The sequence below is a fragment of the Copadichromis virginalis genome, linkage group LG3, assembly GCF_057382275.1.
Source record: "Copadichromis virginalis isolate Kocher_CV1m ecotype Utaka linkage group LG3, C_Virginalis_male_GT1.1, whole genome shotgun sequence".
Taxonomy (NCBI): Eukaryota; Metazoa; Chordata; class Actinopteri; order Cichliformes; family Cichlidae; genus Copadichromis; species Copadichromis virginalis.
The window spans coordinates 7870149-7940741 of record NC_140620.1 but is presented as its reverse complement, the minus strand read 5'-3'; the positions used below and the strand labels follow the sequence as shown (position 1 = coordinate 7940741).

The window sequence follows — 70593 nt, the reverse complement described above, 5'->3', positions numbered from 1 at the left end:
TTTTTTTTTTTTTTTTTTTTTTTTAAATCCGCCAATTCTCCGGCGTCTGACGTCACCTACAACATGGGTCGCTCACCTTACTCGTCACTTCCTCAAATCATGATTATCACACACAATGACTGAAACATTTTGTAACTGTTGCCCTATCAACTCTAATTGTATAAGATCGCCTGGACGTGCATGTGAGAAAACCCTGTTTGTTATTTCACCGGCACTCCCCATTATACCTTGATAATATTGGGCGTTGTTAGGTTTTGTATTGTTGATTGTCATTTATGCTTAGAAATATTTAACCATATATGCTTAGAGGTGTATAATCAATTGTGTAGTGATAGTCTGCAAACTTCGAGTGTATTAGAGAGCACTCTGGGAGCACGAGAGAGGTCGTACATTGTCTTATTGTTTTATGGTAGGATTAACGTGGCTGTGTCTGTTTTAGGCTAAGTGCCTTTTGTTTAGATGAACCGCTGGACTTCCAGACCAGCAGGTTTAGGGAAGTCATTTATGGGGACACACACACACACACACACACACACACACACACACACACACACACACACACACACACACACACACACACGGGCAAGGTACTCTTTGTTTGTATGTAGACGTCGTATGTTAATGAACCTATGCATATTCATGTAACCTCAATAAAAGAGCAGTGTTACGGGAGAATGGACGAGAGCAACTGGGGTCAAGCGAAGGAACGGCGTCTGTCCGGTTCTCTCCCGTGCACGAGAAACTTGAAGAACTTTGCCTACTCGTGTCTTGCTTGCTGTGTAATTATATTGTCTTCAACGTTCCAGCGAATAGGTTCAAGCTACGAACCTATCAGGCGTAAGTTTATTCTTACTGTTTTAAAGAAAAGCAACAACATGGCATGGTATACATTTTCACTGCTATGCACCCAACTCTATCTATCCATGAAGCCAAGCCACATAACACACACCAATTAGTTAAACTGCAAGAATGTCCTAAAGACAAAGAGCTGGATGGCTGCTAACTTTCAACCAGGAAGAGGAGAGCTGTACACTCTGCGCTCCCTAACAAGAAGAGGGGCTGCATCCTTCAGAATGACATGCACGCACATGCATACGCACCAACATTCCTGTCTATGAACAGACGTACAGTGGGGCAAAAAAGTATTTAGTCAGCCACCGATTGTGCAAGTTCCCCCACTTAAAATGATGACAGAGGTCAGTAATTTGCACCAGAGGTACACTTCAACTGTGAGAGACAGAATGTGAAAAAAAAATCCATGAATCCACATGGTAGGATTTGTAAAGAATTTATTCGTAAATCAGGGTGGAAAATAAGTATTTGGTCAATAACAAAAATACAACTCAATGGCCCATTCCTCCATGCAGATCTTCTCGAGAGCAGTGATGTTTCAGGGCTGTCGCCGAGCAACACGGACTTTCAACTCCCGCCACAGATTTTCTATGGGGTTGAGGTCTGGAGACTGGCTAGGCCACTCCAGGACTTTCAAATGCTTCTTACGGAGCCACTCCTTTGTTGCCCGGGCGGTGTGTTTTGGATCATTGTCATGTTGGAAGACCCAGCCTCGTTTCATCTTCAAAGTTCTCACTGATGGAAGGAGGTTTTGGCTCAAAATCTCACGATACATGGCCCCATTCATTCTGTCCTTAACACGGATCAGTCGTCCTGTCCCCTTGGCAGAAAAACAGCCCCATAGCATGATGTTTCCACCCCCATGCTTCACAGTAGGTATGGTGTTCTTGGGATGCAACTCAGTATTCTTCTTCCTCCAAACACGACGAGTTGAGTTTATACCAAAAAGTTCTACTTTGGTTTCATCTGACCACATGACATTCTCCCAATCCTCTGCTGTATCATCCATGTGCTCTCTGGCAAACTTCAGACGGGCCTGGACATGCACTGGCTTCAGCAGCGGAACACGTCTGGCACTGCGGGATTTGATTCCCTGCCGTTGTAGTGTGTTACTGATGGTGACCTTTGTTACTTTGGTCCCAGCTCTCTGCAGGTCATTCACCAGGTCCCCCCGTGTGGTTCTGGGATCTTTGCTCACCGTTCTCATGATCATTTTGACCCCACGGGATGAGATCTTGCGTGGAGCCCCAGATCGAGGGAGATTATCAGTGGTCTTGTATGTCTTCCATTTTCTGATGATTGCTCCCACAGTTGATTTTTTTCACACCAAGCTGCTTGCCTATTGTAGATTCACTCTTCCCAGTCTGGTGCAGGTCTACAATACTTTTCCTGGTGTCCTTCGAGAGCTCTTTGGTCTTGGCCATGGCGGAGTTTGGAGTCTGACTGTTTGAGGCTGTGGACAGGTGTCTTTTATACAGATGATGAGTTCAAACAGGTGCCATTCATACAGGTAACGAGTGGAGGACAGAAAAGCGTCTTACAGAAGATGTTACAGGTCTGTGAGAGCCAGAGATTTTCCATGTTTGAGGTGACCAAATACTTATTTTCCACCCTAATTTACGAATAAATTCTTTACAAATCCTACCATGTGAATTCATGGATTTTTTTTTTCACATTCTGTCTCTCACAGTTGAAGTGTACCTCTGGTGCAAATTACTGACCTCTGTCATCATTTTAAGTGGGGGAACTTGCACAATCGGTGGCTGACTAAATACTTTTTTGCCCCACTGTATTCACTGTTGTATTACTTTTGAATATAAATAGAGACAAGTGCAAGAAGAGAGCGCACATCACAGGGCCCCCACTCTCATGTGAGCGCTCTGTGAATGCCCTTGCAAGTAAAAACTGCAGCGTGTGTTTCTACCCTCTGACTCTTAGCTGAAGAAGTGTCTTTTAGAATAAATCTCTTGACATTATGTGAAGTCACTTAGAAGTTATTTAAGTGACTTATTTATCACGTTTAAAATTGTAGCGAAAGATAGTGCAGGGTCGGAAAACCGACAACTAGCCAGTGTTCTCGCCGGCTCCGGCTAGCTATCGAGCGGGTGGGTAACAGACGTCTCTGAAAACGTCAGCGCACTTTTGCAATTATGTGATGTCTTGATAAACGGAGTATATATTTGAAGTTTACACAGATACATTCTTGCCTGAAAATATGTTAAGTTTATATTGTGACACTGAGTAATATTAACTAACCTTTTAATGTTAAAAATGAGCAGAACTGTACGTCTACGTGACCTATGTACATGTCATAAGTTTAACGACTGTAAAAATTACTTCCATTGAACTGCCTTATTAACTTAAAAATCAACGTCTTAACTTACATTTAAAAATGTAGTTGTCCTCGACCGCTGTGTCTACCACCTCCATAGCTGCCGCCATTGCTGGAAACTGGAATTGGCAGAGCCGCGCTATGAATTCTGGGATATGGTGGGCTACAAAGGATACACACGACCCACCCTTCAAATTGAAATGACAGACGCATTTGTCGCCACATTTGAAGGAGTCGACGAATTGTGACAGCCTTCGTCACCTGGCTATGGTACTGCTGGGGGTTTCTTCCTGTTAAAAGGGAGTTTTTCCTTCCGACTGTCGCCAAAGTGCTGCTCATAGGGGGTCATATGATTGTTGGGATTTTCTCTGTATGTGTTATTGTAGGGTCTACAACATAAAGCGCTGTGAGGCAACTGTTGTTATGATTTGACACTGTGTAAATTGATTTAAAAAGCAGTGCCTCTAGAGCCTGAAAAGGATGCTCGCTATGAAGACGAATACACCGCTTGTGTAAACAACATGCTGGAAGGATATGCTGAATTTGTGTCTGCAGATCGTACGAGTTCTCATCCGATTTAGACAAGAGCCTGTTGCACTAATGGCTGACCGATGCCATGCTTCACCAAGTTTACATATTAGAGAAACATGTCAAGTGTCTCTTTCCTGTGGTGGCAACATGGTGACACTACAAGGCCTGCACAAGAGTATAGGATGAAAGTGCTTTTTTTTTTCTTTTCTTTTTTTAATTTGGGAGGAGTATCTTCACCAAACTGTCCAAATTATGCTCTGCAGAGAACTGCAAATGATAATGCACAACAGTTTCCAGCTGAAGTGGTGAATAGAGTCAAAAATATTTTTTATGTTTATGAGTGTTTACAATCTATTGCTTCATAAGAAGAAAAAGTACATATGGTGGAGAGCCTGACTGATATTTGTACTAATGGATCAGCAATAGTCGCACAGTGCTCATGTCAATCCCACAGGAAAGGAGGGCAAAGAAAATCAAGGATCTGGATTTGGACACAGATCAACTTCCAAGTGAGAGAGCAGTGGGTTTAGAGTGGTGCATAGAAACAGATGAGTTCACCTTTGTGCAGGACAATCCACCAACCAGAAGGCACATTTAGTCTGTGGTCAGCTCATTGTATGGACCGTTGGGAATCTTGTCTCCCTACATCATCTGGAAGATCTCCAGCTGATTTAAAAGTGAAACGCTGCATTAAACTGAGTTTCTATGGAAGACCAGATAAGGCACAACTTCATCATTCTTCTGATGCAAGTCAAGATAGTTAAGGAACAGTGTCATATTTAAAACTGAAAAAGAATAACATCACATGTTGACTTTATCCTGGGAAAAGCTAGGGTTGCTCCCCTTAAGAAAACTACAATTCCCAGGCTGGAATTCACTGCTGCAGCTCTTGCAGTTCCAGTGAACATGCTTCTGCAAAAAGAGTTGCAGATAAGGTTGGACAAATCATTTTTCTGGACTAATATAATACAATGCATCTCCAATGAAAACCGAACATTTAGTATCTTTGCTGCAAACAGAATTTCTGTCATTCGAGAAGCAACAGATGTGAATCAGTGGAGAGATGTTTCCTCCAAGGAGAACCTTGCAGAGATGATCCATCCATAAGTATGAAAGGTTTCCTCAAATGTGGGGATGGTTAAATAGTCCAGAATTTCCCTACAAGAAGAGGAGGAATGGCCTAAACTGGATGTGGATCACAGTGTGATTCCTGCAGATGACCCAGGGATCAAAAAGGACCTGACAGACTACCTTTTCAGTCAGCTGTCTTAAATAATTATGGGCTATCATTGACCAGTTTTAGGTTAATTATGGAGTTCCACGCTGGTGAGCATGTTTTTGCTGTTTGTTTGTTTTTTGCTTCAGACTACGTAGTATTTTAAACAGCAGATTAAAATGCTGATTCCTGAATTTTCACACTGCTCTGTCCTCAAGGGGGCAGCAAACCCTCACATACGAGTCAGATTATGTTCTTATGGTTTAGGACAAAGTCCTGCTTTTTTTCCTCTGTTCGTGTTCACACTGAAAAATTAAGCCTGTTAAAGTCCTGATGTGCTTTGAGACGTCAGGACTGTTTTAAAGCTTCACGTGTAATAGTCAGCAGAGGTGTGACCACATTTCATACTTGCCTCATATTACTCAATCTTCCTCTTCCTGCCGTCTTTCACAGCTGCTCGGATCAGAAACCCTCCAAAGTATCATCAGCGCTCCTGTTTCTGTAAGTCTGAAACACATTCCCACCTTCTGCTCACAGCTTTAACTGACTTGACGACAGCTTATTCTAGGTAGTAGCAGTAGTTACTAATTTGTAGTATCAGTGTTTGAGTTTTACAGGGTCAGTGCTGTCTGAACAAACAGAGGGACTTCTTGGTTATTTTCTGCCACAGTCATACATGAACGATCACCGACTCGTGTACCACTTTTTATCTGATTTATCTGCTTTTATGGGGAATTAAACACACTTCCTGAGATTTACTGTAAAGAAATATGAGAATAAACAGGAAATTTCACAAGTCCAGAAAGTTCCCTTCAGCTGTAACCTCAGAGCAGCACAGTGAAAGGGAGAAGTCCTCTGTTCTATTTATCAGTGTGTGTGTGTGTGTGTGTGTGTGTGTGTGTGTGTGTGTGTGTGTGTGTGTGTGTGTGTGTGTGTGTGTGTGTGTGTGTGTATATATACTCAATAAATTAATCATATATATACACTTAGAACCGTTTATATTTAAAGGTGATTACATTATTATTGATGCTGTATTTATGGTGACATGATTAGCTTACAGTGAGCAACATTAGCTTTAAAAGGTCTAGAACACCCTGTTGGTTTTTTCATATTGTATTTTTCAACCATGAAGTTGTTTCAGATTAAAATCTATTATTCGACAGAGAATTGGCGAATCTGAGTTAGATTGATGCTATTGAACTATTTTGCTAATAAACTATTCTACAGACTGTGCTAATATACTGTGTTTGTTACTGTAAGGTTTATTTTACTGAGAGAACTGTTGTTGTAAATTGGGGCAATATAAATAAAGTTGAATTGAATAAAGCCAAGCTAACTTTATTTATACAGCAAAACAGTCACGGTCCTGGGTCAGTGACTGAGTGTATTGTTATTGTAATTTGTTATCTGTAGTGTTTAATATAAGTTTAGTTCTGTGCCTCTGTGATTTGTCTATGGATTTCCTGTTTTTCCATTTTCAAAGTCTGTGTCTTCTGTTGGTGTATTCTGTTTTCTGCACCTGGTCTCAATTTGCCCAATTGGTTCCAGCTGTTATTTCACCTGTTCCTCGTTCTCCCCCGTTCCCAGTAGCAGGGGCGACATCGTGGTGCGGGGCAGCATCACGGACATCGCCAAAAAAAAAAAAAAAATGCTCTAACTCATGCTGCCCCGACGTCAGCCAGTGTATATTGGGAATGGCATAGGCACCGATCGGTTTTCTATCGCCCATTTGCTGGGAGTAAGGGCACCCTCCGTTTGCGAGGTGCGCCCAGGGAGGAGAGGGCGGGGCGGCGGGGGATTTTCTGACCAGCTGGAGCGACATCTAATAACCAACTTGCAAAATAAAAACAAACCAACAAACACGGAAACATCAGACATCATGATACAGACTTATGATTTGCACAGATGTTTTTCGAAATTCTATATGCGAAAAGTGAGCGCGAGAGCCCTCGGTGCGCCTGCTCGCTGCTGAAGTCAAAGTAAACTTTATTGTCATCTCCGCTACAGACAGTCCAGTATATAGAGAGAGGAGACGACGAGGCTCCAGTTACAGCGGTGCAAGTAAACAAACAATATATATAAGAAGAGTAAGAAAATAAATATACACCTTATGACCAGGGGTAAAGGGATCAATAACAATTTAAAATTTACAGTTTGATGATTTAAAGGGCGGCACGGTGGTTAGCACTGTTGCCGCACAGCAAGAAGGTCCTGAGTTCAATTCCACCATCAGGCCGGGGTCTTTCTGTGTGGAGTTTGCATGTTCTCCCCGTGCTTGCATGGGTTCTCTCTGGGTACTCCGGCTTCCTCCCACCGTCCAAAGACATGCAGCTTGTGGGGATAGGTTAATTGGATAATCCAAATTGTCACTAGGTGTGAATGTGTGAGTGAATGTGAGTGCGAATGGTTGTTAGCCCTGCGACAGACTGGCGACCTGTCCAGGGTGTACCCCGCCTCTCGCCCTATGACTGCTGGGATAGGCTCCAGTGCCCCCCGCGACCCTGAAAAGGATGAGAGGAAGCGGATGGATGGATGATTTAAAGTCTCACACACAACCCGTCGAAAGGGGAGGGGCCTGCTGCTTCCAAATAGAGCACATTTCATTTATAATGTTGTAAATCCAAGCCCATTATGTATTCATGATTTGAATCCTGGGTTGTGTGAAACCTCAGAAATAAACCCTAGACAAAGTGAATCTGTGAACTAAGGTGTAGGTGTGTTAGATCATATTGTGGTGATCCTTGGGTTGAGGGATGGGTGTTCATACTGGAGTGTAAAATTAAAAGCAATGGAAGATGGACAAGAAAAGTTCAAAGCCATCAGGTGCTCAGTTTAGAAAAAAGAGAAAAGAGGAGGAGAAACAAGCAAAAGATACAGTGTGATCGGATGATGGCAGCTCATCCTGAAACAATCAGAATCAGAATACTTTATTAATCCCTAAGGAAATTATGTGAGTTACAGTTGCTCCAAGAAGAAATGGTAAAAATAGCAACAGTAACAAACTAAACTCCAAACAATATATTATGTTACAGATTTTAATGTTAATTAGTCATTGTCAGTTGATTTGTCCTGTTCTCATTGTATGACGAATTATGATGGCTGTTTGGTAGCCGTTTGCATACAATGTATACTCTCTCTTTGTGTGTGTGGGTGGGGTCGGGGGGGGCGCCAGAGGGAGTGTTCGCCCAGGGCGCCAAACAGGCTGGGACCGCCACTGCCCATTCCTGTCTGTGTATTTATAGTGCGTGTCCTTTGGTGCTTGTTGCCGCATCATACCATCATTTCTGCCTGTTTGTTCTGTTCTTATGTTATTTCAGTTTTGTATTTCGGCCAGCAATAAAGCTGTGGTTCTGTTAAGTTCACTTTTGCCTCCATAAGTCCTGCACTTGGGTTCTCTTCCAGCCTGCCTGCACACAGACCATGACAGAAAACATATAGATATTAAAACATAAATACAGTACCAGTGAACAATACAGAACACCAACATCAAGAATTAAGTATTGTACTTAGCTCAACATAACTGTGGCTCCACTGGGCCATGCAACAATAGTCATTGTTATTATAATTGTTAACATCACTCAGGGGTGATGTTACAGGGGTGCCCAATCCCGGTCCTCGAGAGCTACCGTCCTGCAGCTTTTAGATGCATCCTTGTTCCCACACACCTGAATCAAATGAATGGCTTGTTATCAGGCCTTTGCCAAACATGATGGCATGCTGAAGAGATCAAACCATTTGATTCAGCTGTGTTGGAGTAGGGATGCATCTAAAAGCTGCAGGACGGTAGCTCTCGAGGACCGGGATTGGGCACCCCTGCTCTATTACAACCAGAAATTATGTCAATTACAGAGTTATAATTTTAACATTTTAAGTATTAGTTTTTTACTAATAATATATAGAAGGGCGGAAAAGTCAGATCTGTCTGGCTATTCCGTACTTGCTTGCTTAACTTAACAGCTAATCTATCTTCCTTCAGCTGTGATGATGTCGGAGGACCTTCTAAACACTCTGGAAGATCTGGGAGATGAAGAGTTTAATAAATTCAAGTGGTTCCTACAGCAGACCGACGTCATTCAAGGCCCCATGACCATCAAGAAGAGCCGACTGGAGACAACAAGCAGGTGGGACACCGTGGACTTGATGGTGCAGACCTACAGACTTTCTGGAGCTGTTGAGGTGACCAGAAGGGTTTTAAAGAGGATCGGCAGGAATGACCTGCTGCTCAGTTTGTCTGTTATCAGGCCCAGACCCGAAGGTGAGTCACAGCAAGGGACAAACAGGAAGTCAGTCTGAGAAAGTTACATAGAGCTTTAACACTTTCAACATCTGTTTGTCAGTGAATGTCAGTGATTTGACCTCTCAGGCTCCTCTTCCTCAGACTGAAGGCAAGTCACTGCTTTGTTTTCCATACATTCCAGGCTTCTTTACTCCAAATATCTCAATGTGAAGTAACTGTGAGCATGACATTGAACTGTCACCTGGTTTTACCCATAATTCTTGGTTGTTTTATAGTCACTTATAATGTTGAACTCCACTGTAAAGGAACTTATACAAAATTCCTGTGTTAGCCCTTTGAGGTGCACAGCTCTAGACCTGGTATCCTCCGAGTTTACTTAAAAAAAAATTTTTTTCAGTGTTCCCATTATCCTTATAATTATTTAGGTTACTACAGTATACTATTACAGCCTCAGTTAGTTCAGTTCTTTAACGATAGCTTCTCTCCTGTGATCTCCATCACATTCTTGAAAATGTCCTGGCAGACACAGCAAACCTGTCTACATGTACTGATATGCGACAGGCCAGATTCCCTGTGCATCCTGAATGGATTGCAGTTACCATCTCATGCTAGCAATGGCAAGGAACAGCAAAAACCAAAACTATTAAAAGATCAGAGAGGGAGGATATGCTCTATGGCCATCACATGCTAAATCAGGGGTGTTGAACTCCAGGCCTCAAGGGCCAGTGTCCTGCAGGTTTTAGATAACACCCTGGGTCAATCAAATGATTAATTCATCAGTAGGCCTATGGAGAACTTCAAGCTAATTAAATCAGCTGTGTTGAATCAAGGATACATCCAACACCTGCAGGACACCAGCCCTCGAGGTCTGGAGTGCCATACGCCTGTGCTAAATGCTTCCCATTTTCAGGGGTTGTCCTTTTCTTTCTCCAGTTCACCAAGCAGCTGATAATGACAATGGCTCGCTAGACATTGTGATCCCTCAAGTTCATGATGATCAAGCGAGATTCCTACCGTTCACATTTACTCATTTGAGTTCAAAAGATGCAGACAGCTAATAGACGTGCATAAAATCACTCCAGAAAAAATGGTCAGCTGCAGATAGCCAATACATGTCCAGTCGTACAGTCGTAGTGTGGCATTTTAGAGAATGACATGACAGCAATATGAGTTACACACAATATGTTTATCACCCTGTTTGACACAGATGTGATGGTTCCAGTACCAGAGCCTCAACCCATCACACATTACCAACAGATGCTTCGATCAAACTTCCAGGACAAGTTTATGTGTGCACAAGAAGGGTGGGCAGAAGATAAACAGCGTCTGGCTGATATCTACACAGAACTATACATCACAGCTGGGTATGACATACATATCAACATACAGCATGAGGTCCGGCAGATTGAAAAGGCATGGAAGCCGGAAGAAACAGAGAAAGCCGTTAAACCCACAGACATATTCAAACATCCTTCTGGAGAATACAGACCCATTAAAACAGTGATGACCAATGGAATCGCAGGAATTGGAAAAACATTCCTTGTTCACAAGTTTGTGTTGGACTGGGCTGAACAAAGATCCAATCAAGATGTGCATCTGGTTTTCCCCTTCACCTTCCGTCAGCTGAATCCACTGAAGGGAAAAAAAATTCAGTTTGGCAGAGCTCATTCATGAATGTATCCCAGAAACTGTAGGCATCACAGAGGAGGCTCTTAATTACATCTTTAAAGATATTCAGTCATCGGGAATTACCAACTATGACAAAAGTAAATTCAAACTTCTGTTTGTGCTTGATGGGCTGGATGAGAGCCGCCTTCATCTCGACTTTCATTCTGAAGATATTCGCTCTGTCGATGTAACAAAGTCAACTAAAACAGATGTCTTGTTGAAAAAACTCATCAATGGAAAATTGCTACGGTCTGCTCGCATCTGGATAACCACACGGCCTGCAGCAGCCAATCAGATCCCTCGAGAGTTTATCAGCAGTACAACAGAGGTCAGAGGGTTCACTGACCCACAGAAAGATGAGTACTTCAGGAAGAGATTCAAAGGTAAGGAGCAAGCTGACAAAATCATCTCCCACATCAAGACAACAGGAAGCCTCCACATCATGTGCCATATCCCAGTCTTCTGCTGGATCAATGCTACAGTTCTAGAAGATGTGCTGAAAACAAGAGGAGGACAGCTGCCCAAGACCCTGACTGAGATGTACGCAGAGTTCCTGGTGTTTCAGATTGATCGGACAAAAGAAAAGTATGGCCCACAGAAAAGCATTGAATACATTAAGTCATTAGCAAAACTGGCCTTTCAGCAACTGGACAAGGGCAACCTGATCTTCTATGAAAAAGATCTGAGAGAGAGCAGCACTGATGTTAGTGAAGCCTCGGTATGCTCAGGAGTGTTCACAGAGATCTTCAAAGAAGAGCGAGGAAGGAAAGGGAAAGACGGGATGTTCAGCTTTGTCCATCTGAGTGTTCAGGAGTTTCTGGCTGCTCTTTATGTAAGGATGTCACTTAGTAACAGCAACATAAATGTCATGCCTTTACCACAACCATCACTGAAAAACCTTCGACTGCTTTTAAGGAAGACATCTTCAAAGAAGATCCACATGATTTCCATTGACAGGGCCTTGCAGAGTCCAAATGGACACCTGGACTTATTCCTTCGCTTCCTCCTGGGTCTATCACTGCAGACCAATCAGGATAAACTGCAGGACCTTCTAATGAAGAAAGACATTGGCACAAAGACCAATCAGAAAACAGTCCAATACATCAAGAAGAAGCTCAGTGAGAATCTGTCTCCGGACAGATGCATCAATCTGTTCCACTGTCTGAATGAGCTAAATGATTGTTCTCTGGTGGAGGAGATCCAACAGTCCCTGAGATCAGGAAGTCTCTCCACAGATAAACTGTCTCCTGCTCAGTGGTCAGCTCTGGTCTTCATCTTACTGTCATCAGAAAAAGATCTGGATGTGTTTGACCTGAAGAAATACTCTGCTTCAGAGGAGGCTCTTCTGAGGCTGTTGCCAGTTGTAAAAGCCTCCCACAGAGCTCTGTGAGTGCACGAATAACTGACACAGGGCTGTTATCAACTAGTAATTCTCAGTCAGCAGATCTTCATATAACTACATGCTAACATTAATTATGGCTTTAGATTTAGTATAAAGCTTACTTTAAGTTTAATATTTGAATTATAGCTGAGATTATCCTGTGAAAAAGCAACATAAAACCACTACTCAACTACCATCTTTTTTTTCCTCATGAAAACTTTAACTGAAATAACCTAACAGCGTTTTACACTGTCTATCATAGAATCTGTTTCACTGTGTGTCTTTATCTGTTCTCCAGGCTAAGTGGCTGCAATCTGTCGGAAAGAAGTTGTGGAGCTATGTTATCAGTCATCAGCTCACGGTCGACTAATCTAAGAGAACTGGACCTGAGTAACAATGACCTGTGGGATTCTGGAGTGAAGCTGCTGTCTGTGGGATTGGAGAGTCTACACTGTACACTGGAGGCTCTGAGGTTGGGGTTTGGCTTATCTTTAGTGGATGACCAGCAGATGATTTTCTTGATATGTAGCTTTATATACACATTAATTAACTACTTAAGCGGTATTTGATGATGCAGCCATAATAAGCCCTCTTTTATTTGGGTATTTAGATAAATGGCATATAAAATTCATAGCCACATTGATGTCAATCATTGGTTTGTGGTGCAGAATTATGAACCTTTGCGGTTTGCATTTTGGGCATGCCAACAAGGCACATTCATACAATGTATAGATGCAAGGTACAAATACAGATATCCACTAATTATTGCAAATATGTTAAATAATATTTTCATTTTACTACCAAAAAAGTAATGTGCCTTTATTGTCATTGACTTACAATTAAATCAGGAAATTTGCTCCACTATCAGGTGCATTTAAAAAGTCACAATCACACACATTCACACAAGATGACTAAAATATATGTATATAGAAGGGCGTAGATTTGGCATGGACAAAAGGGACATGTCCCCACCGATATCCAGACATTATTGAATTGTCCCCACCAATAATTTGATCTCTTCAAGTGAAGAAAAACAAACCCGATAGAGGGAAAAAAACCGATCTGTCAACGTCTCATTCACCCAGCGGTGCAGAAAGTTCTCTACTGGAGTCCTACGTCATGTGACAATTATGGCAAATGTGATTGGCTATGGCTTTCGGGGAGCTCTGTTTAGTTTTAGCAGCGGCAAGCCTGCGCTGTGAGGACCTGAAAGGAGGAGGATGGCAGCAAGAAGGAAGAACCTGGATATAAGAAAGTATTTTTCAAAGAAACCTGTCAGTCACTTAAAGCCAAGTTAACACATAAAATGTGTCCGTCATAATAACTTTACAGGCTATGCTAGGCTTTGGCCCACATCAGTCTCAATTTGTATGTAACCATGAATAACGTGTTTTGTAAACTGCACAACAGGCAGCACTATTAGTTCTCTCAGTCTCAGAGCAGCATTTCTAATTTTGATTGAAACTGTCAGAGAAAACGGCAGCTTTGAGCAGCCAGGATATTAGTTTACAGAGGCTGTTAGAATTATATGTCTAACGTTAAAATGTTGGTGACACAATAATTTCATCCTAATGGCACTGACATATTCATAGGGTTAATTTTTGAGACAAAATGTCATGAGGTAGTCATGATTTTGCAAATATTCCACCTTGTAGTGCAGTTTGCACAAATTGTTTTAAAAATGCACTCAGCCTACAAACATTACTGACGAGTCAAGATCTGCACAAAGTGACAGAAACACTGAAGCAGCTACACATTTTATTCTTATTGTCATGTATGTCCTATTTGTCACGTGACAGAAGAACCAACACAAAGCTCAGAGAGTAATGGTGACACAAGATCCCAGGTGGAATTGGAAGATGACTTGTTGGTTCATTGTTGTATTTGAAGCACATGTGTGACTGCATGTATGTGGAATGTCTCACTGTTATTTATCAGGTGACAGAGGCAGCTCTGCCATGTTGTAGCTCAGAGGTGAAGAGGCGAGGTCACAGGTGACTGACTGATGATTTGGTGCTATAGATTAACGAGAGGAGAAGGCATGTGTTTGGCTCCTTCACATAGTGTACATTGAGTTTTTGTGTGGGGGCACCAGTAGTCCATGTCTGTTGCTGTAACAGTAGTTCATGTTTAGAATAAACAATCCCAGCTCACTGAACTGATTGGGTCAATAATGTGCCTAAAATGTTGCATAATTTTGCTGACAGATCTTTCACTTTGTGGTAGAGATGGACCGATCCGATATTACGTATCGGTATCGGTCCGATACTGACCTAAATTACTGGATCGGATATCGGAGAAAAATAAAAAATGTAATCCGATCCATTAAATATCACGAAAGCACCTCACAAAACTTGCAACACGCCGTAACTCTCCTCAGAACGTTAGCACGTCGGAGCAGTATGCATCACGTGATAGAGCGGCTGTGGCATGCGGGACCTGTCGGTGGTCTGGATAGCATGTGGAGCTTCGCTAGCAACCCGGCATTTCATCTCCGACAAAGTTATCCCCGAGAGAAGTAAAGCAAGTGTGTAAGTCCATCTCTGAATGTTTGTAAAGTATTCCCACATTAAGCTTAACGAGCGACTGCCTCTCGCTCTCCGGCTGCTACTTCAATCATGAAACTGCTTAAATGATCAGCTGATCGGCTTTTCTGTCGCGAGTCCGTCTCTCTTGTTTGTTTTTGGCCCACTTTGCGCCAGAAAGAGCAAACCAGCGGCTGAACAACAGCAGCACGTTTAAGCTTGATAAGCTGTTGTTAGAATTTATTTATTATTACTTTCTACTCGAGGATCTTTTTCTACGTAGCTGACGCTGGTAACTGTGCAGGGGCGGATCTAGCAAAGTTTAGCCAGGGGGGCCGATAGGGCATGAACAGGGAAAAGGGGGCACAAAGACATACTTTTCTTTCTTATTCTCATTTAAAATGTCGAGCTTTTAATAAATAATTATCTGACACCCAAAGTTTTAATTTGATGTAAAATGAATAGAAGTCAATTACTGTATATAGTGACTATTAAGTCTAATATATATACCCTAGTAAGCTATAGTACTTTTTCCTTTGGGAAGGTACCATCTGTGCAGTCTGCAATTTTGTTGAAGAAAGATGTTGAATCTATTTAATATTTCTTGAAAAATAATTGATTTCTGTGCATTTTTTTTCACACTGCATCAAATTAAGGTTGATTACGTCTATTAAGCATCATGAGGTGGCGCGTGAGGGGTGGTTCCCTATTTTTTATTTATTTATTTTTGTTGTTGCTGGGAGTTGGAACCCTATTAGTTAGGTTGCTTAATATTTACGCTAAGTACGCTTTAAAATACCAGAATAGGGAGGATGGTGTAGGTCTAAGTTTATTAGATTGATCAGTATTGCTGAACTATGAAATATCTTTTTTGTATACAGGTATAACAGAATAGCTTTAGTGTAGTTGTTGTTGTTTTAAACTTGAGTATGAACTTGCAGACTTGCAAAATGCAGCAAGATATTTTAAAAAACAGTTTTGTTTATTAAAAAACACAATATCGGATTCATATCGGTATCGGCAGATATCCAAATTTATGATATCGGTATCGGACATAAAAAAGTGGTATCGTGCCATCTCTACTTTGTGGTAATCTTAGATTAGTTTTATGTAGAAAAACCACCAGGTCATTCAGTGTTCCCTTAGTGCTAATGTATAAGAGATGTTGGTGTAACTGAAGTAATGTTGTTAAGTCCTTAAAGTCATATTCTGTTATTGTCATGACTGTATTTGAAGCTATTTTTATGTTTGTATGATACCAGATTTATATGGATTATGGCTTAAGTAAACTAAAGCCTAAAATACTTTAGTCAGTCACTTGTTTAATAGTAATTTAAAATTATATAATTCACATATAAAACTATTAATTGTAATTTTAAATGGTTTAAAAGCATGCAGAATAGCATATGTAGGCAAGTATATTTCTTTCTTTTAATCAAGAAGCAAAGACAAAAAGGAAAAAAATAAGAAATAGGGCATGGTTTGGTGGTTGAATCATCCGTCCCCACTAGGGCTGGGCGATATGACCCAAAATTCATATCTCGATTTTTTTTTTTTTTTTTTTTTTTAGCTGGATGGCGATATAAGATATATATCTCGATTTTTTTTTTTTTTTTTTTTTTTTTTTTTTTTTAAAGCCATAAGTTAAGAACAAAAAGAGTTCTTAGTCACACTGTGTCCCAGATGTCACACGGGCACTTTTATTTACATACAGCGTAGATGTACATGAAGAAATTACTCAAAAATAAATTATCAGCATTTATTAAACAATCATGGTCCATAAATAAAAGAAAACAATGTTGTTTTTGTGCATGACAAAAAGCTCACAATTGGGCAGTCAAAATGTAAACTAATAAACGCTGAGCATAATAACAAAGAGACAGATTTCACAGCTGCACCACGTCTCTGAACAGGTGCCATTTGTGGTCCTTATACACATACAGTACGGTAATATTACGTTGAAGCACAGTACGTATCACTCCACGAGGCTCCTCCCCGGTAGCCGTAATCCTCCGACAATCCATCAAGCGGTGCAGCTCCGTAGCTTAGCAAAGTCATATTAAAACATTTTTTGACAGATTGCTGAGCGCTGTGTACCACATAAAATCGGTTCGCGGTCAGTAAGCGCAACCAGAATTCATACATAAGGCTCACTGTCGAGTTTTGAGAAAATGAAAGGATTTTAGGCCGTGCAGCCCCTCCGGGCTGCATGTCGTTAGCGCGGTTAGCTCGCTAACACGTTGACGCCGTCCAGCCCCACGCACGGGGCGATCCGCGGTAACTCGCTAACGGAGATTTTCCGCTTTCATCTTGTCATTGCCTGCAGGTGAAGCTATGGGGGAGGGGGAGTTGTGTTCAGTGAAGGAGAGGCGAGGCCGAGTAACGTTGCGTAGAGACAAAACTGGACGAAAGAGAGGCAAACCTGTGGCTCCACAAGTATAATTATAACGTAACATAGACTATATTGATATAAACGATATTGTCACATCTTATATCTCGTATGAAAATATATCGATATTTTTAAAAAAAACTCGATATATCGCCCAGCCCTAGTCCCCACCAATGCCAAAACCAAATCTACGCCCTTGTGTATATATAACTAACCATATAAAATGAGAACCTGTTAAACAGAATTGTATAAAGTGCACTGTAATGTCAAGGTTGTCAAAAAGGACTTAGTGGGTCAGTGACTGTTGATAGCAACAGGAAGTGTTTACGGCCAAAGTGTGAGGAGCCTTTTATGATATGCCTGGCTCTGGTGAGAATAGAATAGAATAGAAAACTTTATTTGTTAATTTCTTCAAATGTACTTGCCATACAAAGGAATTGAAATTACGTTTCACACTGTCCCATGCGTAGACATTGACAACAATAAAGTGCAGATGCACAACAAAAACAGCCCTAACAATAAGGTAATATTAAATAGGTAACAGGATAGACAAAAAATAAATAAAATAAAGTGTTCCAACAGTGTTCCCTGGAAAATAGTATACTAGTCTACTTGAGGTAGTCCCAGGTTGTGGTTGATAGGGGTATTTTGTTTTAATGCAGCATAAGACTATAGCAGCAGTAATAGTAATATAATAATATAAATAGTGCTAAAAGAAATACTAAAAATATATAGCAGCAGGTGTGTGCAATTGCAATGCAGAGGTAGTTGCTTCCAGTCAGGAATGTTTTCCAGTTCTTGGTTCAGAGAGTGTTTCCTTGTTGGAGAGTGTGCGTGAATGGGGGGTGGGGGTGGGAGGGGTAGAGTCCAGTCTGTCTTCCTATACTTCTGCCAATCTGGTGATTCTGCTGGCTGGGAGCTGGGAGGGAAGAGAGTTCAGCAGTCTCACAGCCTGGTGGATGAAGCTGTTGGTGAGCCTGGTAGTGCGGGAGCGGAGACTTCTGTATCTCTTTCCAGAGGGCAGGAGGCTGAACAGACAGTGCGCAGGGTGGGTTGCATCGTTGACAATTGTGATGGCTTTGCGGGTGAGGCGAGTGGTGTAAATGTCTTGCAGGGAGGGGAGTGGTACACCAACTATCCTCTCAGCTGTTCTCACAATGCGTTGTAGAGCTTTCCTGTTATAGTCAGTGCAGCTACCGCCCCACACAGTGATGCAGCTGGAGAGGATACTTTCAATAGTTCCTCTGTAGAATGTGGTCAGGATGGGTGGTGAAGCACTTGCCTGCTTGAGTTTGCGCAGGAAGTAGAGGCGCTGTTGTGCTTTCTTGGCCAGTGATGCTGTGTTGGTGGTCCAGGAGAGGTCCTCACTGATGTGCACCCCCAGGAACTTGGTGCTGCTCACCCTCTCCACCGCAGCGCCGTCGATGGTCAATGGGGGGTGACAGGTGTGGCCTCTCTGGAAGTTGACAATAATCTTCTTGGTCTTACTAACATTTAGCAGGAGGTTGTTGTCTCTGCACCACGTGGTCAGGAGCTCAACCTCCCTCCTGTAGTGGATCTCATCGCCCTCAGTGATGAGCCCCACTAGCGTTGTGTCGTCCGCAAACTTCACAAAGTGGTTGGAGCTGTAGGTTGGTGTGCAGTCATGTGTCATCAGGGTGAAGAGCAGAGGACTGAGCACACAGCCTTGTGGAGCCCCCGTGCTCAGGGTGATGCTGTTTGAGACCTTATTGCCCACACGCACCGCTTGAGGCCTCTGGCTGAGGAAATCCAGCAGCCAGTTGCAGAGGGAGGTGCTGTGAGGCCCAGTCTGTCCAGTTTACAGATGAGTTGTTGTGGTATTATGGTGTTGAATGCTGAGCTAAAGTCTATGAACAGCATTCTCACATATGAGTCTTTCTTGTCCAGATGAGTTAGGGCTGTGTGGAGGGCAGAGCAGATTGCATCCTCTGTAGATCGTTTCGCTCTGTATGCGAACTGGTATGGGTCCAGGGTGGGAGGTAGGGTGGATTTGATGTGTGACATGACTAGTCGTTCAAAGCACTTCATAATAATGGGTGTCAGTGCCACGGGGCGGTAGTCATTGAAACAGGCTGGGGATGGTTTCTTTGGCACAGGTATAATGGTGGCAGTCTTGAAGCATGATGGGACAGTGGCTTGCCTCAGGGAGGTGTTAAAGATGTCTGTGAAGACATTCTTCAGCTCCTCTGCGCAGTCTTTCAACACACTACCAGGGATGTTATCTGGACCCGCTGCTTTCCGGGCATTGATGGTGATGAGTGTCCTCTTCACGCTGGCAGCAGACGGGCACAGAGGCTGGTCGTGTGGAGGTGGTGGTGTTTTCTGTGGGCGTGTGTTGTTCTGTGCTTCAAATCGTGCAAAGAAGCTGTTCAGGTTGTTGAGCAGAGTGGTGTCGCTCTCACAGCTACGCGCTACAGGCTTGTAGTCTGTAATAGCCTGGATGCACTGCCATAGGCTTCTTGCGTCCTTGCTATCATTGAAGTGGGAGGTTATCTTGTGTGTGTAGTCCTGTTTCGCTTTCCTGATGCCACGGTACAGGTTGGCTCTCGCTGTTCTCAGGCCTATTTCATCCCGAGCTCTGAAGGCCTTGTCTCTGGCCTTCAGCAGCCTGTGGACATCTCCTGTTAGCCATGGCTTCCGGTTGGCTCGAGTTGTGATACTTTTCACTTGTGTTACATCATCAATGCATTTGGTGATGTATGAGCTCACCGTATCTGTGTACTCCTCGATGTCTATGATGTTACTGTAGGTGGCTGCTTCCTTGAATATGTCCCAATCAGTTGACCCAAAGCAGTCTTGAAGAGCAGAGGTGGCCTCCTGTGGCCACACTCTTACCTCTTTCATAACAGGTTTGATGACCTTCACTCTCTGTCTGTATGCTGACATTAGCATAACAGTGAGGTGATCAGAGGTGCCGATATGGGGGAGGGGGATGGCTTTGTATGCTCCATTTTCCTGTGTGTAGACCAAGTCCAATATGTTGTCTCCCCTTGTTGGAAAATGAACATGCTGATGAAACTTTGGGAGAGCAGTTTTAAGATCAGCATGATTAAAGTCTCCTGCGAGGATGATGAAACCGTCTGGGTGTGCTGTTTTTTGCTCACTGATGGCCTGATACAGTTCGTTCAGCGCCGCATTTCTATCGCTGTTGTTGCTAGATGGAGGTATATAAGTAGCGACCAACAAGATCGAACTTACCTCCCTGGGCAAATAGAAAGGGATCACGATCATGAACTCCGCCAGTGATGAGCAGTGTTTGCGTACTACAGTGGCATCATGACACCACTCGTCACGGATGTAAACACAGACCCCGCCACCTCGGGTCTTGCCTCCGTCTACGAGAGCCCTGTCGGTTCTGTAGCATGCTAACTGCTCCAGTTGTATGGCCAAGTCCGGAATGTTGTCATTAAGCCATGTCTCAGTGAAAACTAGCACACAACAGTCACTTACTTTGCGATTCACTGATCTCAGAAGTCGTATGTTGTCCATTTTATTGTCCAGAGATCGTACGTTGGCCAAGAGGATCGATGGTATAGCTGGGCGAGTTGGCTTAGCCTCAAGCCTGACTCGGACACCTCCACGCTTGCCCCGCTTCCTTGTCCTAGCACACCGCTTTCGACGCCTCCTTGCCCGGGGAGGGGTAGCAGGCGAGTCCGGTGGGTTGCTAGGCCAGCTAGCAGGCTGTCGCAGAGCAGAAGTCCTATCTCCCTTTGCATCCCTTAGCAGGTAGTGGGATGTGACAATATTCAGTGCTACTTATTTTTTCATTCAACTTTAGTGCCAAATCACAACAATAGTTGACTCAAGGCACTTCATATTGTAAGGTAAAGACTTAACATAATAGATTGAAGATAGGACAAAGACATGCTGTGGAAGAGAGCCAGAGATTAATGATACCGAAAGATTATACACATAGTACGCTGGACCTCAACATGGAAACCAAAACAAACAGAAAAACGGCTAAACTGGAGTACACACAAGCCATAGCACTAACACACATCACCATAAAAAAGGCATGATCACGGACTTTAGATAAACACATTTAAAGTGCTACAAAAAGCACAAATATGTCAGCTGAGTCACAACTAAACAAATGGCTAGCAACAGGGATGTCCTTGATCATTTAAAACTTTAAATCTTAGCTCAGTCTTAGTCCCTTCTCCTGTCCCTTTACACCTGAAACAAAGGGGAAAACTGTTTCTAGAGAGCAATGCTAATTTGTACGATGCTGGAAACATGCCGTTGCTACACTTTTCAACCCTGAAACAAATCACGCAAACAGTGAATCTACACTGTAATAGAAGCATGTTGTATTTACAGTGCTCTCAAATCCAGCTTCCTCAAGTATTATAGATCTGTGGGATTCAATACATCTTCTGGAGACAATGGTTCAGTAAAGAATCCATGTGCCATAGAGTGAATCAGTATCTCTGAAAAAATAAAAGCATATTTTTTTGGAACCAAGCTTAAAGATATATATCAAAATAAAATAAAATTATATACATAATTCTCTTTGCTTTATGTTTTACATCTTTGTGTTTGCCCTCAGGCTCTCGGGCTGTCTGATCACTCAGGATGGTTGTACTTCTCTGGTATTAGCTCTGAACTCCAACCCCTCCCATTTGAGAGAGCTAGACCTGAGCTACAATCATCCAGGTGACTCAGGCATGAAGCTGCTGTCTAGCTTACTAGATGATCCACGCTGGAGACTGAACACTCTTAGGTATGATAGTTTCAGTATTTATTAATGCTGGTCATCAATTAATCACATTGTTACATGTACTATTATATTAGTTTATTACATGTTTATTTTAAAAGTGCTGCTGTATGAGAAGTGTAATATTCAGTTTTAAAGCTTTTAAACAAATAGCGTGCTTTTTAACAGCAGTATTCTCTTAACACAGTAGCAGTTACAATATTTGTTGTGGGTAAATCTCACCTGAAACATTAATCTGATCATCAATCAATCCGACTTCAGGGAGGAGTATTTATCTGACAAAAATGCTCTAATCTAAACCATCACCAACAAAATAGCAATTCACCTCGTTTGTTAGATGGGTCACATGTTCCCCTGGTTCTTTGTACTTTCCTCACCTCGCCCTGTGGACATTCCTCTCTGCTGTCTCAGAAGATCAGCCCTCCTTTCCAGTGAGATCACCTGAAAAATTCCTGCGTTTTCTTCTGCCAACTCAAACAGCCCCCCTGCCCTCTGAACCACTTGACTCTGAGCCTGTTTGAAATAAAAAGCTGTGAATCTTTTTTCCAATCTCCTGCACTTCAGTCCAGTTTCTTGGTGAACCGGGAAACCTCAGCCTCCCCCTTCATCATTCCAATTTTTCATTTACTCCGTGCTGTTCTGGTGTCAGTGGAACTACCTGTTAAAGTGTAACATCGGCGTGCTAACACAAGCTCCGGACAGAAAGAAAGCTCCCATAGAGCAGAGGCCAGGAGCTCATTGATCTTGATTTTCCATGATGTTAGAGGATCAGAAACATGTATTGATATTCTGGATGTTTCATATATTTTCATACCACTAACTAGTTTCCATGTTCCTGTCTCAGCGTCTCTGTTGGATCCAGGGTTACCCATGGCTGTTGGTACCACACAGCAGAATTGCAATTTGAAAGTCTTTTAAATGAGTAGAAGCATTTTAAGGCCTTTCATGTCTTTCTTTTATGTCCATGTGTCTCTGTCTCTGCTTTAAAGATGAATTCAGATATGTTTCTTCTTCCAGGCTGGACCACGGTGGAGAGCAGAGGCTGAAACCTGGTCTGAGGAAGTGTGAGTGTGTGATTTATGAAAATAAGACATTACACTAGTTTAAATCACACTAAAGATTCTAGAGGATGAATCACTGTGAAGCTGTCTCCATCAGTCTGTGGAGAAGGCAGCAGATGAAGTCTTGTTGTTTCTTCTTCTCTCCATCAGATTCCTGTGATCTTAAACTGGACACAAACTCAGTGCACAGAAAACTTAAACTGTCCGACAACAACAGAAGAGTGACGGCAGTAACAGAGGAGCAGCCTTATCCTGATCACCCAGAGAGGTTTGAGTACTGGCTTCAGCTGCTGTGTACAAATGGTCTGACTGGTCGCTGTTACTGGGAGGTCGAGTGGAGCGGAGAGGTTCACGTTTCAGTGACTTACAGAGGAGTCGCGGGGAGAGGAGGCAGCAATGACGGCAGGTTTGGAGCAAACAGTCAGTCGTGGAGTTTGAGGTGCTCCGATGCTGATCGGTACTCTGTGTGTCACAATAACAGGAGAACAGACCTCTCCTCCTCCTCCTCCTCCTCTGTCTCTAACAGAGTAGCAGTGTATATGGACTGTCCTGCTGGCACTCTGTCCTTCTACAGAGTCTCCTCTGACACTCTGATCCACCTCCACACCTTCAACACCACATTCACTGAACCTCTTTATCCTGGGTTCTGGTTATTGTCATACGGTTCTTCAGTGTCTCTTTGCTCTCTGTAGCGGGGGAAGCCTCCACAGAACCGCTTCAGCTCAGGGTGGTACTCAAAAATCAGTAAACCTGATGGGTGTGGGTCATTTGACCCAGGACTCTGACTTTCTTTTGTTTTGGTGATTGTTATGTATAATGATTTTAGGTTCATTAGTTAGTCTTGAGGTGATTCTGAGTTCGTTGTTCCCTGTTTACTGCTTTGTGTGTTAGGCTCCCGTGATGTTTTGGTCTCTCCTGTGTTTCCAGTTTGTTGTGTCATCTGTTGTAAGAGCCAATTAAAGGCTGGTTTCTTGGTACTGGTAAAATGAGAAATATACATTTTTATTGTTAAATATATAATTTCCAAATACCGCTATGGTAAAAACATAAGATATGGAAATGTGAAGTTCTGATGTGCTTTTTGGTATATGGTAATTACATGTGGGGAGTCAGATAGGCATAAAGTCTCATTAAAGATCTTTGTTGAAAGGAAAGTTCCATGGTCTTGCTTGTGCTTCCAAAGCTTGTTGCTGGACTGAGTCCTGAAGGCGGTGAAACGGAGACGAAGTGCCGCTGTTACATCTGTGTCTCTCACTTCCTTGTTCCCTGGGTCCCAGTCATGCCTTCGTGTTTGGTCTCCCCTTTTTGCTTACATGTTCCCTCACTCCATGAAACACACGTGTATCAAGTATGTTCTCCCCAGCCCGTCATGTCCCTCTTAACGTGTCTCTCTGTGTCTCTCCTCTCCCATGACTGTTTCCAATCATTCACACTCACACTCACAGCCAATATAGAACCTAGACTGGATTCGAACCTTCTTGCTAAGAGGCAGCAGGGCTAAACTCCTGCATATTTTATTACATCATTTCAAAGATGTGGATTTTAGTGGTCTGCAGAGGTGGGAAGTAACAAAGTGCAAATACTTTCTTACTGTATTTAAGTAGAATTTTCAGGTACCTGAGTAATTCTTTCTCCCTTGTTTTAAGCACTTTAAGTGTACTTTCTACTTACATTTTCAAAACAGGCTCCTTACTTTTGCTTTAATACATTTGGGTTGTTTCATGTCACTGCGAGCCTCTAAACATCAAAAGGATCTGAGCCTAAACAGGAAAACCCGTTTGCTTATCAATCAGACGATGTCACATAAAATGATCCTGTTGCGTACAGACAAATCAGAACCAATCAGAACCAGCTAGCTCCACATGTCACATGCAGGAGGATAACTTGCAGTGATAATAATAATAATAATAAAGTGTAATAAGGTCTTTTTTTTCCTATTTGTAAAAGGAGAGAGTATAATTTTTGTTGTTGCTGTATGAAAACAATAAAGATGACTCTATTCTACTCTATTGTGGGCTAACGGTGAGCCAGAAACGAACGCTGGATCACTGGATTATATGTGAGATCAGATGTTCACTGCTCACCAGCGTGGAGGCTTTTCACCTGAAGGTCTCCTCCTCTTTCTTCATCAGCTTCTTCCTCTTCTTCTTGCTCAGGTTCTGCCGCTCCATGATCTTATCGTAGTTGAAGTGCTTGTGTTTGGCGTCGGCGCCGTCGTCCCCCATCAGCAGAGCGAAATCAGCCTGGAAACACATGCAGACGGGTTTATATGCCGACAGAATCTGATCCAGGACCAGCCTGGCTGTGACCACTCTGACCTTCTGTTTCTGCAGGTCTGTTTCAGAGCAGTCAGCTGATCCAGGTGTTGTGCATTGACATTGTTGTGAGGTATTAATAAAGGTCAGAGGTGAACAGCTAAGAGCTGACATCAGTGATGTTTGTCTCTGAACAGGAAGCTGAGGACACACTGGGTCTGATGGACGACCTTCATCCTTCACTCTGCTCCTCTTCTTCTTTGTTTCTCCTGAAGCTCCATTGTTTGAGGGATTTTAGTCACTAACCCACGCACAGGATAACTCAGTCCACTGGCTCTGAGGGATTACATGTAATGTTACCATGCTCTGGTACTTCCTGCTTCTACTCCCTCATATCTGACACAATATTACCACTCGTGATCTTTGAGGTGTGTTTTGCTACGTGTGAGCTGCTTCAGTGTGATTCTATCTTTTATTTTGTTTCCACTTTATGGAAACGAATCCACCACAGAAGTCCTCTACAGTCTAAATCAGCCCCACCTTTCCTCCACCCCGCATACCTGTAACTCCTGCCCCAGGCACATTCCACCACACGCGTGATCCCCCGAGAACTCCCCTGAAACCGAAAGTAAACACGTCACAGTGGGCGTGGCGTGACGAAGCACCGCTATGAGAGCTGTCGGTGTTTCGCTGTGCTTTTCTGTGTTTGCGGGAGTCTTCATGGAGGATAAAGAAGCCCCACGGTAAGAAACCCACTCTTATCCTCTTTGTGCGCACGCGCGAAGACCGGCGTAACTAAAAAGTTCAAAGGTGAGAAAGCCGACAGGAAAACGCCCTAGCTAACCGGCCCACGGCAGCACACACAGCCGCCCACAGACTGGCCTGTCGTGTCTGTCTGTGCAGGAGCCTCCTGACACACACACAGTGGGTACAGACGGGTTACAGACCGCGGTGCAGTGATTTGTGCCGTCCGTAGCTCCCTGTGCGGCCTTCACGCCGCGGATACAGTCAGCTCCCCGTGACACACGCGAAAACACGAAACACAGACACGTCTCTGAGCCCACGAGACATCCCTGACGGAGGAGGAGCCCTTCATGTGGGGAGGCTTCATTGATGGATGAATGTAGCATGGCGTTAGCAATGCTAGCAGCTTGTGCGGTTTGGCTGTTTCTAATAAAGGTTTTACAAACGGTTGCTGTGGCTTCATTAGTGACGTGAGGCTGTGATGACGCTTACAAGTCCCGGTGAGACAGGTTGTTCGTGTTTGTGGCATGTGTGGGTAAAGCAGGGCGTGACGTCAGGTGATAACAGATGTTTCTGCTGTGAAACCTAAGAAACACGTCCCTGCTCGTGATGATACCAGCTCTGAGGTTGTTATCAGCGTCAGACTATTTAAAGTACACTTTGTTGTGACTTTGTGTCTTTGTGTTGTGAGGTTTGTCCTGGATTCATGATGACTGGAGCTCCACCTTTGTGCTGTTTAGGTCATTCCAGTGTCTCGATGTTTCCTGTCTCTTTGTCCTCAGCGTCTCCTGTGGAGGTCCGTCCACTCTGTCCCCATGTGTCCCCTCTCGCTCTGCGCTTCGTCTCTGTGGTTGTTCGCCTTGTCCAGTGTCAGGTTTATATGCCTGAAGTCTCTGTCTCTGAGCTGTGTTTCCTGTTTTATTTTGAAAGTCCCTGGTCCAGTATGTTACGTTACCTTGTTGTGGTGTCTTCCCTGTGTGCTGTGTGCTCTCTGATCCTAGCCACAGTACTTCTTACTTTGTATTCGCTTCCTAAATTCCTCAGTTTGTTAGTTTTGAGTCCAGAGTCCTGGTGTGCTCACAGCCGGCTCAGGACAGCCAGTTCTTCCCAGGAGAGGGAACGGGACCCAGCAGCCTATTAAAGCCCCTCTGCTGCACTGGGCTGTCGTAAAGGTATAATGTGTGGTTAATACTGCAGTCTGCTGTTACACGTGTTACCATTTAAAATCTGCTGTATGTAAAGTACTGGCACCCCTCAGCTTCCCAGTAGATGCATCTATCGTACAAATGGGAAAATCCTAAGGTGACCTCTGACCTTGGGATGGTCAGTGATGGTCCCTGATATTCAAACTGATCCAAGATGAAGCTGCACCATGGTATCAGTTTGGAATCCTACGACTGGACCGTCAGTCTTTTATGGCTGATGAGTAAAAAGGCACTAAGACAAAGCTCCTACACTTTTTTCAGCTGGCTTGAGTTGTTTGAAGTCCCATGTCTGTGGGTCAGTTTCAAACATCTGTCAGGGTTTCTCTCCGCCTGGTGCTTTTTAAGGCAGAGAAGCAGCAGCATGAAGGCTCGGTCTTTGTAAGTTCCTGGGTTGTTTTTTTATTTGGCTGTAGTTATTCAGCCGGCCAGACGAACCCTTGACTAGAAACAGCTTTGGTGAACATGGTGAACATGAAGTCATTGATATTAGAGATAAACAGTATTTAAGACCTTGTGCAATAAAAGAAGAAATAACTGTTTTCCAGCTTAAAACCAGAGTGTGGGTGACGGTTGGTGGATCACTGTTATTCCCAGTTTTTCCTGCTCTGGTTCTTTTGGTTTTGCCTGCTGAGCTCGATCGCTCACTGGTGCTCATCTTTACATTAGTAAAGTGTTTGAAGTCATTCTCTGTCTCACAGGCCTTAAAAGCATCACCGCTCTCACCTGTTTCCTGTTTCTCCTCTCAGTTTTCAAGCATGCCTCGGGCTGGAGGTGTATGAGGGGGCGGAGTCTGTCATGCTGCCCTGTCAGGTACCAGAGGACGTTTACCGGGACGCCACAGCAGTGGTTTGGGGCCGCAAGGACCTCAGCAGCCCGACAGTCCATCTGCGTCTGCAGAGCGGGGACGATCTCACGAAACAGAACGTTATTTACTTCAACCGAACGTCGATGAGAGCCGACGCTCTGCAGACCGGAGACCTCAGCCTCACTCTGAGGAAGCCCGTAGTCAATGACACCGGCACCTACACCTGCACCACCCGAAGATATGGACAAGATCAGAGCAAGACCCATTTGCAACTGAGGGTGGCAGGTCAGTGCTGTCGATAAAGGTCAGAGGTCAGTCATACTCTGAGAATCTGCTGGGTGATCTTCAGGTTGTTTGTGTTTGTGTGGACAGAACGTCCTCCTCCTGGTCCCACTCCTCCTCCAGTCTGGCCCAAAGTTGTCTCGGGTGTCCTGGTTCCTGTGGTTCTCCTGGCTGTCGGCTTTGGGGTCTTCATGTACTTTAGATATAAAAGGTTAAAGAACAAAGAAGGTATGTGTGTTATCAGACCGCTCCACGGACATCAGTCAGTGTTTATGATGACATACAGCATTTACCACATGAGCATGGAGCTCATGTGCTGCTTCGTTCTCTTCTCAGTCGTTCAGGTCACAGCAGAACCAGGTGATGAGTCGGTCGTGCTGACCTGCAGAAGCACCGTTCAGCCCGATGGTGCTAAAGTGGTGTGGAAGGACAGGAATGAGAGGAAGGTCCACGTATGTCAGAAAGACTCTGAGCAGCCTGAAAAACAGCACAGACGCTACAGAAACCGAACAGAGATGAAGAAAGAGCCGCTGAGGACCGGAGACCTCAGCGTGACCCTGAAACACCCCACAAACACCGACAGGGACACCTACACCTGCACCGTCTACAGCAGGGAGGGGAAAGAACTGATGGAGAAACAGGTGGAGCTGAAAATCAAAGGTCAGTGCTGCAGATACAGAGGCTTGGATATTGTTATTGACAGCTATTTTGTCACAGTGCGTGTCTTTGTCTGTCACACACCTGCTGTGCAGCAGCTCTGTTATACTGACAAACACAGAGGCCATCTTTGTAGTTCCTGTCAGACTTCATTAGGTCTTCCTGTTTGCTCTCTGTTAGAAATATGAGCAGCAGTGGACTTTGATGGGATGTTACGGTGCAGGCTTGAACAGCTGCTGAACAGATGTGAGTTCAGGGGAGCGTTGTCGTGTTCTCAGAGGAACAGCAGTGAGTCTTTGAGGAACACGATGCTGCTTTCTGTCATTTGTCTGATGAGTTCTATCAGCGATGGAAACCAGAGTCTGCTACTGATATGAGAGGAAAGCAGGAACAGCTGGTACTGGACGCTCCTGCCTTCATGTGGTACAAAGCAGGACTGCACTCTACTCTGAATCTTAAACATGTGTAGTGTTCACTGTGAAAGCAATTAGAAACAAATCAGTACATAAATAATGACGGTGAGTTATATAAAGGCCAAGTGAGGCACCAGGACTCTAATCAGATAGATTTAAAAACAACTGGATAACAATATCATTTCTATTCGTCAGGATTCTTCATTGTTTAGAGTGAAAGACGTAATCACACTCCCATGTATGTACAACAGGGCTTTTTCAGCATGTTGGTGCTGCGTTTCTGCTGATGTCCAAATCTTTATGAAGTTATAAAATCAACCCTGTTTATAGAACAGTTCAGTGCGTTTGTGTGAAGAAGAACGATAAAGCTTGTAGCAAACCTGGTGTTGGACAGACCTCTTCAATGAGTGTGTAGATGAACTGCAAACATGGCTTCTTAGTAACAGTGTAACTGCCTTTCACTGATCAGACATCTTCAGGCCCTCGTCTTCAAATGACTGACTGGGACCAGCATCGAGATGAAGCTGGTGACTTAGTGATGTTGCTGCTGATGTGATGCTTCTGTGGCTTCGTGATGAACACGTGTTTCAAATGCTGCATAAATTAAAATTAATTGACAAACATAAATGCCGTGTCTTCGTACAGCTCATGTTGTGTTGTTCTCCTCTCAGAGTGCCAGGTGGAGGTGGTGGAGGGGGCGGAGTCTGTCCTGCTGCCCTTCAAAACCACAGAAAACCTGCCCGGGGACAGCGATGTGGAGTGGAAACGCCATGAACCCGAATACATGAAGGTCTGTGTGTATGAGAACGGCTCTGACCGGCCCGACAAACAGGATGACCATTACAGAGGTCGCACTGAGATGAACCCTGACCTGCTGACCACCGGAGACCTCGGTCTGACCCTGAGACAGCCCACAGTGAAGGATGCTGGGAGATACGCCTGTGAGGTCAACAGCAAGGAGGCCTGGAGATACAAGAGGGTGTGGCTCACAGTTAAAGGTGAGTTGTAATCGGTGTGAATGTGTCTAACGTACTGTCCTATCTTTACATCAGTTCTGTCTGTTTGCAGTTAACTTTAAAAAAGCATTTCAAGTCATAAGAAAGGACATAGAGAGAGCTGTGCAACACACCTTTTGTTTTTATGCCCTACGACGTCACAATGATGCTACATAGTTTCACTAAGTCAGGCACACACAGCTTATAGAAGCCAAAGATTTCAGTACACCGTTTTAGTCTGCAATGCTTCAGGGTCAAAGGTCAGCATGTAGCAATTAAAACATCAAAGTGTTAGTTTAGCTCTGAGTGTTTGTTTGTGACTTCTTGTGTTTCCTCTGCAGGGACAGATCAGGTCCAGGATCCAGCCGAGGACAACAAGGCTTTTGAAATGGCTCCTCTGATGGACCAGCAATCAGCTTGATCTGACTGGGCTCTGATCATGGATCTGACTGGTCTGTGAGTCAGAGGGAAAACACCAGTAATGGGCTGAAGGGGATGAAGAGGGGATGATGCTGAGTTCCTCCACGTTCTGTGAGGATGTTTTCTGTTCACACAGCTGAACCCTGCAGTGGCTGTAGCTCGGCGCACTCATGCAGCAGCAGCTGTTTGATTTTACCACATTAGCACAAACAACACTCATTTTTTACTTACACATTTATATTTTACTTACCCATAATGCCTTGCTGTTCAGGTCTCAGCTGTGACCTGGGTGCTGTTTAGTTGATGTTTGGACCTCATGTCTGCACGGTCTCAGAGCTCCTACATGTGTGAGGCTTTAGTGTTGGCTGTGTCTGTGAAACTGCACAAAATATAAGACAACTAACACTTTAACATACATGTAGCTAACGAAGTGTACGACGAAAAAGAACAAAATGTTTCTGTAAAATGCTGCTGAAGAGAAAAGAAATAAAGTCCATCATCTGTCTCTGTCTGATGTATGGACATTTGTTATTCTTTACACAGTTAATCACTTTGGTTCACTCCTCACAACACCTCAAAGTGTGGAGGAAGCAGTGGCTCAGATAACCAGTCGTTACAACCAAGGTGTGGAGTTCATGTTCAGACAGTCTGAAGACAGGTGTGTCAGGTTACCTGTGGATTCAGAATATGCTGTGGGTGTGGATGTTGAGCTCACACTGGCTGATAACGTCTAACCTTCTGAGACTGCTGGCTAACAGCTAACGCTGCATGAACTCCTGCACGGCGCTGCTGACCGTGTCCATCCCATAATGACCTCAGTGTACCATCCTGTGATGTGTCCAGCAGGAAAACAAAGCTCAGATCAGGCATAACGATGAGTTCACTGCACACAGACGCCTCCACAGTCACAGATCTCAGTGCAGCAGAGCATCTTTGGTAGAGTGACATCATAGCCTGTGTGTGATGACATCACATTAGCATGGACCCAAACCTCTGAGGATGTTTCCAGGACTGTGATGAGTCCATGTCATTAACAAGCAAGGGACCAGGGTGCCGGCACGGTGTACCTAATAAAGTGGCCATCGAGAATGCCTCTGCGCGACGTCTCCATCTCAAGTGTCTCCAGCAGGGGGAGCCGTCTGATCCTTTATTGTCACAGAGACATGTCACTGCACACACTCATGGCCACTTTATTAGGCACACCTGTTCCGATGCACGGCAGCCGCTCTGTGCTTGTGTACCTAATAAAGTGGCCCTGTGTGTGAACCCACAGTCACAGGAGACGAGTGTCTGATATATTTGGTTTTACAGACGAGAGAGAACACAGAGGGAGAATCTGTGAAGTCAACATCGAGGCCCCACTGAGATGAAAGAAGAGCCACTGACAACCACAGACCTCAGTCTGACCACAGTGGCGTCTACATCCTTAGACACAGAGAGAGAGAAGTAAACAGAGGTCAGTAAACACATCACAGAGGTCATTGAGAAGCAGTGCATGATGGGACGATGAGTGACACAAACTAGAAGCGCTCTGTCACAATCTGTTGAGAAATCGTCTAAGCCTGGTCGGCAACCTGCGGCTCTTTAGTCCTCAGTGCGGCTCCGCGTGGTTTGGGAAAATAAATGAGAAGTATTTAGCTGAAGTGTTTGTGTGTATATATGTTTATGTTAGCTCCTTTTTAACTTGTAGTTCTAAATTGGAAGATTATTGTGATTTTGAAATATAAAAATAAAATTATATTCTATTAACTTTTCATCGCTCAAAATAAGCGTCACACTCGCGGAAGCCGGTGTAGCCGCCGAAGCGCCTGCATTTATGGAGACTTTCAACCCCAGGTAGGCCAGTTATGGATCTTCGGATCCACATTACGTCAGCAGCTCCACCGTGAACTATGTTAAAAACAAACAGCGCTCACGCCTCACAGACGACAGCTTACAGTCCTGCGTAAAGATGAAGTGCCTTCGTACAGACGCTGTGCGCAGAGGTTCAGGAGCAGAAGTCCCGTTGTAAACATATCACGGCAGACCCGACGATGTTTGCATGAACGCGCTTTTCAGCATCTCTTTATTGACCACTTTTCACACACGGTTGCTGTGCGCACACAGCCGGTGTTAAAGCTCACAGACCGACACAACAGCAGAGACGTTAAGGCGGCGAGGCGTGATTGCAGGTGTCGCTCAGGTGCGTCCACCTCCCCTGCAGCGCTGCAGACCACGCCCCGCCACACACATTAACCAGGTAAATACATATTTAGGCAGAATTTTGCAAAAATCTATTTTTTTTTTTCAGCAGCATACAGCTTTTTTCCCAATATTTTTTTTAAAAGTCAGGTCAAGGCTCCAAAAGCCCAAAGGCGATATAAGGGTGGCTCACAGCAGTTTTTAGTTCAGCTTTCCTTTAATTACATAAATAAAATGTAATTTTCTCTGTAGCACTTCATGGATTTCATAAGCAACACACCCTAGTTGTTCACACAAAGCATAAAGGTAAATAACAAAGTGTTATCTTCATGTTAGATGTCAGAAAGTATTTGTATTTGTCGTTGCGTGGAAACCAGGTCCACGTGGCTCTTTGGGTCTTAAAGATTGCTGATCTCAGCTTTCGTTCCCCGTCCGACAGCACACATTTACTCTGACACTGAAAGTGAAACTGGGCGGATGTCAGACTGATACCACACATTTCTTTTAAAAGCTGGTGTTTTCTGTATTAACCGCTGTGGTCATGTGGTTCAGCGTGGTCACTTCCGTTCAGTTCAATTTTATTTATATAGCGCCAAATCACAACAACCGGTTGGGGCGAGAGAGGGAAGACAGGATAAAGACATGCTGTGGAAGAGAGACAGAGATTAATCAGTATGATTGATTGCAGGTAGAGTCGTGGTCTCTGAGCTGAGACTGTCTCCGGTTTGTCTCCTCTGCTCAAAGCTGCAAACTCCTCAGAGCAGCTCTGAAGCTTCAGAGAGAAGAAGCTCCCTAAGAACCCCTAAGGTGGTGTGAAACATTCACAGCTGGAGGTTTTTAAGTGACTCTTTCATGACATTAACACATGTGAGGTTAACTATAAATCTCAGGAGTGTCTATCAAACTCCTGAGATGTGTTGGCTCCTGTTCACGGCTGTCGCTGACTCTGAGCCTCTGTAATAAACCTCCAAGGTCTCCATGTGTAAAGAAGTCTTCGTGCTGCAGTGAATCTGACCCTTAATGTTCTTCTTTAAGCTTCAAACACGTGTAATGAAGAAAGCTTGTTTATATGAGCTCCATAAAAACATCAGAGCAGGTTGAGGTGGCGTCCATCTCTGAACACTGTAGTTTGAGCATTCATCATCAATGAAAGCTGTTCCTTTGTAATTGTCACGGTCCCCGTGTCTCTCTGGTTGGCCCACGCTGGCTACAGGTTTTGTTGTTGTTAGTTTTAGTTTTTTTGTCTCTCCTCCTCCTCTCTGCCTGGGTGGAGCTCATTACGGGCTCTCACTCTTGGCCCACGCACCCCTGTGGATGGTGTCCACCTGCGGCTGATCTGGCTGATTTCCCCAGCTGCTATTTAAGGCAGTGGCACAGAGCAGCTCACCGCTGGAACGTCGAACCACCTGAGTTCGTGCTCGCGGCATATTCAAAGAAGAACCGCTTACACGTGTTTTATGTTGTGGAACTAACCTTTGACCTTCTGTCTGTAGATTCTGGACCGAATCACCGGACCTGTCCAAGTGGGGCAGTGTGTGGAGTGTTGGAGCGAGTGCGGCTGAAGAGGAGTGCGTGTGTGCGGAGGAGCGGTGGCGGTGACTGAGTGGAAGAGGAAGCGTGTGTGTGGATTCCCCCCCCCCCCCCCCCTTCTCTCCCTGGAGCCCTGGACCCCCTCCCAACTCACTGTACATATATTTTGCACTAAGGTGATCCCTGTTGTAAATAAATCCCCTTTTTGTTTCCTTGAAAGAACTGTCTGCGCGTGGGTCCGTTCAGTAGCCATGACAGTAATCCTCCAAACCAGCTTTCCATGACCTCGATGAGATCATCAAGGTCATGGAAAGGTGGGATAGGCTGTTGTAGTTTTATAACTGTGATGTGTGTGTGGTTGTAATTACATACAGATCCATGCTGTAGTTTAAACTGGTCCTTATACCTGAATTTATTGTGTACCCACAAAGGAGACTCATTAAGCTAATTAATGATGTAGGGCTGACTCGTGCGCAGCTGTTTTACATAGGTTAACTTTTCTTTATTGTGCATTTATTCCCGGTCTCAGTGCACATTTATTTAGAGCTGTGAGTACACCTCACTCACCGCTCACACTGAAAACACGCTCTCCTCTTTCTGCACATTCACAGTTGCAGCTCATGTTTGTACTGCAGGTTATCAGACATGACCATTAATGCTGAAGCAAAGAAGATGTGACAATGACCGATAGTGAAACTGAGACACTGCCCAGAGAAGTGGATAAGAGGAAACAAGCTTTATTTACTGATCTCGGTTCAGGATTCTGGTCAGACGAGACACAAAAACACAAACCAAGTGTTAAAAACCACAGTTTGTTTACAAAGTTTATAAGTAGTACTCTGTGTTTTATAAATGTGTATAAATACAGCTCAGTGCATGTCTTATCAATCTTCTATATACCATTGCTGCTCCTTAGTTTACCTTTATAAACACAGATGTGTTGTTATGACTGTGATCATGATTATCAGCAGCAGTAACAGCTGATATCAGCAACTCTAACAGTAACATGTCTGTATTTATGAGTGACTCAGCAAGGAAGCGAATACTCACTAATGTTTAATGGTGTAACTTTATTATAAAGTGCTGCACGTGGTTTATCTGTGAGCTCTCCGAGTCAGGTGCGTCTAAAAAGCGTGAAGCAAACATTTAGAAAAAAATGCAACTAAAATGTAGGTTTTTTTAATTATTTGTTTAAATAATTAATGAAAATGTGTTCAAATGTGTTAAACTGAATGTTTGTCAATCCAGTAAATGTTTCCTTTAAATGGAGCATTTTATAAAATTACATAGAAAACTAAAGTTTCTGGGTCATTGTGGGCGGCGATGGTTTAAAATTAGTGTCAGACTGAAGCTCTGCTGGGTTTTCACCGTAGTAACAGTGAACAGAGTGAACTGCAGGAGTGTAAGAGACTCGGGCTGGAAACATGATAAAGTGTGAGAATGTAAGAAGATCAAAATGATGCTCAAAGAGAATAACAACATCATAACTGTATCGTAACTGAGCTTTGAAGAGTTATACTTGTTTGCGCTTGTCTCTGAGTCGGTTAGGTTACAGTTCACCCTCCGGCCTGTGGGCAGTTTCACGCATAATAGGAGTTAAAAACCATGACGAAGTTAAAAAAGTGTTAAATAACAGATTGTGTTATTCAGCTGATATGTGTCCACTAATAAAAGCAGGCTAACTCTAATATTAGGGTACTCGTCTGGGGCGCATTTAGGAATTTAGAAAATGCATGAAGACAAAACCGTGACTCATAATTACATCAAAGCTCAACTAAACTAAAGCCTCCTCTGAATAATTCTGTAGAAAAAAAACTCAAAAGTCTAGGATTATTTTAATATATCATTTTATTTTTTTCCAATATTGTTTCAGTTGTTTTAGTTTAGTTAATTTTACATCATGTGATGAGAATACTTTCTTCACAGCTGGTTTTAGTCTTGAGTTTTAGTTTCCACCCTGTGGCTGTGTGACTCCCGAGAACATGACATGACAACACCACAGGAAGCTTCCCCATCAGCTGAGCTGTAACATCCTCCAGCTGTTATATGGCTGGCGGATGTAGACAGTACAGAGAAAATAGTTCCAACATTAAACTGTTACAAGGTGTAAAGTTAAACATATACAGATTGAAACGTTATGTTATTAGTAAAAGTGGGAAACCCTCTCTGGGCTTCACTGTTACAGCAGTTTAACCTCCAACATCAGACGTTCATCTGTGAGCCGATACACAAAAGCTGGGATTCAAAGAGTCAGCAGGAGAGCGAGCGGAGAGCAAAGGCATGTCCACAGTCCGTGACATGTTTCAGTAACAAATCTTTCAGGAAGTGACTTTGAGGAGCGGGAAGAAACCAGTATCACATGTGCAGTCTGAGAAATGAGAAGCTGGAGCTTCCCACACGATGGACGCTTCCCTCTGCTCTGTGTGATGAAACGTCAGCGGAGTCAGAGCAGCAGACTCATTCAGAGTATTCAGAATCCTCGAAGAGCGCGCACTCAGCCGTGAGGTCAACCACCGCCTCGTAGTTTTCTTCAATGCACTGGATCATCTCCACGGAGACGGGAAGTCTGTTTGCTGTGGGCAAAGCATCGGGGTGAATGTTAGTCTCCACACATATACATACAGTCCTCAGTGAGACATGCTGCACCGCGGGCACCATCATATGTCCAAGTTGGCCCACAGCAGGCCCACAGTGGGCAGCTGTGGGTGAACTGTAGGGCTGTGACTCATTACCGATGATACAGGACAATGGGTTTTAGTCTTTTAGTCTTGTCTCCATCATGTCTTCCAGCTTTGGGGTCTCCAACTCCAGTCCTCAGAGCTACCGTCCTGCAGCTTTTAGATGCATCCTTGTTCCGACACACCTGAATCAAATGAATGGCTTGTTACCAGGCTTTTGCCCAACTCGATGAAAAGCTGAAGAGGTAATTCAACCATTTGATTCAGCCGTTTCTCTGCATTAAAGCTACAGGACAGTAGCTCTCAAAGACTGGAGTTGTAGATCTCTGCTTTAAACCGTGCAGCTCTGGAGGTCTGTGCAGCTACAGATCAGGCGTGTACACCTTTTACTGCACCAGGTCACAGTTGAATAGATCACAATCAGGTTCCAACTTCTTAAAATAGTTTCAGACACTAGAAGCTGTTACCTTTGGTTCTTGTCTGCTGTTATTTGGGTGTATAAAGGTTAGCATGTGAGCCTGACCCTGGTTAAGAGCGGTGAAATATCAGATTAAAGCTATGGTTCGGCTTTAGCAGTCCAGTTACTGTAATAATTAAAAAGGCAGTGCAGACGTTTGTGATTTTACAGTCAGAGCTGCCAGCAGGACAGCAGCAGTGATGCACCTGTGTGCAGGTATCTACCTGAGCGCCTGGTGGCCAGCCGGTCCAAGCAGATGGACAGCAGCAGGCCGGTGGTGATGGAGTAAATACAAAAGGCCAGCAGGTGGGAGAGGAGTCTCAACACAGGCACACAAGAAGAAGGAGCAGGAGGACGAGGTGAGGAACAGTTGGTGGGAGGAGGAGGAGGGGGAAGAGAGGGGAAGGGGGACATGGTTTCACGAGAATGGACAGATGATCTGACGGAGGTCGTCGGGGGATCTGCAGGAGAGATAAGGAGGCGTCCTCAGTTCATTCACTCAGGGTTCGATAGAAAGGCTCAATGGGAGCGGTGCAGCGAGGCTACACCACAAACACAGGCTTTCATCTCCATCTATTAGTAATAGATGCTGAAGAGGAGCGTGCTAGTTATTGCATCATTATTGATCGTGATTATAACCACAGTCAAATCTCAGAGTGATGAATTCTCTGTCTTTGCTCCACGTGCTCTCCATCGAGGTCAAGGACATTAGAAAAACACAAAAGAGGCCCAATTTATGATGACAGCAAATGATGTCAGTGTTCTGACCTCTGACCCTCAGGTAGCTATGAGCAGATGATCCACTCAGATCAGTAGCACACCAGTAGAAACCCTCATTAGACTGCTGCACGTTGGAGATGGTGTGCTCTTTATTTCTAGGTCCAAGAAGACGTCCACTGTAGAAGAAGTAAGCTGCCACTGTTTCACCAGTGCTGAGCCTGCAACGCAGAGTGAGATTACTTCCTTTTGTCACAGGAAGTGCCGGGATCTCCAGGATCACTCCTTTTTCTGGGTAAGAGAGACAAAAGTACACACATGTAGACTGGAAGCTTCTGGAGACAGCATGCAGGAGGTCAAATGATGACGCCATAGGACTGAATTCATGACTGTTCATCATCACAGACTATAAATGATGGTGTGGCCACTGCAGTCTGACCCTCTGCTTTTATAATGATCACTCAGAGGCATTTTCTTCTTGCTATGATGGAGAAGAACAGATAGCTAGTGTAGCTGTCAAGCTGCTTCCATAGACCATACTGATGTTTGCTAATCAGTGCTACATATCGTCCAAATTAAAACTGGCATTTCACTGAAGTGCAGCACAAACTTCTGAGGTATTCTGTTATTACAATTAACTAACCAGCAGCCATCCTATTGGTCCAAAAGCATAGCATAAACACGGTCCAGAGGTAACTTTGCTAGTAACCATAGCTGCCTGTCAAAGCCCCGTCACTGAAAGAGGCCACGCCCCCACCGATGAAACTTTAATACGGTTTAAACAGGCGAGTAACAAAAACATTCTCTCCCAGTATTTTGCCCTTTTATTGTTATAAAGGGCAAAATTAGATTCACTTATTTATTTATTAGATATTTTAACATGAGAGCCTGTGAGGGCTAACGCCCTGCTGGAGCCTCTAGTGGACATTACGGGAACTGCAGGAACTTTCAGCCCCGCAGGTCGATGGCTGTTCTGTACCACAGTGCAGCAGATTTAACACCATCTAGTTTAGTGTAGCAGTGAGTTCTAAGTACTTAAGTGTCTCCTAATTACAAGTATTTTAAGTATATCAATGTTTTCTAGCCTAAAAAATCCAAAACAATATGAACAAAAATCTGAGACATTAATTGAAACATATATTAAAACAATATGAAAGTAAAATTCAGACAACGTGTCATTTGAAGTATAAACTGGATTCTTACGGCTCATCTCCACATTGTTGATCTATGGATCAAGCTGTTATTCACACATTCAAGGTGCTTTGTGCTAAATGCACTTGCACCTGCATATATATAAAAATAAATATATGGTTGTACTTCACCTGTCACAGGTGGTCCTGATGCTGTAATGCCCTTAAATGTTCAGAGCAACTGTGGAAAAAAAGAAGAAAAGAAACAACTTACTTTACCTGAAACACTGATGGTGACGTCATCACTCTTCTGCCCAGAAGTGGTTTCACACCAGTAAATCGCTGTGAAGGTTGTTTTAAAGTCCTGAACACACAAGGACTCATCAAGTCTAGTGAAGTCTGCTGCTGCTCCACACTCATCAGTCTGGTTTCCTCTGGTCCTCCTCACCGTCCATCCATCATCACAGCTCAGAGACACTGGAGAGGATCCGCTGAAGACCTGCTGAAGGTTTGGACTGACAGACAGAGACACTGGAGGACACATGTGTAAGTGTATTTGTGTTCTTGTTGGAGTCTCACTGATCGTTTTCACTTCATCTACTCACCTGCAGAAACAGTCGGTGCAGACAGCAGCAGCACACACACACCTGCAACAGGAGGAAATCCACAGACCTGAGCTTTTTCTCACGTCCTCAGAGGTGCACACTAACAGACTGTGGCAGACGTCCACAGATCAGGAAGAAGACTGGACCATCCGGGACAAAAGACCGATATTTTCTTGGTTCCACATTCCTCACTATAAAGCACCTGAAGTACTGCTGAATCATCACAGCCTAATTGCTTTCAGCTTTTAGATCATTGTGTAAGTTTCCTCATACGGGACAAAATATAAAAACTTTAAAGGTTTCAAAAACCTTCCAGACTCCCAGTTGCTGGTTTTCTTTCCTCATTTGTAATATTTATTGTGTCCTTTGTTGTTTGTGTCTATATTAAGAATAAACATTTAAAAAACAAGCACATCTTTTACAGAGACCCTGACTCTAAACTACAGACCCTGCTGAGCATTAAACATTTCTGATTGGATTATTTTCTGGATTTACACAGAACAGAAAGGAGCAGACTTCCTGTTTTCTCCCCCGACAACACGGAGTAAACTCTCAGGATTCATCCAGTGTCCGTCCTTTACCTGGAGCTGGACTCACTGAGTGGGTGAGTGGGTGGGTGAGTGGGTGTAGGATTGCTGTGTGTGACTCACCGGGGAGCAGAGCCACAGGTGCAGTCTTCATGGTGTCTGGATGAGCATCGAGGGTCAGTGTGAGCTGCAGACTTTCACTTCAGCTCTTTCACAGCCGCCTGTTACCACATTAAAGACGGAAGCCTCAGTATAAGGAGGGGAAACAGGAGCAAAGGTCTGAGCTCTCAGCCAATCACGTTCAAGCACGGCCTTCTTAAAACTGACCTGCAAACGCTGCAGTTTAGAAATCCTTCGCGAGCTGTGTGAGTCTATCAGAGGTCCTTCAGTCAGTCTGAAGAAAACACAACTGCTGAGATTGTTAGTCTATAAACAAACTGCACCACAGTCACATGACGGCAGCGTCGCCACCTCTGAGCTAATGAGTTCCTGCAGCACAGAAGCTCCTCACCCGCTCACATCACCTGCCTGTGAGTTCAGAGGCTTCTGTTTGGATGCACACACAGAGCTGCAGACCACGTCTGACCAGCAGTGACTGGTTTGAATCTGACCTCCAGCTCTTCTACTGGACCTCTAAAGTGGGTCTCGTGTCCAGACACGAGTGTTTTTAACTCTCAGTGGCTCGTGTTGGACAGGAGATATGTGAAATGCGCCGGAGTGATGTTCTAATGCAGGTGGTCGGAAATAAGAAGTAAAACAAGCTCACAGTGAGTCAGTGTGGGTGAGCTGTGGGCAGGACAAACCCACAGTTAGTCCACGTGATCCCACCTACATTTTACTAAACCTATAGGCCTTTATGTGTGAAACTGCAGGGGCCCTGTGGGTGATAACTGTGGGTTTGTCCTGCCCACAGCTCACCCACACTGACTCACTGTGGGTTCAGGAGGACACGTTAGCCGGGGCATTATTATTTATTATAAAATAAAAGATGAAGCCAGAGAAGATGTTTTATTACACGCTCAGAAAATCGATGCTAGGAAGAAAGAAAGAAAGAAAGAAAGAAAGAAAGAAAGAAAGAAAGAAAGAAAGGAGAGGAAGAAGAGAGCTTGGATTTAAAGGGGAGGATGCTCATTTAAAGCTTTGATGTAAGTCCTCGTGTTTAAATCAAATGTTATGTTTGTTCACACTGTGAAACCTGCTGCTAAACAAACTGAGGCAGACTGACTATGTTGTTTAAAGCCGTCTGCAGGTTAGTTTGCTGCACTGTGATTGGTTTAAAGCTTCCTCCACCACTCCAACCTCTTCTCTGCCCACTTCCTGTTTCGAGGCAAAGTCAGCCTCCTCAATGTAAGAAACAGGACAGATATATTTTTACATTTTCCTTCTCTGCTTGTGTTTAACTTACCTGAGTAAAGCTGAGAATCTTTATTGGAAATATAATTTAGACTGAAACGAAGTTTGTAATTCCATCTACTGATGTTATTATATTAATATGACACGAGGTTCAGTTGAACAGTAGTATCTGTACTTCTGCTTATTTTCCTCTGTTATTGAGCCTGTCGCTAGTTAGCTAACATAAACTAAGTCTGTCATTTGCAGCCATTCAACCAACCACATCACGTCATGATGCGCACAAGATGGCGCTACACGTTTTTAAAAGTTTAAGCTCTTATTTGTTAAATCCAGCTTCACAGTTATATCAGTTTTTGAGAGCAGGGCTCAGTGATGGAAATGAGCCTTTACACATTTAAGAGTGTTGTTTCCACTTTAACGGGATCCTACAACTTTAAGTGGAGTGGACACAGCTCAGAGTACGAGAGCTGATGAAGCTCACGTTCACTTCACCATCGGCCTGTACAAATAACTGTCGATGTGTCAGTCTTCCATCAAATGCCAACGCTCAGCATCATCTACAGCAGCAGCTGATTCTCAGACTGAACAGGCTTCATTTCTGTCTCTTTCTCCCACCTAGTGGTCATTCAGTGGTACTACAGATGATACGTCCCTTATAGAAACACGAGGCCTGACTCAGTGTGGCGTCATAAGTCGCTCACAGCCAGTTCAGCTCTTTTAGTTTTGTGTTTTTGCAGTTTCAGTTTGTTAACAATCACAGAGACACTCAGTGGACACAGGAAGTGTTGACTTAAAGTTTTGGACAGTTTTCATGTTGCACATAAAGACTTAGACCTCACAGCGATGGGTTATTAGAAGTGTGCGAGTTCTGTTTTTGAAAGCTGCAGATCATCACTCCAAAATTCTTCATCCCCTTAAAGTCCTCCTACTCCTGCTGGGAGGTGCGTCCATATGGCAGTTAACAGTTTTCATGCAGGTCAGATTGAATGGTTTTATTTTGAAACACCTTGATGATCTCCTCCTTCCTGCAGCTCTGGGGTCAAACTGTGGGATTACCCGGGTAGGACGGTCTGATGTCCAGACCACACCCACAGGTCCTGTTCTGATGCGATCCTGCAGCCTCGATGCCTCGACTGCTCAGTCTGATCACGGGGCTGTTTTCTTCTCTGACGTGATGCTTCATATTCAGCTGGATCAGTGACGGATGGAGGCACTTTTACTGCAGTCACACAAATCTTAAACAGGGAGGAGAAAAGAAGATAACACACGGCCAAGACATCCAGCAAGTTAACTTCAAATACCTGGGAGTTCATCTGGATCTCAGCTGGAGAACACAAGCCAACAGTGTCTGTGCTCGGATCCATCAGATACTTGATAGAGCGAGGCTTCAAACAGAAGTCAAGCCAGCACAGAAGACCATTTGCTGCCCTCTCCCCTCCCTGATGGACATTTATTCCTCCCGCTGCCTCAGCAGAGCAACAAACATCATCAAGAACAGCTGCACCCTGGTTTTGACCTGTTCAACCTGCTGCCCACAGGTGCATCAGCACAAAGACCCACAGACTCAAGAACAGTTTAAGGTCTCAGTCTTATTCACAGAAGATGTTCCTGTAAGCATCCACACCATGTCAAGGTCCAAAGAAACCATGATGCTTACTGTGAAGACTACAAAAGTTTGGTTTACAAATCCAGTGCCAGCAAATAGTGCGGAGACTGTAATTGTAGATCACTGTAGTGGTTAATCGCACTCCAGAGCACTCAGAATGATCAAAATAGAAAAGTTACAGATTCATGATTGTGCAGGAATGTGGGCGTGAACCAGAGCAAGGTCAAAGAAACAATAGCTCTATCAATAATATCTGTCAAGGGGACAGGTGAAGGTAGGTCTGCATCCATAGGTGAAGCTGCACCCACGATGTAGGAGCGCCAACAAGGAGGAGCTTCATCTGAAGCCCTGCCTTCACTCTCTGATCACACATCACTTCCTGTTCACATGTTTATGTAATCATTTTAAATCTCTACAGTACCTGATCAATAAATAATAAACAGGTAGATTAAGGTGAGTTCTAATGCAGCATTACAGTTCAGCACACACGTAGAAACATGCACGATCAAAATGTTCTTCTCTGCTGTTTGTTTAAAAAGCCGATCTTCTCTAAAGCTCTGATGTTTCCTGACAGTTGGCAGCTTTGACCTTTGACCCACACGAAGCTTCCAGGATATTTGTGTTTGATGGAAGCATTCAGGACGCTCCATGGATCATCAGAACACACGGAAACAGCACAGCAGCACTGAGGAACAACTGTGATATACATAAGTGATGAATGAAGTATTTAAATGTGTATTTATTTATATAATGATCATCACAGGGCTTTCTGCAGCCCTCTAGTGGATCATGGTGACGTGCATGCACCAGGTCATTGTGGTTTTATGCCTGGCTGTGAAAATCGTCAGTGTTCTGGCATCATTCAGCACCACTGAGTGATCACTAGAGGGAGCAGGAGACCAGGAGTGAAACTGTGGCTACAGCAGGGCAGCTGTTGTGAGTCGCCAGCTGTGATCTGAGAATCAGCTGGATGTGAGTAAACTAGATCAGGTTAGTGTTGGTGGTTGATTTAATACGAGCTGGTTCTGTGTGGCTGTGTCCACTGGAGGGGTGAAGTCGGGCCGTCGGAGCTCGACCACGACCCCCAGTCTGTTTATTCAAAACAATTCAGGTTACATTTGAAAATAAATCACTTTATAGCTTCGATCACGATCCTCCACTATGGGAAGATACGGCTGCTTGGTAATGTGGTTTCCTTTCTCCATTTATTGTTTTTACTCTATTCAAAACGTATTTGTGAACTTAGTGAGTTTGTACAGCCCAAATTCAAATAAACCTACATTTTTAAAATCAGTTATCCACTTTGCAAGGGCTTCATATACATGGACTCTGACTGTGCTCTAAACCTGAGTCTGGATCAGCAGGCTCAGATATGAAGCCAAAACCGGACAATTAATCACTCAGTTTATATCAACAAAACCCCGATAAAACCGAATGATGTTGTCATTCAGGTCAGTATGATAACAACGTTTATCCATAACAACCCAAACTGGCAGTTTCAAACAAGATGGCTAGAAAATCTAAAACTGGTTAAATTCATAGAGGAGAAAACAGAAAATGACTGAGTTAAAGATCAAACCTGCGCCTCGGTGAGATGGAAGGATTCAAAGCATATATTAGAGGTGAAGTCCTCGGCTTTATGAGTGCAAACAGCAAAAAAATGGAATAAACTAATTAAATCTTTGGAATTAGACTTAAATATTAGCGATGAATCAAACTGTTACGTTTGAGAAGTGAATGTAATCAATTATCTTCTGATACAGCAACAAAAAGTCTGTGGCGATCTTATTATGATCAGTGGGAGAAAGTGGGAAGGCCCTCGGCATGGAGTTAAGGAAAGCAGTCTTTAATAGCACAAAGACCTCTTCAGGGAATGTAACAGTATATCCATCTGAAATTTATGACAGTTTTAGAGAATTTTATGAAAATGTTTATAAATCGGAACATGCCCAAGCTTCAGAACAGGAACCTTAGCTCACATTCAGTCATAGACACTGAGGTACCCCAGGCTATCCAAGCATTAACAGTGGTAAGAGCACCCGGGCCGGAGGCCTTCTGATTGACTTTTACAAAACTGTCCAAGAAAAATGAATAATTTCACTTTTTAACATGCATGAAGAAGCATATCAAAGTGAGGCTCTCCACCCACTGAGACGGCAATAAGTACTTGTTTACCTGGTAAACCTCCTGCAGAGCGCTCATCACTCAGACCAATGACTCTGATGGGGGTGGACACTAAAATACTTCTATTAGACCCTTGGATCGCACATTTAGTTAGCGTTGTATGAAAGCATCAAGGGTTTCACAACATAAGAAGGGTTCTGAATGTAGGCTCGCCAGGCCTTGGACAGGATAGACCGCTCAGATTTATGTAACGTTCTCCCAAGTTAGGATTTGGAGATCATTTTCTCAGAGGGGTTCAACCTTTGTAACAAACAATACTTTCTAAACCCGTCACATTAGCCATCTCCTATGCTAGTTATTCTGACGATAACAGTAATAACTGACCTATTTGGTGTCTCGCCCTGTAAGATGATGACCTGACCTTTTCTGACTAGGCTGTCTGTCAGCACACCAAAATTCATGCAACAAATAGAAATATTAGGATGATTTCCTGGCTGTAATATAAATGATTAAAAATCCTCCATCCTGCTTCTGAACAAGGATGAAAGGCTCAACCCTTTAATGCTGAGTTAATGAAGTTAATACAGAATAAACACAAAGAATGCTTAAATTCAGAGAAGTTTAATAGTGTTCAGGATCAGCACGACTCAGATTAAAGACATCTTTCTAGCATCTGCTGATAGGAAATAATACTGAAACCAGGCCTAACAATGATCCAACTATCACAGAAATGTAGAAGACAAAATGTGTAACATCTTAATGCCAGCTGAATGTCAAAAAGGGACGAAAGTCAATATTTAAAACCTGCGAGTGTTGAACGTTTCTCCCTCCAAAGACCCGGCTCAGTCCTTCTGTGCGCTCAGCCAGTTACTGAGGCAGACTATCCTGTTCACCTCTTCTGAGGACAAAGACGCACGCTTGTTTTCAGTGACGTCACCTGAGAGTGAGAATAAGCTCTCACAGGGCACTGTGGTTGCAGGGGTTGACAGGTACTTGCGTGCAATAGATGCCAGCCTGGCATGCGCCCCTTCTCTCTTTGACCACCACTGTAGAGGACACTCCCCTGCGCCCGCTTTGGGCTCTGCTTTGTACCGATCCAGACAGCGGCCGATGGAGTCTTCCTCCTCCTCTGTATCTGAATCTGAAGAACCCAGGAGGAAGATGGACATCTTGCTCTTCTTTGGTGACGGTTCCTCTTTTATCTGGACAGATGGTTGTTGTGCTTGTGTCTCTGCCATCAGAAGGTCATGTACCAGAGTCCACACCTCTCGTCTTTCATCTTTGGGAAGACACTTGAGGTCTTTAAACCTGGGATCAAGGGCAGTAGCGATCTTCAGCCATGTGAGATTGCTGCTGGCCCTCCGCTGAGCTAGGTCTGTGGTAAAAACCATCTTAAACGTCACAACGTAGACTGGGTCATCATCCAAGGGCTCCATGACCCAGAACAAATGACGCAAGGCTGGCAGCACCATGGAACAGGAGACATAGCGCTCTCCCCCCAGCAGTTCGGTCACATATCTGCAACAGAAAGAACAAGTGTGTATTTTTCTACTAATCGCACAGAGACAAACACAAATACCACAATATGTCAGTAAGTGATCCTCTAATTGAAAAGTATTGCAGTTATCTCACTCACTGTTAGCACTGTGTGCTGGAAAATAGAAGCAAGAGCTGGGGTGGGAGGGGAGAGAGCTTCACCCTGCAAAGCTTTCCCGTGTGTTGTAGGCTAACACGGAGACAGAAAACCATTCCCCTTTAAAACCCCATCTATAATCACCTATCAACATCACATTAACTGTGTCAATCAACATCATTTCATTAAGATCACAAGCATACATTTGAATTGTGGGAGAAAATACAAACTGCACAGAATCCCAACCAGGAAGTTTGAATCCCGAAGCTTCATTCAGTGAGGAAACAGCTCTAACCACTGCACCACCTGATCTCAGCCCAAACACTAACTATGCTAAGACACAACCGCACAGAGACAAACACGTGAAAACACACAGGAGTGTTCTTGAAGACGGAGCTGGAACGTAGACGCGCACAAACGAGAAACAGGATGATTTACCTGCAAGGTTCGAGCAGTTCCTCCAGCTTCTGCAGTCTGTCGAGCTCCTGCTCAGTCAGCATGGTCACCGTGCTGTTTTGCTGAGCCAGGATGGAGGTGAGCACGGATTTGTTTCTCTGGATCTGCTTGATCATCTCCAGGGTGGAGTTCCATCTAGTCTGAGCATCCTGAACCAGTGCTTCCGTGTCATGTCCATGTGCAGCTTGCTGTGCATTTAATTCCTGAGCGTTCGCCGGACTATCCTCAAAATGTCCAACAATCTCGCGACATTTGGCCAGAACTCTTTCAAAGCCGCTGTCGTTCAGAGCAACTGTGATGGCACTGTGCAGAATGTGGGCCGTGCAGGGCATGTGTTCAAATGGAAGCAGGCTGGCCACATCGACCATGTTGCCATACAGCCACGCACTGTCGGTGCCGAGCGTGGTTAGCTTGTCCCCGATTTTCCACTCGTTTGCAACACTCAGAAAATGGTCAGCATAGTGTCTCTCTTCAGTTTTACTCACCGCTAGTGCAAACGACTGTAGAGCCCAGTCGTTATCAATAAAGTGCGCTGTGACGGCGCAGTAGTTATCGCTGTCCACCGACGTCCAGTGGTCTCCGGTGAGGGCGACGTTCATTGCTCCCAGGAGCGTGGTGTGCCGCTGAGCCCTCTGGTCCTCATACACAGCGCGCAGTCTCGACACAATGGTTTCTGTGGAGGGCGGATTGTAGCACATGTCTCCCGATGCAGCGCGAAGGACTTCTTTCAGTCCGTCATCTTCTACCATGCTCGCTGGTCGGCAGCTTTTAGCTATCCAAACAACCAAGGCGCTGGTTAACTTTTCACTCACTTCTTCTGTTTTTAGCCCACGATAGTCCTGCGATTCAGCCGGGTGCTTCGCTCTCAGGTGATACCCCAGAGACGAATTGCTTCTGTGGTACCTGAACTCAGCTTCGCAAATCGTGCACGTTACTCTCGTTTTGTCCAACACGCCGTTCGGCAACTTCTTAAAGTAAAACTTTCCGCCCAAAGGTCCGTCCTTCTCCATGCTCGCGCCTGTTAGCTACAGTAGCATGGCAACGCTTCTTCTTCTTCTAATCATTTCCGGCAGGCCAAAGGCCAGCATAGCACAGTGCTGCCCCCTAATGCAGAGCTGCTGAACACAGGAATATTTGGATTTGCTTCTTTTTCTCTGCTCATGTTCAACTTGTCTGATTCAAGCTGGGAATATTTATTAGAAACAAAGTGAATAATATTATTTTATTATCACGTTGATGCAGCACATGGTTCAGTTAGCTTTGTATAAACACGTGTTAGAAATGTTCTTCAATCAGCTCTTTTTACTCTCATTTCACAGCCAGTACTTTTTACTTTTACTTGAGTAAAGAAGTTGAATTAGTACTTGGAGTATTTTTAACAGTAGTACTTCTACTTCAGTACACACTGTGTGTACTTTTACCACCTGTGTCTGAGACCTCCTTCAGGGTCCACCTGAAGCTCTCAGTCTGCTGTGGAAAAAGGAAATCCAGGTGAGTTTCTCCTGATCACCTGAGGCCGTCATTACTGTGTGAACCCACACACCACTCCTCACTCCTCCACCCGCTGCACACAGTCACTGAGTACAGACCGGCTGATTCCTGTAAAGGGAGAGGCAGGAAGAGGCGGAGCAACACCTGAAAAACAAGAAGCCCAACGCCATTTTGCAGAAGTGAAAGTGTGAGAGAGCAGCAGCAGAGCTGCAGTCGAGTCCTGTTTGTCTCTAAAAGAAGATTCACTGGAGTCCATCAGGTTTCTCTCAGCAACAGTGGTGAGTGCAGCTGATCACACTTCCTGCTTCTACACAAATCTTCACTCTGTTCACTTCATCAGGGTCTAGAGCGCCACCTCATTTCTCCATGGTGCCACTTAGACTACGTCCACACTCGCCCGGATAGATTTGAAAACAGCGCTCCGCGTCCACACTAGTGTTTTCAGTCGTTTTCACAGAGTTGTGCGTCCACATTAAGACGGCTGAAAACGCTTACGTTCCAGTCCTGCGCATGCGTGAAACGCAAGACGATTCGACTGGTCTCATTTCTGTCTGCTGCTTATTCACTTTCCAGCTGTTTGAAACGTCGCAGCAGAGGTGGAGGAAAAGCACCGAGTTTTAAAATGGACTAACAATGAGGTGGAGTTGTTGCTGCGAGTAACACAAAAGTACAAAGTTGCAAAAGCGAGAGAGAATTAAAGAATTTGAAGAAAAGCTCTGTGGAGCATGTGCAGATTGATATTCATCTTTAATAGGGCTGTCAAAACTGCTGCTGTATAATACCTTTGTTTAATTGGTCACATGACTAACATGCGTCATCGTTTTAGAAAGTCTCTGTTTTCACTGTTCACACTGTGACACAAACGCACCGTCTCCAAATGTTTCGTTTTCAAAATGTTTTCCTTGGAGAAAACGTCGTCTCAGTGTGGAGGCCAAAGCGGAGAGAAAATGCCGTCTCAGTGTGGAGGCCAAAGCGGAGAGAAAACGCCGTCTCAGTGTGGACGGAGAGAAAACTGCTTTTTCAAACAAAAACGCATTAGTGTGGACGTAGCCTAAACAAATAGGTCACACCGGTACGACCAACCATTCGAGCAAAAACAAAAGGAAAAGTCTCCGTGTGGTCAACAACACATTATGCCCGTATCGTTGGCTAAACCAATCAGAGAGAGGGCAGGACCTCTCTGATTGGCCGTGGTCCAGATATTCCTGCAGGCCTACGTGTGGACGTTTGAAAGTGCAGGAGGTGAGCAGCCTGATAGGATGGATGTAGCTGTGGGTAATGAGAAAAGAGGAAAAGAACGACTGATAACTTTTTCGTTGAGGCCGGTGCTCTGACACGGAGCCATCAACCTCTCTAACAGTCGAAGAAGCTGTTGAAGAATCGTGTTCTGTGTGTGATGCTGCTATCCGCTCTGTTGTGTCTGAGATTGTATGTGCAGCTTTGTATGTGCAGGTCCATGGATGCAAGTGTTGTTCCCATAATCCTCTCTGCAGACTTTATGACTCTGCAGAGCCTTCCTCTCTGTCTGTGTAGTGTTTCCATACCAGACAGTGATGCCTGCGGTGAGGATGCTGTCTATCAGTCCTCTGCAGGCCTGGGTGAGAGGGTGGTGGTTCATGCCAGCTTTCCTGAGCAGCCGAATGAAATAAAGCCTTTGCTGGGCTTTTTTCACAGTTGCTGTAGTGTTGAGAGTCCAGCTCAGGTCTGATGTAACCTGCAGTCCCAGGAATCTGTGGCTGTTTGCCCTCTCCACCTCCGTCCCTTTGACGATAAGAGGTTGCAGGGGAGGGAGTTCTTCCAAAAGTGCAGTATTCATTCCTTGGTCCGTGTTGAGGATGAGGTGAAGAAGCTTCTGTGATGAAAAGAAACTTAAAGAAGTCCAGACGCTTTTCTCTCCAAGCTCCTCAGACTACTGACGCTTGTTTCTCTCTTTGTAAAATGAAATTTAAAGTGAATTTTGAATCAAATGTTTCTTTTCTTTCTCCCTCAGAGTGCAGACATGTCTGCTGCCAGCAATCTGCGATCTGAAGATCAGTTTCTGTGCTCCATCTGTCTGGATGTGTTCACTGATCCAGTCACTACACCATGTGGACACAACTTCTGCAAAACCTGCATCAGTCAGCACTGGGACATGAGTCAGAGCTGTCAGTGTCCCATGTGTAAAGAGACTTTCTACACTCGACCTCAGCTGAGGGTCAACACCTTCATCTCTGAGATGGTTGCTCAGTTCAGACGTGAAGCTCAGCAGAAAGCCAGCAGCAGCAGCTCAGAGCAACAAGCTGCCAAACCAGGAGAAGTTCCCTGTGACGTCTGCACTGGAACCAGACTGAAGGCCCTGAAGTCCTGCCTGGTGTGTCAGACCTCCTACTGTCAGACTCACCTGGAGCCTCATCTGACACTGAAAGGCCTGAAAAGACATCAGCTGGTTGATGCTGTGGAGAACCTGGAAGGCAGGATGTGCACGAAGCACGATAACCTTCTGCAGCTGTTCTGTAAGACCGACCAGACATGTGTCTGCGTGCTCTGCTCTGTTTTAGACCACAAGAACCACGAGTTTGTTCCTCTGAGAGAAGAATATGAAGGAAAGAAGGCAGAGCTGGAGAAGACAGAGGCTGAGATTCAGCAGATGATCCAGAAGAGACGACTGAAGATTCAGGAGATCACAGAGTCGGTGAAGATGAGTAAAGATGCTGCAGACAGACAGAAAGCAGAAGGTGTTCAGGTCCTCACGGCTCTGATGGAGTCTGTTGAGAGACGCCTGAAGGAGCTCATGAAGGAGATCGAAGACAAACAGGAAGCTACAGAGAAACAGGCTGAAGGTCTCATCAAAGATCTGGAACAGGAAATCTCTGAGCTGATGGAGAGAAGCTCTGAGGTGGAGCAGCTCTCACGCTCTGAAGACCACCTCCACCTCCTCCAAAGCTTCTCCTCCCTGAAAGCTGCTCCACCCAGCAAGGACTGGACAGAGGTCAGAGTTCATCCACCATCATATGAGGGGACTGTGGGGAGAGCTGTGGCTCAGCTGGAGGAGACAGTCTGGAAACCCATGAAGAAGAAGCTGTTAGAGGCTGAGCTGCAGAGGGTGCAGCAGCATGAGGTGGATGTGACTCTGGATCCTGATACAGCTCATCCTAAACTCATCCTGTCTGATGATGGAAAACAAGTTTATCATAGTGATGTGGAGAAGAATCTTCCAGACAACCCAGAGAGATTTTCTAAGTGTGCTATTGTTTTAGGAGAGCAGAGTTTCTCTTCAGGCAGATTTTACTTTGAGGTTCAGGTTAAAGGAAAGACTAAATGGGATTTAGGAGTGGCCACAGAGTCGATCAACAGGAAGGGAAAAATCACACTGAGACCTCAGGATGGTTTCTGGACTGTGTGGCTGAGAAATGGAAATGAGTACGAAGCTCTTGCTGGTCCTTCAGTTCGTCTCTGTCTTCATCCTGGTCCTGAGAAGGTGGGGGTGTTTGTGGATTATGAGGAGGGTCTGGTCTCCTTTTATGATGTAGGTGCTGCAGCTCTGATCTACTCCTTTACTGGCTGCTCCTTCACTCACAAACTCCACCCATTCTTCAGTCCCTGTAACAATGATGGAGGTAAAAACTCTGCACCTCTGATCATCTGTCCTGTCAATCAAACTGATCAATGACTGATTTTATTGGATGAATGATTGATTTTTCTTGAAGGGAACAAATGAACATGTTGAGTGTAAATCCTCTACAGTCTCCATGTTTCTATAGAATCTGATCATCAGGACTCTGATTCACACTTTGATTCTCATGGAGTTTGATTTGAACAGAAGAAAAGTTGAATCAGGAAATGTTCCCACTGATGGAGACTCGAGCTGAAGAGCAAATATCAGAGAACAAATGTCCAAAAGCTTCATTTCCAATAAAGTTTGTTCAATGCTTTGAGTGAATCCAGACTCATGTGTGGCTGTTATACGGAGCATCAGAGTCCAGCTGAGTTATGTTGGATACAAACTGCTTATTTTGGCTCTGTAAGTAGTAAAGCTGAATGAAGGTGACTCTGTTAGGACAACTTGTTCAGTGCAAGCACACAGTACTAAGAATAAGTTGATGTTTCTGACTGTGCAGGACTAACTGTGTATCTACTGACAAACATTTCACGTTCTATTAAATTAGAAAGCAATTAGTGTAAACCTGATGATGATTCAAAAAGAAGAATTCACAGCAGTTCCTGTAATGGCATCAAAATCAGCCCAACTTTTATTTTGAAATGCAAAACAGTATGCTTAGTAAGGATGTTTGTTTCCTGTCCTGCCTGAATGACTGTCATGGATCGAGGTGGTCCACATGTAAGCGCAGAAGAAGGTCTAACTTAGTGGCAGTGGATGTGGGTTGGACATGTAATGACCTTTGACCTGCAGGTGACCATCTTCAAGATTCAAAGATTCAAGATTCAAAGTGTTTGTCATGTGTCACAAGAGAAAAGGCATTTCTCTGTGCAATGAAATTCTTTGCTGTCCACCCACAGATGCTGATTAATATATACAATAGAAATAGAACATATATAAACACTTCTGTGACGGAGGACTCAGATCTGCTGGTGTCCTGCAAGCAAACAATCAGATTCTTTAGAACAAAAACTTTTTTTCTTTATTAAAACATGTTTTTTCTTACATTCAGCGTCCCCCTGGTCAGTCTGGATAGCCCTGACCACCACCCCACACACAATAATGTCATGAAAGCATGTTTTTAAAAGGGCTCTGCAAACATGGCCAATAACTTATTCATACCTCAGCTCCCCTTTGACCTCAGAGTTTGGTGCCCTCCTCCTCCTGAGACGTGGAAGCATGTCTGCCATGGCAGTGTGTTAACATGTGTCTTCTTTCATAAAGTTTTCCAGTCCATGGATTTTATTCCAGTCTCGCGTCGTATTATTGGAAGGGACACATGACCGCCGGCCAAAACTGACACACGTGTAAAATACAGGATTATAACATCAGATCAGGGATCATGTTGTTCAGGTCATGATGCTGTGTGTGTCGCCGTGGGAACAATAATCATAGATTATGTGGAAAAACAGAAAGTTTCTCCTGGTGTCATTACTGCAGTACCCACAGTACAGCTCTAGTACACACAATACTCCCCCCATTATCACTGCACACTTCTTCAGCTGGTGATGAGCGCCCCCTGGTGTCACAGTGTTGATGACGTCATGCAAAGTGAAAAATAAATAGTTTCTGTTAATAACAATCATTTGTTCATTCTCATGTTTGCATCATGTTTCTGTAAAACCATCAGCTGTTTTTATAAGAACAGAAACATGTTAACACAAAGTTTCCTCAGACTGTGTGAACATCAGAGGACCTGTGACCCAGACTAAACACTGTTTGACTTCTGTCCATGGACGCAGGATTGTCTGATGTCCTATAAACACATCACGACTGCAGAGGCTGAAGCAGCGCTCGTACACAGGTGTTCAGTGACATCACACAGGTGGGCTGTGACCTGAGCCATCACCTGCTGACAGCCCTTCACAGCTTCGTATAACTGAACGTCTGAAGCTGCGTTTCACTAACAGCTAATAACACCGTGAGTCCTCAAAGGCTTCACACACATCACTGCACACATTTATACATCCTAGTTGAAGCTTGTGGATCATGCACGTCAATGATGCTTCAGCCTCAGAGGGTCATAACAGAGGGTCAAGGTGACAGGTGGAGGATTTAGATTTAAACAGCAGATGCACTGCAACAGAAAACAAAGTTATCATAGAGCTCTCCTGGTATGCTATTCCTAAGCACAGGCCCTGCACACAACATAAAGTACTGAAGCTCTGTTGTTTTCCATCTATCAGTTTCTGATTACTCTGATTACTTGGCCTGCGGTTAAACTCGATTGGTGTGTAAGTTCCCAGTTCTTTCAACCTTACTGAAAGTTCCCCAACAGTCTGGCTGGACAGCCTAGCTGCAGGTACCTTCATCCACATGTTCACGAGTTTTCTTGTAACTCCAAGACAACATAAATGCATATAACCCAAGTTAAACATTGTAATCATCTCAACTATACCAGCTACAGGAGACAATGTTTGATGTTGTATGTCTTCCATTTTCTAATAATTGCTCCCACAGCTGATTTCTTCACAACAAGCTGCTTACCTATTGCAGATTCAGTCTTCCCAGCCTATGATGAAAATTACAGGCCTCTCTCATCTTTTAAATGGGAGAACTTGCACAATTGTTGGCTGAATAAATACTTTTTGCCTCATTGTACATCTCTATCTTTCACCACACTAACCTGCAGTAAATCCTATAGCTGTCTTTCCAGCCAGTTCTCTACATTGCATGCCCAATAGCAATGCAGGGAATTGGCTACAGTGTTGGCTCGATCTGGTTGTAGAGATTTCTTCCTTAGTGTCCTTTCCTATAAAATCCCTGCATGTTTGGCAAGGCTAAGTTACCTGAAAACATGGCCTGTGCCTAAGAAAGCACAGCATTTTTCCCCATTTTGAAAGATGGGAAGGAAATCCTGTACTTCCTGAAATATAGATAGAGCAGAGCTCTGATAGGAGGATCCTTTGGTTAATGAAGATCTCAGAATCCCAAAAGCTGGATTCTGTTCATCTGGACGTAACATTTTCAGTGGAAGAAACATTTTGTCATTTCATCAGAGAGAAGAAATGTTCCTCCCACTGAAAACGCTCCAGATGAACAGAATCCACTTTTTGGGATTTACTCATCTGCATGATTGAGCATCAAGCATCAAGACAAGAGCTCAGAATGTTTCTTCAGCTCACAGCATTTAAAGGCATCCTTTACTCACCTGAGGAGATTTGGTCCAGGTGTATCTGAGGTGTTAGAACAGCTGTGTTAAAGGAGCAGAAATACAGAAAAGACCCACGAGAAGCAGAGACCTCAGTCTGACCTTGAAAACAGAAAACAAACAAAGGAAAAAACAAAGATGATGTTCCTCAGGACATCAAAGCGGACTGGAAACACCGAAATACGACGGTCCATGTGTATCAGAACAATGAACACCAGCATCTCTTACAGGACCAGGATCACAGGGACCACAGAGATGAATGAAGATCCTCTGAGAACTAAAGACTTCAGTCTGAAACTGAAAGACCCCCAAATTAGTGACCATGGTGGCTACACCTGCACCGTCTACAAGGGTGGATACATCCTGCTACACAAAGTACTGTTACTAAATATCACAGGTGAGAAAAATATTCTGAATCCCAGATGTGTAAACCTGTGTGTGGGTCCAGCTGTTTCCAGCTGAGTGAGAATAAAAGCTGCACAGCTGTTTGTGCAGCCTCACACATCAACACACATCAGTTCAGCTCCAAGTCAGAGAAACACTGAAAACAGGAGCTGCTGGTTACACAGCAGAGGACATGATGGAGGATCCACCTCACTGATGTCAGTCTGTTTCATGTTCTGTTGTCAGTTCTGCAGGTAGAGATGGTGGAGGTGACCCGGGGGGAAAAGTCTGTCCTTCTGCCCTTCAGATCAAAGACAACCTGCCTGTGGAGACATGAAAATGTGACGGTCCACACGTATCAGAGAGGCCAGAGTCAGCCTGACATACAAGGGCGCACTGAGGTGAACAAAGACCCACTGAACACTAAAGACCTCAGTCTGACCCTGAAAGACCTCCACCTCACTGACAGTGGAGTCTACACCTGCACCATCTACAACAAGGATGGACACATGCTGCTACAGAAATCAGTGACTCTCAGAGTCAGAGGTGAGTGTAACAGCTGTTTGTCCACAGTGACTGAAAACAGGAGTGAAGATTAGGGAACTCAGAGTAGAACTATCAAAATAAAACAGGAAATGACCGAACAACAGTGACTGTAGATGATGGAGGATCACCATCACTGACATCTGTCTGTCTCGTGTTCTCCTCTCAGTTCCTGAGGTTCAGATGGTGGAGGAGACAGAGAGGGAGGAGTCTGACATGCTGCCACTTATAACCAAATCTGATATTTGTCAGGACGTCATAGTGGATTGGAGACTCACTGAAGCTGAACAGATGAAGGTCCACGTGAATGAGAGTGGAAAAAAATCAGCGAGATAAACAGGACCAGGTTTACAGAGGTCGCACAGAGATGGGGAGAGATCTGTCCTGCTGCTTTGTCCAGAACAAGTTACTTAACAAAGGAGTGAGGAGCTGCAGAGTAGCCTGACAACATCATTATATTTAATCAAGACTTTGACAAAAACATTTTACCAAAATGGTAAAAAACTGTTAACATAACTGGCGGCAGCTCTGATCACTGATTGGTTCACACAGTCCTCATTTCATTGCATATCTTCATTTGTGGAAATGTCATGGAGCTACATGTTAGTTTCCTGGTTTTACCTTTAGGTGGCGCTGTTTGTATTTGTTCCTGTGAAAGCTGTAACAGTGACAGACTTGGTTAAATGAAGGTTTATTTGTCTTCATGAACACATGATCAGATTATAGAGCTCATATGGAGTCATGACACAAACATGGTTTTACCTGCTTTTAGTGACAGGCTTTGTAATTCAAGCTGAGGATACAATGGTGCGATACAAAGATTTACAGCACATGAAGCAGAAACATTAAAACCATCACCTTATCTGAACTAAATACAACAAACATCCTGCTACAGTTTAATAATGAACCAATCCAGCAACAATGAAGGAAGAAACCAAGATGCTCCTGACTCTGGTAAAGGAGAGGACATGAAACACAGACTGCTCTCTGCAAATGTCTAAGCTGCAGGTAACAATCTGTTGGTCATTTTCAAACCCAGAGACTGTAAACACTGAGCAGAAACACAGAGTTCACCCCAGAAAATCTACATGTGCAGCTAAGAAGTGACTTTAGGTTTAAACTTTAGTGTTTTATACAAATAAAATAAAATGTCTCACTTTTCCACTGACTGACCCACTCGTGCTGCCCTCCTGTGGTCATGGCTGCAGACATGTCACAGTCTTCAGTCCTTCCCCCTGAAGCCCACCTCTCATAGCACACTAGGTTGTCATTGACCCAGAACCATAAACCCAGAGTGCAGGAGTACTGCAGTCCCAGCCACACGAAAGGAGTCGAGGCGTTTTTGGCTCTTTCCTGGACCCATCGCTGCTGATGAGGGTTGCTGATTGAAACCAGGTCATGATGTGTCTGTCTGCAGTAATTCAAGGCTTCCTCCCAGGTTTGGTTTTCCCTGATCAGAATCAATTTATCTGCCATAAAATCAGAGACAACATGAAATCAGTTAAATCTGGACTTCAAGTCTCTGGATGTTTGGTCCAGTTTCACTGGAAGAACAAAAGAAAACATTTCAGTGATTCTTCAGACGAATCAGCAGCTCTACAGAGAAATCTCTGTTCCAACCATCAGCTAAACATCTTCACCTGTGACAGAAGTTCAACATACATGCAGAAATAAGTGGCTGCGGTTCCTTCTCCTTCATCGTAAGGAGGTAAGTGACGGACAAGGTAAGCGACTCGTGTTGTAACTGACGTCAGACGCCGGAGATTTTGGCAGAAAATTAAAGCGAATGGTAGTTTAGATTTGAACAAATTCCTTTAAGCTTCAGTATTACCAATTACACTTATCAATTGTCTTATAACTAACAACATTTGTCTAAATCATCTCCAACACCCTGGAGAACAACGAGGAGAGTTTAGAGGCTCTCCAAGATTATATTGATCAGTGCTTCCAGGATCTCGTGATGAAGAAGGCCCAGTGTGCAGCTTCCCCGGCCAAACCTGAGACGCCGTTGTCGAAAAGACTTCGTCCGGCAGATTCCCCACAACATCACCAGCCGGCAAAGATATTGTTGACATGCTGGAGTCAATCGACCAACGATGTCCAGTTTCAATGCAAGGCTGTCCATAGTGGAGATTCTTCACCGGGAATTTAAATGCTTGCGAGAATCCCTCAGTTCAGCCAGCAGCAGGTGGAAACGCTTGCTGCTGAAAATGCCACGCTAAGGGAGTCGGTGAAATGTCTCACAGAAAATGTTACCCAGCTCAATAGAGAAAAGAAAAGAAACAGTTATTGATCTACAAGCTCGGAGCATGCGTGATAATCTGGTATTTTCTGGTATTCCAGAAGCCGCTGGAGAGGACGCGGAGACCACGGTAAAAAGCTTCATCAAAACCCACCTGAAGCTAGTCAATCATGGCTATGAGCCTAAAAACAATTAGGTCATCCTTTACAAGAACAGATGCTACTTCGGGTGGAAAAGGACAAAAGGAAATTGTAAATTGGACATGGAAGAAAACAAGATCAACGGACTTTAAAATATGTCGATAAATGAATGTGCGATTGCTAAGGATCCCTTTCTCTTTTTGAGGTTAATAGTTTTAGAATAATTATGCATAATGCTCGACGACTCAGATAATAAATCATATGATATTTAAGTAGGTATTGACCCTGAAAGCAATGTGCTTAACCCTCCTGCCATCCTTTAAAAAACTCACACCCATCACCCTAGGGACCATTCTCAGCCACGCCATAAAAAGACCATATATCCATATTTTATTCCACTTTAAATTAGCCAACCTTGTAAAACTACTTCTCCCTGAAATATTCATGTAAAGTTTTAATTATATTTTCGTTGTTTTAACCCTTCAAATCCCAGTGTTATTACATGAGCGCCCTGTGTTATAAGCCCCAAAAACCAAAAAACGAAACTAAATATTTCCACAAAAAACCAGTTGAAGTAATATGTGATTGTCATTATAAGTAGGCCTTTAGATGGACCAAAGATTGGCACCAACATACATTTTGACCTGCCATTATTTTTTTTGCATTTTTTTTGCAATTTAAAAATTAAAACTTCAAGGCCCTGAGTCTTCATTGACATCCAAGAAAAGAAGAAAAAATAAAATCATATGATGATAATTTGGGGTTGAAAAATAGCGTTTATAATGGAAGTCAATGGGCAGAAAATGGTCCCCAGGGTGATGGGTGTGGGGATTTCTGCTGCTCAGCCATTTTAGGCTGATTTAAGGAATTCACACTGGAATATTAACATTGACAGGTAAAAACTATCCTGTGGCAAGTTTGGTTATATTCCACTGAACACAGTGGAAATGGCAGCCATTTAACACATAGCAGTGGCACAAAAAGGTCCCAAGAAGGCAGGAGGGTTAATACAATTAATGTCACATGTGAATATTATACAGAGGAGCAATTCAGGGATACAGTTGAAATAGTTAATACATTTTCATTAATTCATATTAATTGCAGAAGTCTTTATAGAAGTTTTGCTTCGATTAAAGATTTTCTGTATAGTTTGAGAGGCAGGTTTCAAATAATTGCTCCGTCTGAAACATGGTTAGATGAGAAGAGGGGGTTTCTGTATGGAAGGGTACGATTTATACTTTGTAAACAGAACTAAGAAGAAGGCAGGAGGGACAGCACTTTTTGTTAATTGTGATTTGAAATGTAAAAAAGTTGAATATATGTCTGTGGCTATAGACGATGTAATGGAGTCTGTGATAGTGGAGTTGGACATAGAAAGAAGAAGTAATTGTAACGTGCATATATAGGAAACCGGGGTCACAGATTGAGTTATTTACAGAGGCAGTAGAAGACTTATTGAGTAAGGCTAAGGGAAAAGAGACTGTATGTTTGTGTGGTGATTACAATATTGATCTTTGTAAAGAGGCAAATGATAAGGCTGCGTCAGATTTTTTTGAATTATTACTTGGAAAAGGATTTTATCCTTTAATTATAAAGCCGAGTAGAATAACAGATAAATCAGAAACACTAATTGATCATATTTTCATTAATAGTTTGGAGAGTAATATTATGAGTGGCCTCATCATAAATGATATAAGCGATCATCTACCATCTTTTTTACTTTTGATTTAAATGTGAAAAGAAAGGAAGAGGTTGGTTTTGTGAGTCATAGAAGGTTAAGAAATAACGAGGCAATTAACAAGTTTAGACAAGATCTCATGGAAGTGGACTGGAAGGAGGTTTATGTTAATGAGGTCGACGTTGCATACGGAGCATTTTTAAATACATATTTGGCCTTGTTTGATAAACATTGTCCATTGGTATCATTTAAGTATAAGAAAAAGAATAAGAATATGAAACCTTGGATAACTAAGGGTCTTGCAAATGCGTGTAAAAAGAAAAATAATTTATATAGAGATTATATAACACAGAGAACTAAGAATGCGGAAATGAAATATAAAGTCTATAAAAATAAGTTGGTATTAATATTGAGGAAAGCCAAGAAAGACTACTATAATAAACTTTTTCAGGAAAACAAGAATAATTTAAGGGCATTTGGAATATTTTTAAGGAGGTATTGGGTAACAAGAACACACCCTTAGATCGCCCTAATTATTTCATTAAGAATAATCAAGTTGTCGATGACAAGACTGAAGTAGTAAACGAATTCAATTCCTTTTTGCAAATGTTGGACCCACTTTAGCAAATTTAATTAGGAAAAATGACGAAGCCTGGAAAGCAGAAAGTAGAGTGGTTAATTCTATATTCTTAGCTGATACTACCATAAAAGAAATAGCAGCAATTGTAGAAAACTTTAAAAATAAAAAATCTACTGACTGTGATGGTACAGACATGGTTGTAATTAAAAAGACTTTAGATTGTATAAGTATTCCTCTTTGCTATATTTTTAATCTTTCGTTGCAATCAGGAGTATTTCCTGATCGAATGAAAGTGGCAAAAGTGATACCCTTATATAAATCAGGAGATAAGCATAGTTTTAACAACTATAGGCCAGTGTCTCTTTGTCACAGTTTTCAAAAGTGCTCGAAAAACTTTTTGCGCAAAGACTTGATAGTTTTATTGAAAAATATCAACTAATAAATGAAAATCAATTTGGATTTCGTAAAAACAGATCAACGGCATTAGCATTGTTGACTTTCATTGACGATATTTCATCTGCAACCAATAATAATAAATATACAGTGGGGGTATTTGTTGATTTAAAAATAGCTTTTGATAGTTACAACATTCTATTTTGATTTCTAAAGTGTATAATTATGGTGTGAGAGGTTAAAGGGCAAAATATTATTTTTAGCCTTAAACATAATTAATAGTGTCTGTAATTTCACTAAATCTCCTAATTTTAATAATTTCAATTTTATAAATAATTTATTTGTATGTTCTCTATATTTAACATTCTGAATCATTCGTATCACTTTCTTCTGTAATAAGTTTAGAGGTTTTATAGTATTCTCATATGTATTCCCCCAGACTTCAATACAGTAACTAAAATATGAGAAAAACAATGAAAAATATAAAATGTGCATTGTTTTTTAGTCTAATAAATTTTCATCTACTATTACACTCAAAAAACGAAATTCAGTAACTCTATCAATCAATTCTCCATCAATGGACATAATGACTTCATCTTCCTTTACACGATTGCCAAATATCATGAATTTCGTTTTTGTCAGATTCAAAGATAATTTATTTACATCAAACCATTTTTTTAATCTTAACATCTCAGAAGTCATAATTTCAACCAAATCTTTCAAATTCTCTCCAGAGCAATACAAATTTGTGTCATCTGTAAATAAAATAGAATTTAACCTTTTTGATATGTCACAGATATCATTAATATATAAATTTAAAAGTTTAGATCCCAAAATAGAACCTTGAGGAACGCCACATACAATCTTCAATCTTTCAGAGGTATTGCCGAGATAATGATCAGGGGAAGTGGCCACACATGGGAGCACAGCTGAAACACATGAACCTAACGACAGGACAGGAGAAGTGAAACTGAATACACTGACATTGAATACAGACTTACAAAGTAAAACAGGAAACATGGAGATTAGACATGACATGAACTAAACATAACCATGCAGACATGACTCATGACAGGTAGACGCACGAACCAGGGAGACGGAGTACAGGAGAAGATGACAGAAGCGACAGCATGAACTTGACAACACAAGACACACACACATAAACACATGAAGGGCAAGGGAGGCTTAATACAAGGGTAATATAATTACAAATGAGCTGGAATAACTTAATGAACCTAAACAAACAATAAACATCAAAATAGACTAAACACAAAACACTGGGTCGCACGACCCAGGACCATGACAGTATTTTTATTGTGTTCAGGGGGAGAAGATAGCAAAAGGAAATTTTATTTTAAGCATCAGTTAGCTAGGACAACAAAGATTAATGAGTCCAGCGGTTAGGGGTATACGACTGTGGAACTCACTTCATTATAATTTAAAGAATTGTATAAGTTTACATTGTTTTAAAAAGTGTTACATGCTTAAAACAATAACGCAATATGAAGAATGTGAATGAAATTGGAGTTCATTGAAAAAGGATCCATTATAATTTTTGTTTTATTTATTTTAATTTTATTTTTCTCCTTGTTACTATGTGGAGTGGTATATTCTGATTGTAAATTTGTTGTTTAGTTTGGGTTAGGACCGGAGATAAATGTTAATGTTAGTTTGTTCCCTGATTTTTGGTGCCCACTTGTAATATAAATTGGATTGTAGATAGGGGGCGGGGTTTAATAAGAATATTTTCTTCTTCCTGCTCCTTTTCACACATGGTTGTAGTGCTTTATTGATAGAAAGTGTGGTTGGTTTGTTTGAATTGTTGTACCAAGTGTGAAATAAATAAATAAATGAAAATGAAATGAAATGAAAGCTGCCGAAGGACACGGTGAAGAACATCGTCTTCGATTGGGTACATCGCCATTCGGGCTACGGCCGGGAGACCACGTCCTATTGTGGCCAAATTCGGCCACTTCAAACAAAAGCAACATGTGAAAAGCCGCGGCAGGGAATTAAAAGGAACGGACTTCAGCGTGAACGACCAGTTCCCCAAAGAGATCCTGGAACGACGCAGGGTCCTCTTCCCAATCCAATGCGGCTTCATCCAGAAGGGCTCCCGCGCTGTCATCGCTGTGGACCGGCTGTACGTGGACGGACAGCTGCACCGCGACCCCAACATCACTCCGTGGCTGTATTAACCTCACACCAGATAAGAATCCACTACACCCTTTCCCTATCCACTCACACTAACTTGCATTAACTTAAAATTAACATCTGTATAACTTACCGGTATCAAATCGCATCTTAAGTGTGATATGATAGCAGAATTAACACCGTCACTCCCCATCAGTGGTTTGATTGGAATGTTTCATTTTTTTGTTTGTTTGTTTTTTTCCTTCTTGTTTTTTTTTCTCTCTTTTCCCCCTCTTGTTTTTATGCTGCTCACCCCTGTCCTTGGTTTCTTTCTTTATTCCTTTCACTGCTTCGATCACCTGCTTCGACACTCATCCACAAACAACATCCTTTATTTCGACACATACGCACCATGCGCTCAACGGCAGCACATTTACTTCAGTCAGACAGCGCACCCAGGCGTATAGGATACACGCACTTAAGCCAAGCCTACTCATATTAGTAAATATGCACACACATAGTCAGACTCAGGGAGCATCTCGCCACACATTTTTTCTCTCTCTCCTTCTCTTTATTTATGAACAAGTGACGTATTCTCTCCACCTGTCTAAGCGACGCACACAGCATACACCCCTAGTTACACACAAACATCTATGGGTGCACTGAGGTTCATTACATGGAATATAAATGGAGCTGGCTCCAGAGAAAAGAGGTTAAAAATATTTAATCAACTCAAAAAACTACAGGCAGATGTTGTCCTTTTACAAGAGACCCACAGACCTCTTAGAGGTTCGAATGAACTTAAAACACCTGAGTTTCCTAATGTGTTCTCAGCTTGTTAGAATTCTAGACAAAGAGGAGTAGCAATTTTAATACATAAAAATATTAATTTCACAGTACTCGATACAGTTATAGATCCAGAGGGCAGATTCTTAATCATTAAACTATCTATACGTGATAAAAAGCTATGTATTGCAAGTGTATATGGTCCAAATGTTGATGATCCCTCATTCTTTCACGGTTTTTTCAGTGCACTCTCTGAACACTTAGATGGCACACTTGTTCTTGGAGTCGACCTCAACCTTGGACTAAATGAAGACATGGATAGGCTCAATACAGCAGGAACTCAGGGCAACTGGCAGTCCACAAATATAATCAAACAGTATATGAGCGACTTTGGTCTTTGCGATGCATGGCGCTCCCTTCACCCCACCAGTAAGGAATATACTTTTTTCTCACATGTCCATCACTCCTATTCTCGTCTGGATTATTTTCTGGTCAGCAGCTCACTGCTGAGTAACATTTCAGACACTGAGATTCATCCTATAGCTGTCAGCGATCATGGTCCTGTATCTTTAACACTAATGCACAAGAATAATACTACGCCAAGTAAAAACTGGAGATTTAAAACATCACTACTTAAACATGAAAAAAAAAAAAAAGATGAAGACTTCTATAAAACGTTGTATTCACCACAAATAAACCCGTCTAAAAAGGAAATTGATCAGTTTTTGGACAACATAACTCTTCCAAAATTATTAGACACTCAAGCAATGGCACTGGATTCACCACTGACACCAGGTGAACTCCAGGAAGCTCTGATAAGTATGCCCAATAAATGGTAAATGGCCTTTATTTATATAGCGCTTTACTAGTCCCTAAGGACCCCGAAGCGCTTCACATATCAAGTCATCCACCCATTCACACACACATTCACACACTGGTGATGGCAAGCTACATTGTAGCCATAGCCACCCTGGGGCGCACTGACAGAGGCGAGGCTGGCGCCACCGGGCCCTCTGACCACCGCCAGTAGGCAACAGGTGAAGTGTCTTGCCCAAGGACACAACGACCAAGACTGTCCAAGCCGGGGCTTGAACCGGCAACCTTCTGATTACAAGGCGAACTCCCAACTCTTGAGCCACGATCGCCTCAATAATAAGGCTCCAGGTCCAGACAGCTTTCCTGCAGAATTCTACAAAGAATTCTGGTCGATTCTAGCACCAGTTTTCTACAGAACGTTGTTGGAAATTAAAGAAAAGGGCAGACTTCCATCAAATATGAATTCTGCAAACATTAATCTCCTGCTAAAACCAGGCAAAGACCCTGTATATCCCTCAAGCTATCGTCCAATATCCCTTATAAATGTAGACCTTAAAATAATCTGCAAAGCTCTCTCAAAGAGACTGGAGAAAATAACCCCCCTCTTAATTCATCCTGACCAAACTGGTTTTATAAAAGGTAGGCACTCATCAACAAATACACGTAGATTACTTAATTTGATAGACTACTCATACAGTAAAAACCTAGAAACTACAATATTCTCTTTAGACGCAGAAAAAGCATTTGACAGAGTTAACTGGAAATTTCTATTTGCAACTTTACACAAATTTGGTTTTGGAAACTCTTTCATTAACTGGTTAAAAATATTATATAATTCCCCAACAGCTTGTGTCAGAACAAATGACCAGACATCCTCCAGCTTCTGTCTCTTGAAGGGCACCAGGCAGGGATGCCCACTCTCCCCTTCACTGTTTGCAATTTTTATTGAACCACTAGCAGCAGCAATTAGTCAGAATTCAGTAATTAAAGGCATAAAATGCAAGAACGCGGAACATAAAATCAGCCTTTATGCGGATGATGTGTTACTCTTTCTCCAAAACTCAAAAACCAATATCTCTGGGGTGATTGAATTGATAAACTCTTTTGCAAGAATATAAGATTACTCAATTAACTGGTCAAAATCTGCAGTCCTACCGATTAATTGCTCCTTCCATAATTCCTCTTCTACACCACTGCAATCAGGAAATATAAAATATTTAGGTATTAATGTTTCTCCCAAGCTTGCAGATCTAACTAAATTAAACCATATCCCACTTTTAAAGAAGGTAGAAGATGATCTGGCTAGATGGAAATGTCTACCCATATCACTTATGGGAAGGGTTGCCGCTATAAAAATGATGGTATTACCCAAAATAAATTATTTATTCTCAATGATCCCAACTAAACCGCTGCAAGATTGGTTCAGATCTCTAGATTCATGTATGTCCAAATTCCTTTGGAAAAATAAACCCCCACGTATAAGCTTAAAAACACTACAAAAGACCAAGGATAAAGGAGGACTAGAACTGCCTAACTTTCAGCACTACTTCTTAGCCAACAGGCTTCAGTTTATCTCAGGATGGCTAAAACATACCCTCTTAGATGAACCTTGGCTAGATGTAGAACAAGCACTTTGCAATAATCTAGAGATTTCAGATCTGCCATTTATCAGCTCAAACATCCAACGACATGAATGCTTTAAAAGCATCAACATCAGCTCTTCTCTGACAGCATGGTGGGAGTTTCTAAAATTGACGGCGTCTTCATTAATCCCATGCAAACGTACACCTATCTGGAACAACCCTGACATATTACAAAACAATAATATGATAAACTTTTCAGATTGGAGTGATAAAGGAATCAAATATTTAGAACATATACTAGAAGGAACAGAATTTATTCCATTTGACGGACTAGTTACACAATATGGGATCAACAAGAAAAGACTTTTAGAATATCAACAAATTAGATCCATAGTAAAAAAGAAATTTAAACCGGGTCAAGTTGAACTACAAACACCACCAAGTGTGGTTCAATTTCTTACTCTTAAAACCCCCAAATTACTATCCAAAATATACAGAATGCTTTCTAAAACAGATGAATCAATATCACTTCCTATTGCAAAATGGGAAGCGGATTTTTCAGTTAACTTAGACCTAAACTTCTGGTCTCAGATTTGCTTAAAAACCTTTCATCTAATTAGAAATCCCAGTCTTCAATTAATTCAATACAAAATATTACATAGAGTGCACTATACAGGTCATCGGATGTTCAAGATGGGCTTTACATCCTCCAACAACTGCTCACACTGTCAAAACAATACACCAGACAATTACATTCACGCTCTTTGGTTCTGTCCACCAGTTCAGAAGTTTTGGCGCGAGATATGTGAAGACTTATCAAAGTGTCTGAAATGTAACATTCCAACTTCCCCCTTAGTGTGTTTGTTGGGCAGCTTAGATAATGTCACTACAGAAAAGAATATAGCCCATATGGTTTTCACTGCCCTATGCATAGCCAAGAAAACAGTCCTCATGAACTGGAAAAATAAAAATAATCTTAATTCTAACCAATATAGAAATTATCTATTAGATTACATTAGTCTTGATACAGCCTCTGCCACCACATCAGGTCAATTGCTCTGGGCTCCTTTGATCAGCTCCATCACCTAGTGGGGGTGGGGGGTCATAGTTTGGTCCCACCTTCGCTGTTGTGATTGGTGTGGGGGTAGGGACAGGCTTAGGGCATCAGGGGGTTCCCTAGGAGCATCTTCCTTGGGGGGCTCAACCCGGGGTAGCGGTCATGGCCTATTAAGGGCTCTGTTGACTCTTAGGTGACGGTTTCCTTGTGGCTGCGTGCAGCGGGGCTAGGGGAGGGTCTGTGCTGATGGACGTGGGTTACTGACCTGGTAGTCTGGCTGCCCCTGGGTGGGTCCGGGACAGGCATGAGGATCTGGGGGCGCTCCGTCTCTGGGCTGGGGCCCTGGCTGGGCCTCGGGGCCTTGGGTCCTGGTTGGTATGTTGCTGGGGTTGTGGGCGGGTGGGTGTATGGGGGCTCGACCCCCATACAGCTGGCCCCAGGGAGGGGTCACTTGCCCCTCCCTTCCTTCCCTCCCCATCTCCAGCTGCCTCCCTCTTCCCGGTCCACCACAACCACCCGCACATGCAGGGCCTTGGGGTAAAGGTATGTCACCAGGGTGCAGAGGAGGCTACCCCCCCCCCCCTCTCTGTCCCCTTCTGGCTGCCTCTGCCTCAATTTTCCTAGCAGGAGGGACTATGCGCTTACCTGCTGCTCTCTGGCAGGTAGCTCCATGCCCTCCTGGGTTTTAAATGCACCTTAGAACACACATGCATCAACACTACAATGAGCGGGTGGAGGGAGGTTTGGAGTCTTCTCTCACCCCCGTTCTCTGTTGCCTGCTGGAGCGGGGGGTCTGGGAGGAGGAGTTGGCCGTCCGACTGGGGTCTGGAGTGTGGGGCCTCCCTGCTGCTGCAGAGTCAGGGCGGTCTGCTTCTCCCCACTGCAGGGAAAAGGGTAACACCACCTGGGTCTGGGTGCAGTTTCCCCCACCAGGGGCAAGGGTACCTAGACCTGGTTCGTAGAGTACGCTTGGGGAGTGTGATCGTGTGTACAGCGTCTCTTTATGTCTGTCTCCACGTCGGTTGAGTGTGGAGTAAGTGCATATGAGAGCATGAGGGTGGGAATGGATGTTTGTATCTGTGTGTGCCTGTATGTCTGTGTCTATATGTCAGGTTGGGTATCAGACACCACCTCTCTGGGGACATCTCAGGTCCTCCAAGGTTTGGAGGCCTATCTCCCCCTACCACCACTTCCCCTGCCGGTGGCGGACTCCCTCAGACATCGGTGCGTTGGTGGTTCTTTGTGTCTGGGGGTGGGCGTCCAGGTACACACCGGCTCACTCCTTGGCGGCCGCTTATCGGGGCCTGGAGCCTGGGGCTCGCTCGGGCCACTTCAGGGGTTTGGGTGCCCTCGGCCCCTCGGCCTGGGATTCGGTCACTCAGGCACAGCTGGCTGCCGGTGGAGCTCACGGGCGCGTCACTGCAACCCCCCCCTGGCTTCTGCTCCGCGGCTGCTGAGTGAGCCCTCATCTGGGACTCTCCTCAGCTCTTTCTGGGACAGTGGCGCGGCTGCCCCTCTGTTGGTCTTCCTTGGTCTCTTGTGTTCTGGGGGCCTCTGGATGTCTGGAGTTTTGATCTCCTCCATACCTGCTTCATGCCCTGGAGGACGGGGCTGTGGCCCCCCCACACCCTCTAGCAGATTATTACATGAAGGAACCTTTTAAAAAAACACAAGCGCGTCCATGCTCACAGGTGTACACACGGGTTATCACACCCACAAACTACACCCTTTTTGGCTCCTACCTCAAAGCACACTGTGTTCTGTTGATCTTATGTGCTGCACAATAATGTTTAATATTTAGTATTTACTGTCATATTCACATATATCATCGTGATGTTGTTTACTGTATTGCTCTCATTTTCTTCAGCTTGTTTTCTTTTTTCTTTCTCAACAGGTGATCCAGGTGATTGATATATGTATTTTTTTGTCTGCTTATTTAGTTGTTTTTTGTTTTTTTGCCCTTTATCCCCGTCCCTCTTCTCCGCTGTTTTTCCCCCTCTTCCTTTCTCCCTTTTCTTTTCCTCATTCAAGTCTGTCCCATATCTAGCAAGTGAAAATAAAAAATAAATAAAATAAACAATAAAAGGTGAATCAAATAGACCATTACGGCAAGGCTGGGATGGTCAATTTGGTAAAGTGAATCCGTTGGGCATCTTTCTTTGCCTTTAGACAATAATTCTGATGCAAAAGAGCCAAACGGGACAGGCAAAAAAAAAAAATAAGTGGCTGAAGAAACATACTGACCTAAATCCTCTCAGAGACTCCAGCAGTTCATC

At 43.5% G+C, this 70593-nt stretch overlaps 5 protein-coding genes and 1 pseudogene across 10 annotated transcripts in view; 3 read left to right on the top strand and 3 right to left on the bottom strand.

Moving 5' to 3' along the window:
• Positions 1-10377: 10377 nt before the first annotated feature.
• Positions 10378-24076, top strand: LOC146712551 (NACHT, LRR and PYD domains-containing protein 3-like; annotated as a pseudogene). The gene is made up of 5 exons (XR_014919040.1): positions 10378-12222; positions 12516-12689; positions 21702-21875; positions 22887-22933; positions 23081-24076. The product of XR_014919040.1 is annotated as an NACHT, LRR and PYD domains-containing protein 3-like (transcript).
• Positions 24077-25786: 1710 nt separating this feature from the next.
• On the top strand, positions 25787-31216 carry LOC146712550 (uncharacterized). Of its 3 annotated transcripts, none has more exons than XM_085452164.1 (6): positions 25787-25928; positions 27881-28224; positions 28312-28449; positions 28558-28881; positions 29963-30289; positions 30628-31216. In XM_085452164.1, exons 1-6 carry the CDS (start codon positions 25855-25857, stop codon positions 30705-30707), a joined length of 1287 nt encoding a protein of 428 aa, XP_085308290.1. In that variant the 5' UTR covers positions 25787-25854; the 3' UTR covers positions 30708-31216. The 3 variants fall into 3 exon arrangements, with proteins under 3 accessions (XP_085308290.1, XP_085308291.1, XP_085308292.1); XM_085452165.1 differs by lacking the exon at positions 25787-25928 and adding an exon at positions 25986-26429; XM_085452166.1 differs by lacking the exon at positions 25787-25928 and adding an exon at positions 26438-27101.
• Positions 31217-36256: 5040 nt separating this feature from the next.
• Positions 36257-40749, bottom strand: LOC146712549 (uncharacterized). Its single transcript, XM_085452192.1, has 6 exons — positions 40655-40749; positions 40005-40046; positions 39679-39930; positions 38321-38560; positions 37777-38013; positions 36257-36990 (listed from the first exon to the last, which is right to left on the bottom strand). Exons 1-6 carry the CDS (start codon positions 40683-40685, stop codon positions 36875-36877), a joined length of 918 nt encoding a protein of 305 aa, XP_085308318.1. The 5' UTR covers positions 40686-40749; the 3' UTR covers positions 36257-36874.
• A 5568-nt stretch (positions 40750-46317) lies between these two features.
• On the bottom strand, positions 46318-49293 carry LOC146712548 (E3 SUMO-protein ligase ZBED1-like). The gene is made up of 2 exons (XM_085452131.1): positions 47686-49293; positions 46318-47132 (listed from the first exon to the last, which is right to left on the bottom strand). The coding sequence occupies exons 1-2, from the start codon at positions 48711-48713 to the stop codon at positions 46457-46459; spliced, it is 1704 nt and encodes a 567-aa protein (XP_085308257.1). The 5' UTR covers positions 48714-49293; the 3' UTR covers positions 46318-46456.
• A 1896-nt stretch (positions 49294-51189) lies between these two features.
• On the top strand, positions 51190-53113 carry LOC146712547 (E3 ubiquitin-protein ligase TRIM21-like). Its single transcript, XM_085452145.1, has one exon. The coding sequence runs from the start codon at positions 51194-51196 to the stop codon at positions 52841-52843; it is 1650 nt and encodes a 549-aa protein (XP_085308271.1). The 5' UTR covers positions 51190-51193; the 3' UTR covers positions 52844-53113.
• A 4233-nt stretch (positions 53114-57346) lies between these two features.
• The window catches only part of LOC146712546 (macrophage mannose receptor 1-like), a 15024-nt gene continuing 1777 nt past the window's right edge, over positions 57347-70593 (bottom strand). For all 3 annotated transcript variants that reach the window (XM_085443651.1, XM_085443660.1, XM_085443642.1), the window contains one exon: positions 57347-58378. In XM_085443651.1, coding sequence (XP_085299777.1) covers positions 58032-58378 — 347 coding nt within the window. In that variant the 3' untranslated portion in view covers positions 57347-58031. The remainder of the gene's footprint in view (positions 58379-70593) is intronic.

Excerpts from the sequence above, each read along its gene's own strand:
- LOC146712550 (XM_085452164.1), top strand. The coding sequence starts at position 25,855 with ATGAGAGCTGTCGGTGTTTCGCTGTGCTTTTCTGTGTTTGCGGGAGTC. Across the intron at positions 28,225-28,311 it reads TTTGCAACTGAGGGTGGCAG|AACGTCCTCCTCCTGGTCCC; the intron begins GTCAGTGCTGTC and ends TTGTGTGGACAG. Across the intron at positions 30,290-30,627 it reads GGTGTGGCTCACAGTTAAAG|GGACAGATCAGGTCCAGGAT; the intron begins GTGAGTTGTAAT and ends TTTCCTCTGCAG.
- LOC146712549 (XM_085452192.1), bottom strand. The coding sequence starts at position 40,685 with ATGAAGACTGCACCTGTGGCTCTGCTCCCCG. Across the intron at positions 38,014-38,320 it reads TAGCTACCTGAGGGTCAGAG|ATCCCCCGACGACCTCCGTC; the intron begins GTCAGAACACTG and ends TCTCTCCTGCAG. Across the intron at positions 36,991-37,776 it reads GCTGGCCACCAGGCGCTCAG|CAAACAGACTTCCCGTCTCC; the intron begins GTAGATACCTGC and ends CTTTGCCCACAG.
- LOC146712548 (XM_085452131.1), bottom strand. The coding sequence starts at position 48,713 with ATGGAGAAGGACGGACCTTTGGGCGGAAAGTTTTACTTTAAGAAGTTG. Across the intron at positions 47,133-47,685 it reads GAACTGCTCGAACCTTGCAG|ATATGTGACCGAACTGCTGG; the intron begins GTAAATCATCCT and ends TTTCTGTTGCAG.
- LOC146712547 (XM_085452145.1), top strand. The coding sequence starts at position 51,194 with ATGTCTGCTGCCAGCAATCTGCGATCTGAAGATCAGTTTCTGTGCTCC.